Below are 52,037 nucleotides of genomic sequence, written 5' to 3' on the forward strand. Positions count from 1 at the left end.
AGGTGTACCTGTGTGTACAGACTTTATACATGGACGTGAACCAAAGGAATGCCACTAATAGTGGTCAGTTGAAACACTCCTAAACACACACACACACACACACACACACACACACACACACACATAGTCTAAAAAACATAAAAGACAGAATGAGTAATTGTGTGTTTTCTGGCTGACTTCTGTAACAACTCACACACACATGGTTTCTGATGTGTTCGAACATGTCTCTCTCACTGAAGGAAATTCATTCAGCAGTGCTCAAAGCATTTGGCCCGGCTACCAACGCCAAAAAAGGGAGCAGGCAGGGAGAAAGAGTCATGGATGAGGAGGAGGAAGACGGGGGTGTTGAGAGGGAGGGGAAACTTCTTGGTGGGAACAAAAGAGGATGTCGTGAAACAAGTTCTCTTCAGAGAGAAATCAACAGCAAAGGAGTGCAAGACATTTTGGGGAATAGAGGGAGCCGAACACAAAGAGAGTAGAAGAACTTCATTTTCTAGAGGTACAAACATCTTCATTTCTATTTAGTGGAGCTTTTTATTCCTGAACTTTCCACTCATAATGCCCTTTTTTTTATTATTCCAATTATCCTTAAGACGATATTATTTATACAGTTACTCAATACGAGTTGAATTAATTAATTAATTAATTATCCATTTCAAGTAACCAGTTAAACAGGCTAATATTTCTAAAAACAAAATATTAAATATATTCCGTTATGTAAAGCCATTGGAGTCCATTGGAGAGCCACTGACTTACAGGTATGACGATAACTGAAAATCTGAAATGGAAAGACCCTGTAATCAAACCCTGTGGTGCTTCTGTAATGTTTAGTAGCATTTACTGTGTCCCACTTTGAAAATGTCAGTCTTTGAGGATGTATCATTTTTGGTTGGACAGGTAGCATAACGGGGATTCCATATCGTTCCTATCCTAGTTCTCATAGTTTAGGATGCACATACCACCTAAAGTTTTATGGACATGTTCTTTAATACATTGGAACTCCAATTTGTGTTGGTTGCAACACATCATCCAGCCAGTGATAATTTTCCTATGACAGCACGCCCCACAGTATTTTAATCTCTACTTATTGGGTGAGTAATGCTACAAGTGATGTTATTTACAAATTACACCATCGCCTTGCTACTGGGGAACTAGATCTGTTAGATGTCTCTTAGTGACACTTCTGCGCACATGTAACCAAGTTCCAAACTCTCAAAGTCCACACCGTGAGTTGTTCTAGAAGTACTGACATGTAGTGCTCCCAGAAAAGAGTATAATTACATAATTTCTAAAGATAATGGTAGAACAGTCCAACATTGAGTTACCACAAGAGATGATCAGGTATACTTTTCAGGTTCTACCAGTTTATCTAAAATGACACCTAAACAAGATTGAACAGGATGAGAGTAAAATGTAAAAGACCTACAGTTCTTCCAAATAAACTTCAGAATATTCTGGAAACATTTGATAATCCTGGTCTGAACCAGGCTCCTTCTTTGAACCAAATAAAGTGAAACTGGTGAGCAAACAATGAAATGATGTGTATGTGTAATATGAGAAATACAAGATTAACAATATGAGAATTAGTGAGACTATTTCCTTTTAAAAATGTGCTCTGGCACATGGGGGGATTGCTGGGAAATAAATATCAGAGCTTCAGAAAGTTGAAAGTTGGAGATGAAGGGACCCAAAACTAATGAATATTCAAACTCACACCCCCCAAAAAAACTAGCAGTCTCATACCCATGTGGTGTAGCCAGGTTCCCATGGAAACAGACCTCTGGGATGAAGTGTCTGGAGTAAGAATAGACCCGGGTGTTTTCTCTGTGTGTGTGTGTGTGTGTGTATGTGTGTGTGTGTGTGTATGTGTGTGGGGGTTATGTAAGCCCATGTATGGGAGCAGAGACACGTTTCCCCAAATATACAGACAACAGCAGACGATAAATTATTATCCAGGGGTAGGGGTAGGTATGGCTAAAACATTATGCTACTTTTGTTGAGGTTTGCCAACAGTAGATAAAGCACTTGAAATGTACAAAAAAAGAAAAGATTTAATCATTAGAAGAAACAAGGACAAGTGGAAACAAGAGTAAGAAAAAAAAAGCTAACAGCCAACATCCAATCACTCCCTTGTTTCTATGTGATTTTCATTTTTATGGAATGTTTACTTGCATTATTTATACATCAATGTTGAATTCTTAACTCTGATTGGTCATAAGGTGTTAATTTTCTAGAATTTATGATAGATATTCTGTCAGGAGATGTTTGTTTAGCATTATTTGAATGAGTCTCCAGGGTTAGCACGCTGTACCCAGTTTTCAGGGCAGAGCACTTTGCGGTTTCTCGGCAACATGACATGACACAACACGACACCATGCCTGGTACATTCTCAGAAATGAAGGTACTAAACTGTACTTTTCATTGTTGCTGGGGTGGTAACAACAGGGGTACATCTTTTGTACCTTTTGTATGTCTCTTTTATTAAGAGGTACCTTTAATTCATTTTAAAGGTACACTATATTCATGTTTCCAGATGAAAGATACTAAAAGGTACAGAAGATGTACCCTTGCTCCCAGTGTTAGTAGGATTGGCTGCAGAACTGCCACAATTCTGACAAGCATAAAACGGTTACTGAAGCTGAATGAATGGATGAATTTCTGAGACTGTACGCATTCTCGTTGTGTTCTGATGCACTGTGATTCCCTGCATAATATGCAAAGACACTAACTACCTAGGGGGGGTGTTGTTAATTAGCCAGACTTCAGTACAGCAAGAGTTGAGTTAAAATGATCTAACTGGTAGTTATCCATTAGGATTCAACATAAACAATGGAAACTTTTGTTTGCAGCAATTGCAAATTTCATACAGTTTATTAATAATTTCATGGCCTGTGAATTGAGACTTGTGTTAACCTGAAATATAATGTATATACATATATTGTACAAATATGGTGAAATATGACATCATTAACCTTAGTATATAATTTTGCTTTGCTGAGGTTTGCTAACAAAATGGAACAGGCATGACGCTCCAGGTTTTACAACTTCTACAATGTTGACTGATTCCTGAGATCTGATCACAAGTCCTGCATGAGCATGAGTGCAATATATTTTGAGACTTCCCTTCTCTTAAGCTAATTAGCAGGAGTAGTAGACCTGTGTGTTGGACCAGTACTAGGAAATCAACAGAAGGCACGTTTCTAAGAAGACAAAATTTGAGGAAAGTGACTGTTGCTAACTTCTGCATTCATATTTTTTTCACAGAATCAAGATGCACAACTTTACCCTCCTCCTGCTGGCCTTGTTGGTGGACTTCCTGTTAGCCGTTTCTTTGAACCCGGTATCATCTAAACCTCCCGTCACAAAAACCCGCATCCGCTACATCAGTGTACTTGACGACTACGATGAAGAAGAAACCCCCATTTCAAAAGTCCCTGAACAGGCTGGGGCCACTACCACTCAGTTTATCCCTCGGAGGTGTGAATATGACCCTTGTGTGGTTCCCAAGGTTCCCTGTTCCGTGGTTGCTGCACAAACTAAGTGCTACTGTCCTGGAATTACTGGTCCGGATGAGCTGCCTACAGCTCCAGAGATCAAAGAGTTGAAACAGGGAGCATCTGGACTGGTAGAGATCCATTGGTGTGCACCACAATCCACCGTCTCCTACTACAAAATAATCATAGAAGGCAGCCACGAGCCACACATTTTCAGCAATTCTTCCCGTACTGGGTTGGTGCAGGGAGTAAAGGTTGGGTCACGAGTTTGTGTGGTGGCAGGGAATAATGTCGGATTCAGCGCTGAATCAGAAATATCTTGTGCTCTCTTTGAGCCTCATAAGTCCAATCAGGCCCCCCAGATGTCATGGGTCATCGCTGGGGGCATCAGCCTTTTGGTGCTAGCCTTGGTGTTGGCTGTGGTGTTGCTGTGGAGATGGAGGAGGGGTAGGAAGAATGCGAGTATGGATGGTGAGGGACTACGAAATCCATCCTACACCACAAATGAAACACTGTGACTGAAATTTAAGGTACTTATTTAGATGATTTGCGTGAGTAGACACTGGGGAAGGTTCTTAGAAGCATTAACAAACATATGCTTTTAAACAACACTTGCAAACCATGCATGAGGTATGCTTAAAAGGACAGTGGGGAAAGCTTGAGGACAATACAGACAAAATCACTACCAAGAACCGAACAAGACAGACTTCATACACCATGGACAAAACACTGGGATGGGACAGGGACAAGTTTGAAGCCCTACCAAAGGAAAGTCAGACTGCAAATAAGGACATTAACCATGTGAGACTCTACAGTCCTCATAAAAGGATATTGTTGTTTTACCAAACTATGTCCTTGACTTTGAAGACATTAGTATCTATAGTTATCAGAAGCTAGTTAATATAAGTAGGGAGAATATTGAAAAGACAGACATCTTAGTTTGGGTTCTCAAGAGGATAGCTTAGACCAGGGGTCTTCAGTCTTATCCACAAAGGGGCCACACCCAATTCCACTTCAAAATCCATTGCAAAATCAGTTCATCTTGGTTTCCAATCACCTAACAAGTCTGCCTCCTATTTGGTTGGAATGAAAGGCTGCAGCCACAACGGCCCTTTACGGATAAGATTGAACACCTCTGACTTAGACCTTGCATCTTCACTTCAAGATATCTTTCACACAGGCACAACAGGGGTGGACAGATCAGTAGCTTAGATGTCTGGGACAAGCAGATATTTTGTCCAGGCTATTTAATTTTTATTCACCAGCAGGTTTGCCAATATCATCTGCAATTATCTCAAGAGAGAAAAGAAAGACATGAGCCACACTCAAATAATACTTTTTTATGAGTGATGCGAGAACAGAACACCATAGCTCATAGCTGAAATGTCAGTCAGCGACTTGCAAACTCCTTGTCAAGGTCCCAATCGCAATGTGCTACGTTAAAAACATTCATTTCCATTAGTGTCTATTAATGCACTTAACTAGCAAACTATATACATCATTACATTGCATTAGCTACCACTTTTTATTCTTTTCAGTTTGGTTTCTAGATCACCAAACTGTGGGACTGGGCAACACACTGAAGTTTTAACTTGCACAGTGGGCTAGCAAACGAATTTATGATTTGTCCACCCCTTCACAGCTTTCCATAATCATCATATCATGCTACTAGTTACAACCATAAGTATAAGTTAATGGAAACACAGCAGTGGATGGTCTCTGGAGGTTATGGACAAATTACAAAGTCTGTGGAAGTACTCTTTCATCACCGTTCTAAGAGACTCCATTCACTGGGAATTGATGCACTGTAATCTGACAGTGAAAGAAGCTCAAGGGCAATATACCTGTGGAGACTGGGTCAGGACATGAAGGACAAATCAACATGGACTGTTAAGCAAAAAAAGCAGCAGAAAAGAGTGGAGAACTGAAATAACCTAATGTACCCCAGTGTTAGCAACTGAACACTTAGCAACCCTGCTGAGACCTAGTCAACATGTTACATAAGTTTAAAAGGCATTTTAAATTATAGTCTTTTTTTTTTAAAGAGATTAATTCTACTAATGGTGCTGGAACATCAAGGAAGACTGGAGCTTCTGTAAGGCTTTATAGATAAAGATTTAGTAAAACAGACATTTGTAGTTGCATATAAAATGCTCATTTATACTCTCACTTTTTTTAAAATAATAAAATAATTTCTTCTGAAAAGTCTATGCATTTATTTAACTTTGCATCAGTCATATGGGTAGATGTTGAAACTGAAGACTTATTTGACTTGGTGGTTGTATTTGTTAGAGGCAAATAAAAGAGACTAAACATAAAGTAATGCAAACGTCCAAGGAGGATAGAGTGGAAATACTTACTCATGGGGAGGGAAACCATATCATTGCGAAACCTCCTTCTTTGCTTTTGGGCTTTTCGAAGCTCTCATAAAGAGAAGTGGCATACATTTGGTGGATGATGGATTTATGGATACTGTGCAAATCCTGCTGGATTTAGAAAACTGCTGGATGAAAGACATGACTGTAGGTACAGTCAAATTTCACACCCAAAGCTACAGCCAAAACCCTGGATGGAAAGCAAGATGAAGGAAACCTTTCCCATAAAACTTGTAACATTAGCGATCCATCTTTACTAAAGAAGCTTATAGGACATCACTTAACTACATTTACGTGCCTGATAATCTGAATGATTGTTTAATCTGAATAAAAACCTAAATCTGAACAGACCAGATTATGAATTTGATGAGAAGAGGGGCAGCGAGTTTCCAGTTCAATCCAGAGCTTGGGTTACTGTCTTAAGTGGAGGTTCTGTGCATGTTCTACTCGTGTCTGTGTGGGTTTCCTCTGGGTTCTCTAGTTCTCTGGGTTCTCTAGTACTAGTTCTCTAGTAGCCCCAATGGGGGCCGCCAGGGGGCACCCGGGGGGCCTCAACAATTCGGTGTGCCCATCCCTCCCACTAGTATGTTTTCTCTTTCTCACTCTCAGACAACCACACACACACACACACACACACACACACACACAATCAATTCCTAATGTAATGTAATGTAATGTAAAGATGTAAGATGTAATTATTAATAAAAAAAAAAGGGGGGATATATTCAGAAGTCTGTATTTTTAATGTGTTTTAAAGACATCTTGCAAAAGGGGGGCCTCAGTCAAATGTTAATGCCATTTGGGGGGCCTTGCACTGGAAAAGTTTGGGAACCCCTGCCTTAGAAGGTGTAAAATAAATAAATAAATACATGTTTTTGTTTTTTTTTTAATTTGTTTCTGTTTCTGAATCAAAATGAAATATAGATAATTTTTAATGCCTGGTATAAATGGTTTTCAATAAAATCCTAGAAAATCAAATAGTTTCATTGTAGTGTTCAGAGAGTCATTGTAAAACATTGTAAAACTCACACAACATGAAATGACTTAATAAACTTGAAGAAGCCATTTGATTAGTAGTGTAATGAATGAGATTTTACAGTAATGCTGAAAACTGACATTTGTGACTGCCAATTGAGTTGCAGGGAAATTAAAGTCAAATTAGTAGCTATTGTAATTGTACAGCTAGCTGTGCCATACGGTGCTGTAAATGTTATATTTTAATTACAATCATGTTACTCTAAAATGCATACTGTAATTTTGCTGCAACCAGTGGAAAGTAATTTAATTTAAAATTACAAGACATTTTTAAACAGTGTGTGTAATTAGTCACATTTCTTTTAAACCAGCTATCACAACAGCTATAACAAGAAACTTTACCAGATGTAATAAATGTTGTGTGTATGTATAAACACTCATCAGCCACTTGACAGTTGGAATAACATCACCTGCTCTTTTTCCAATCTTCAACTGTCCAGTTTCGCTGAACCAGTGCCCAGATTCCTGTTCTTGGGTGACGGCAGTGCAACTCGATGTTATCTTCGGCTGTTGCAGCCCATCTGCCTCAAGCTTCTGCGTGTTGTGCATTCTGAGATGCTTTTCTGCTCACCATGGTTGACAAGTGCCTATTTGAGATGTTTGGATAATTGCATGAATGAGTAGGGACTACAGGGGCTATATAGCTGATGAGTGTATAATACATCTTATTTAGCTACCCCCCCCATCATCCCATTTTAAAGCTAAAATTCATCAGCAACATCATATACTGCACTGTAATATAGCAGCTTTTCTCCAGTGAACCTGCAACCCCTACTGGCTGATTAAATACAGTGCTGTATTCTCTACCTCCATAAATGTACAGTTGTTCAGCTATAGTAACTGCTTAAACACCCATCTCTCTAAATACACACACACACACACCTTTGATATGAACATCATGTGCTTTGATTCAAGCACAGTTGGTTTAATTAAATGGTTTAACAGCAATCATATGCATTTTTGATGCCCTGGATTTGACCTTGGATCCACATTATGAGAGAATGAAAGTGGCTGCCAAGACAAACTGTATCCTACACAGGGTCGACGGGCAGCCTGGGGCCTATCCCAGAGAACTTGGGGCACGAGGCTGAAAAGGAAACTCATTATATTTAATGTTACAATCTCTTATAGTTCTCTAATGTTGCACTTAGTTAATGTAGTAGTCTTTCCCTGACACATTTCTAGCTTCCACCATTTTTACTCAGGTTTTGCAGTACTGAAAATGTAATCATCATTGTTTCATGCTACATTCTTGTTTTATTATCTTTTGGTACCCATTTAAGCCATTTTTTTTAAGTAAGGAGAACAGCCATAATAAGTTTTTTTGGTGTCACTTTGCGCCACTGTCTTTTTATCCAGTGGTTAACACATTGGTCTACTGATTGGAAGGTTGCGAGTTCAAAACCCAGCACTGCCAAACTGCTCAGTTGTATAAATTAGATAAATGTAAGTCGTCCTGGATAAGGGCGTCTGCCAAATGCTATAAATGTAAATGTAAAATGATTGCAAAAATAATATATGGATAACTTCTCACCAATATTCACAAGTGGCACAAATATTTTATTCCAACCAATTGCATCTTTAATGTAATGTTTTTCATCCCAACACTGTTTGGTCCAAGTGTGCAAAATTGAACCAAACAATAGCCATTTTGGACCAAATACTGAAAAGTACAATGAAAAAAAAATCCCATCTGATACAGAGCAAGTCAGACTTTAGTAGTATATGCATAACTCAGTTCAATTCTGTTCTGGATCAGTGAAGCTCCAAAAAAAGCTGTAGTAAAGGAAATTTCAAAATCAATTCATTAATAGGCAACCATACCGTGCATGCAGGTTAATAACAACAAGTTGTATCTTGTATTTGTGTGATTCCAAGGTTATGGACATAACATTTGAACTTGTATTGACTTGCAGAGTGCCTAGGTGCCTGAAAAAAAAAAAAAAAAAAAAAAAAAAAAAAAAAAACCACAGTAGTATCCAAGGTAAAAAGTTCCATCTAGCACCCAAAAGGCTTTATGTAGAGCTTTACAACAAGGGTTTCACTTTCAGAAATGAAACAAAAACCCCAGGATTGTCACGTTATAACAACACTCCATCCGTGAATGTTAAATAATCATCTCCATATCAGTTATTATATTTTAAATCTGTTTAATTTTTAGGCTTAGATTACATAGCACCACCATATCCACCAAACAAGTCATTGTGAATGAGCTGTTACTATAGAAACAATAACATTAGAAATGAGTGCATTAATATTTACCTGCAATTTGTTCTACAGCTGGAACTATTGTCATAGCTCCTGTTGTCAAAAAAATGAATCCAGTTTGTTTTGACCAATCAGAAAGGAGAATTCAATGGCATGTTTTCAAGAAATGCTGCAACCTTTATAGGAAACATCCTCCCTTTTTAAAAAAAAAAAAAAAAAAAAAAAAAAAAAAAAATTTGTTTTGCTAGATTCTCTGATGATGTAATGTTATAAATGAGACATTTTTGCATTATGGACATAAACCTGTACTTCAAGCTGTAGAGATGTCACAGTGTGATGAAACAACTGAAAAATTAATGATGGATAAACTAAGGTTAATTTAAAGAATAGAGCTGTGTTGGGTTCCTTTGTGTGCCGAAGGTAATGCCTGATTTGCTGCATGCATAATGGATAGATTAGCATTTCCATACAAATTCCTTAAGTGTACAACTTTGTTTCCGTTCAACCTGTGAAAAATAACATAGAATTAATCATTCTCGGGCAAAAACATACAGTATGTCTATTGATACTGCATTAAATTAATGAGAGTAAATTTATTTAATAAGTATTTACAAAGAAATCAAAACTACAAAGAGTACGCTTCACCCATTTTAGAATAAATCACTTGTGTTACTGATGTACAGCATTTTCTCAAAAAAAAAGAAGAAAAAAGCTATGTTCTCATCTCCATGGTGAGTCAATCAAGACTTTGAACTTTAACGTTCAACATGTTGTATGTCAAGCTTTTCAGACTTTACCCTGTGACATTAACAAACACCTCATGCTTCCCAGCCAATGGGAAACTTCACCCAAGTACATTCAGGCCGCTGGGTTTAGACTGATCAGCAGCCATACAGGAGTTAAACACTGGCATTCAGGAAATGTGAAGCTGTTGAAAGCAAGACGCACTGCTTCAGAGAGGGGAAGTGGCCTTAAAAAGCAGGGAAGGCGGCTCAGTTACAACGTGGTGAAGTTGGATACCGAAGCATTCTGGTGGTATCTGGTATATGGTGTAATAGCCACCGCTGCAAGTTTCTAAAGTGTTTAAACATGTGTAGGATTTTCATTTTCCAGACGTGCTCAGTAGTTTAGAAGGGAAAAAAAATTACTCTTATCTAGTGAGTGACCCAAAACGTCTGACTTGGACGTTCAAGTTGGACGTTGGACGTGTCAAGTACTACAGACTTTAACCTGATCGAGTCACACCTAGCTTTGCTCATTGCAAAGTCTTTTGCAAAAAAGAACATGTTGAAAAATTACAGTAATTCCTTCAGACCAAGAGTTCAGAGGGAGGATGTGAGCTGGGATGGTTACAGAAGGCATGAAATACAAGCAAGCCAAGAGGGAATCACTGACATTACTGTACATATTGGAACAAAATGTCATTTCTTCAGGACCATGGTGAAACACAATGCAGTAGTATGCTATACAGGACTCCACAAAGTACAAATTATAGAGACATAAATGACAAAAAGAGAAAGATAGAGAGAAAGAGAGAGAGAAAGAATGACAGAGAAACAGATAGACATACCAACAGAGAGAGACGCTGATGGGGAGAGAGACCAATAAAGAGAGACTGAGAGAGATATGGAGAAGCTGACTATAAGGTCTCTCCATCACTCTGGCTCTCTATATATTGGTCTCTCACACAGAGAGACCGACACACAGTAGCAAGGTAGGTAAATAGATAGATAGAGAAAGAGAGACAGATTGTGAAATACAGACTGACTGACAGAGAGAGATAAAAAGACTAACAGAGATAGACCATCAGACAGAGACTGACAGAAACAAAAAGAGAGAAAGACTGACAGAGCGAGAGCAGGAGAGAGAGAGCATGCACATGCACTGAGAGAGAGAGAGAGAAAGAGACAGACAGATAGACATAGATAGATAGAACAGTGAAAGACACCTTGTGAAATAGAGACTGACTGACAGAGAGAGAGATAGAAAGATTGACAGAGAGAATGAGAGAGAGTGAGTGAGTGTGCGAGAGAGAGAGAGAGGCATAGATAGACAGATGGATAGATAGATATACTCACCAAAAGAGATTGACAGAGAGACTAATTAGAGAGATAGAAAGTGACTCCCTAAGAGGGAGTGAGAGAGAGAGTGTGACAAAACAAGAGACAGAAAGAAAGAGATTTTGATGTGATTCATTATTTGAGACTTTCTCAGAACTCAAAGATGAGCCGGTGGATTAAAGGTGTAGTATACAAACATCACCTAGTGCAATGTGGAAGTATAGAAGGCAGATCAGCAAATTTATGACTGTAGGAATGAAAGGGCAACACTTCATAATAAAAGTTCTCAGAGGACACGCACACATACACACTTTGCATTTGACTTCATTATGAAGCAAGGTCACCTTCATAGCTCTAGCATAGTGAGTAGCGTGTAGTGTAAATCCAAAGAAGCCATGCATACAGTACATACATATTCAGCTTTACACAAACTTAGAACAAGTAGTATGTGCTTTTTCCATACTCAATGGTTTTCTTAAACTGGAAGGAATCTTTTAAGGCTTTGTAGTTTGTAGCTTCTTAGTAACATGACATGCTGCATTTTTTTTGTCTTCAAGAAAGGGAAAAGAGGATGATTAAATCTACTATAAAGCAAGTAAGAACAGGAATTAACTTGTTCACAGATGTTCTGCTACATTAACTGTAACTGTAAACAGATAAAAAGTAGAGATGGACCAATTAGCATTATGTAAGGATGATACCAGGGGTACTGCAACACTTCTAAGGCAAAAACAGTGCACATGGGTTAAATTATTTTATAGCTGGAAAGAACACATGCTAATCTTCCATGACCAAGCTGCATGCCTTAAATATTTTTCAAATATTATTTTCAGAAAAAATAGCAAGCTCATTTTCAGACAAAATAGCAGCAGGTATATTTTTTCACAGACCAAAAAAAGCATCAAGATAAAACAGGAGTATTTTTTAATTGAACAACTGGGCAAACAAAGTACCACAAGCACATGGCTGTGCAATTGATTCATGGCAGTCAATTCACTGAGCTATTAACCTTAACAAAGACAGGAGTAATGGCAGAACTCCATATAATCGCTTGTAAAGCTCAGTGAGATGGTATTGTTTCTCAGGTGGTCTATGTGGGTATAAATTGAAAAATAGCTCAGGTATGGCAACATCTGAAAATTATACACAAGTGGAAGCATACACCAGTCAATCATAACATTAAAATCACTCTAGGTAAGCGACGCACACGCACCTGGCTGTCCACGTGATCTAAAACAAAACATGTGATTCATCAGACCAGGCCACCTTCTTCCATTGCTCCATGGTCCAGTTCTGATGCTCACATGCCCACTGTAGGCACTTTCAGTGGTAGACAGGGGGTCAGCATGGACACTCTGACTGGTCTGCAGCTACGCAGTGCCATACACAGCAAGCTGTAAGGCACTGTGTGTTCGGACACCTTTCTGTCATAGCCATTAACTCTTCTGTGGGATTGAACCGGACGAGCTAGCCTTTGCTCAGCCAACATGCATCAATGAGCCTTGGGTGCTCATGACCAGTCACCAGTTCACCAGTTGTCCTTCCTTGGACCACTTTTGGTAGGTACTAGCCACTGCATACAGGGAACACCCCGGACGACCTGCCGTTTTGGAGATACTTTGACCTAGTTGTCTAGCCATCACAATGTGGCCCGTGTCAGTGTCAATTTATTGTTGGATAGCCTCTTGAGATGCAGCATCTCATTTTCAATGGGGACCAAAAGACACAAATCCAAAAAAATACAAGTACATAGACAAAACAAAACTAACACAAAACAAATACAAATATACAATTAGCTCACTCAGCTTCTTCAACCCCAACCCAAAATAACAAATGTAACAAAAAGTTAGGACGATTACAATGACCTTACTATGAAAAGTAAGACATACAAGTTCATACATTTAGCCAATATACAATAAAGCAATGCATGTAAGTAGAGAACAAGTTGCTCAGAACCTTACACTTGTCCATTTTTCCTGCTTCCAACAAATTGATTTCGAGAACTGACTGTTCACGTGCAGCCTAATATACCCCACCCCTTGACAGACATCACTGTAACGAGATAATCAAGGTCAGTCACGTCACCTGTCAATGGTTTTAATATTATGGCTGATCGGTGTATAGTGCAGTTCCAGGTCATAATCCCACATCCTCAACAAGAGAGGTGGTTTTGGTTTTGGTTGGTTGTGATAATCCAGTGCCATACTTTCCTTCACTTTGGTCATGATCTCTTTAGTTTTCAGAACACTACTGTGAAATGTGCTCTGCAGTTTGCTTGCTCATTCGCAGTTTTGTGATTTAGTTTCCACTACTCTCTGATAGAGTTGCTCCAAAGTGTTTTGTTCCTTACATATATCGCAGCACTGTTGAATTCTGAAGATTGATTTATTTTATTTTTTAAATATCAACAGCCGCAGCTCTGGCAGTAGTTCTGGCTGCAAGGTTTATATTAATGCACTCGTTCTAATATGTTATCATTTTTATAGTAACAACTCATTCTCAGGGTGGATGCTCCTATATACTCATTGACATGGTTTTCTGTAAGGCCATGTTTACGTAACATTTATGGAAGGAGTCTCCAGTGCCAGCAATTTGTAACAGTTTGTAAATGTTCCACCACAAGAAAGTCTTCAGGTTTCCGATTCCTCAGGATTGTGACGTCTTAAAATGTATTAACTTAAAAACAGAGATTAAAAAACAAAAAACAAAACAAAACCAGAAGCTGGTGATGGAGCAACTGTCAATACACTAAAAATGGAATATGTAGTCAATTAGTTTTAAGAAAAAAAATATTTACACATGGTTTACATAAATATTATGTTTCTCATCAAAACATGATTTCATTGCTTATGCTAAATTTACTTTAAACACCTTTGGAATGAATTAGATTATGAAATCTTGTGGGGATGTTGCTACTGACAGGTATTGTAACTTTAGTAGTTAAATTAACATGATTAACAAGTGTGTGGTAAAATAGCACAGTGGTAATGTGGAGGTTTCAATAATGCTGGCAACCTTGGTTCAATCCTCGGGTAAGGGTGTGGAGCCAAATTTTATTCTATTTTATCGCGGCAGTGGTGGCTTGACAGTTAAAGCACTGGTTTACGATTGGAAGGTCGGGGGTTCAAGGCCCAGCGCTGCCCTTGAGCAAGGCCCTTAACCTTCTCTGCTCCAAAGGTGCTGTATCATGGCTGACCCTTCTGACCCCACCTTCCTGGTATGTGAAGAAAAGAATTTCGCTGTGCTGTAATGTATATGTGACTCTATATCATCATTCTACATTGAAAAACACATGAAAACCAATTATGGCCGCATAACACCAACTGAAAGCGTATCAAAATTAATTCCACACACTTCCATCATTATTCAGAACAAACAGGGAACACATTAATCAAGTTTTATTCCGTTTTAAGATACAGTGCCATCTTCAGTGAGGGGAATTTGCTTGTAAATACACTCAACCCGACGCCATTTACGTAAATGCGTCATAAGGCGAGCACGTGCGCGTGCTCTTCCCGCTCCCCCTCCTTCTGACGTGCCCGGCGACGCAAAACGATTCTGACGAAAAGGGGCGTAAACCCGGAAACGTGGATGTCGCTGCACGTCAACATTCCATCGTGGCTTTTATTTTGAAATGGACACGTAGCAGAGACTCCGATTTCAGTGTTTGATCCTAAAGGCAGATCAGCGCTAATCAGTGACACATCTTCAGTTAAAGCAGGTCGATGGCATCGCAAAACTGCTGACATCGGGGTTTTGTTTGTTTGGCACCTCATTGAAAGCGACATTTGGATCATATAAAAGGTTAATTAAAGCGTGAAGTAAGATGTCGGCTCCAGGTTACCCCAATCTGAACTCTAATTACAGCGCAACGCAGAACGGCGGAGGTCCTGGTACTACACCCGCTTATCTCAACGGTACGGGATTAGCTAGCGAACACTGCCATGCTACGCTAACAGGCATTTTCTGTTTAGGCGGTTTTGCGCTTTTCTTTTGTATCATCTAATTAACTCATGACAAGGAAATACACTAACGTATTACTTACGAGTAGAAAACCAAGACAGGATTGACGGCTCACCGCTTTCGTTTCTTGTTAGCCGTTTTAGCATTGGAGCTAAGCTGTTGACGCGGAGCTTTTGGCTACTTCGGTTATCTAACTAGCCCGAATGTGAATTCCTGACACTATTCAATCATGTATGTATTCCGTACTGTATGTTGTATTGATCTAATTTAATAACGTTCTAACGGATTTCTAATAATGCTAGTCGTGTCAGTTTTCTTTGCTAACGCACTAGCTTGCTAGCTAATCCCGAATTCGGCCGGAATACACCACGCTATTTACTGTTCATACTAAAGTAGAACTAATCTCCACTACTTTCGGTTTGCCATGTGTTTAAATGTCATGTGTCACTTTCTAACGACGAGTTTAGTACATTTTTTCGAAATTCTATAGCACTAAATATTCTAGATCTATACTCAAGCTAGCTCATGTTCTCACGATGTCTTTGGCTACGCCAGATTCGTAGGATTTACTTTCACCTGGATTAGTTAGCGGTTAGCGCGAGCTCGTCCCTTCTTACAGTTATTATTATTATTTTCTGAAACCTTTTAAACCAGTCGCACTTTTATTTTCCAACCATGTATATTCAGTCTAATGCCACATAGTGACCTTTGGGCCTGTTGAATTTATTAAAAGGCTCTGAAGCTGATTGAGGAACAGGTGTGTTATCAGGTCAGATTGCCACTTGAGACCTTCCACGTTTCAGGTTCTACATGAAATCAAAATTGTTGTTTTATTCCGTATACACTAATAAGCCAAAATGTGCTTTGTGGAAATTTAGTTTAGTCAACCTCCCCTTTATCATGTCCTGGGGGAAAGGTGAACAGAAAATGTATTATTCATCCTGTACTCATCCAGTTTGCGTCCAATCAAATGCTCTTTAGAATACATTTGTCCTGCCCCCTGTGTACAAACTGCTGGTACATACTAATACAGTACCATGTAGTTCGTAGGTAGTTTGCATTGGTTATGGTTTGGACTGTATGGACAAAAGTTTGTGGACCCATGTGGGCCTTCCCAAAATTGTTGCCACAAAGTTTGAAACGCACAGTTTTTTTTAGCTTGTTTTGTTTTTTTGAGGCATTTAGTTGTTGCACTTGAGTTTCAACTTACAGACTGAAGACCGGACATTCTCCTTTAGGATTTTCTGGTATAGAGCAAAATTCATGTTTCCCTCAATTATTGCAGCTTGCATTTAATAATTCCCCTGTACTGGAACTAGGAGGTCCAAACCTGCTCCATCATGACAGTACTGCTGTGTGCTCCTTGAAGACATGGTTTGCCAAGGTTGGACTGGAAGAACTTGAGTGTTCTGCACAGAGCCCTGACCTCAACCCCTCTGAAACCCTTTGGGATGAATTTGAACACCGACCTGGACATATCATCTTTGACCACTGAGAAGAAGAATCACTTGGCGCGTAGCACCACAAGGCACACAAACTGTTAAGAAGCACAGAAAAAAAATGGGTTTGAAAATGGATTTTGCTGTGACTTTTGGCACTTCTCCACTGCACGGTATGGCTTGACTTAACTAAACTTGACTCTGCTCGCTTTTTGGAGGTTTTCCACTGTGGATTGAACCTGGTACGTTTTTAGTACCACCTCGGTCGAGGTTCTGAGCGAGCCGAGCCGATACTAAATGTGAGCCACACACTGAGGGAGTAGGGACTTCTCCTCAACGAGTTGTTCTGTATTGTGCCTGAATAAATGTCATTTTAATACATACTTTGCGTATGGTAATATTCTATTCATTGAAAATTATGCATCGTTTACCTCATTACAGATAAAATTACAACAAAGGTTTCTGTCTTAGATTTTTACTTCTCGCTTGTTACCAATTTCCAAACAGGCATTTATCGAAGTCACTCCTGTAGTGGCTGAATATAACTTAGTCATATCGAGCACTACGTAAGGCCTAGAACGCCACAATTTTACATCCTTAATAGGGTCCATGTTCAGTGAACGGGAAAGGCATTTGGAATACGGCCTGTCCGTGTATGTATACGGGGCTTTGATAATACAACATTATTCCTGTGTAAAAGCGAGTGGAAGATGGCACCCACGTTGAGGTGGTACTAAACTGCAGTGGAAAAGCAAACTCAGAAAAGTAAAACGAGCCGAGCTGTACCATGCAGTGGAAAAGTGGCTTTTTATCAAAAAGTTCTCTATTGTGAGATACCAGTGATAACAAGAACTCAATATCCATTCTCTTCTCTCTTCCTGAATATGTTTCTTCATGATTACACTGGCTTTCAAAACAGTCTTCTGTGCAAAAGTGTCACTTATCTCGCCCTTTTGTGCAACAGCCGCAGCTTCAGGCATGTGATCTAAAGCTCAGATCTAATTAGGCGGCGTGACTGGGGGGAAAAATTGACATACATAATTGACATTTTGGTCGGGGGAAAAAAATCTCGCATTGTTGTGCCACGAATGATCGTGCCCGGTGTGAATAGCTCAAGGGTGTCATCACGTTGTATATTCGCATCGCTTAATTTCGCTCCGTGTGAAAGGCCTTTAAGTCTGGAATGGGATGTTCAAAAAGCACATATTGGTGTGATCGACCAAGAGGCCACATAATTTTTGCCCTTTAGTTCTAAAAGATGTTGAAAGGAAGGTTGGATTTCCCCCTTCAAAATCTTCATTTTGTCTGAAAGATGTACAATTGTTGCAGGTTGCACTGATTGCAGTGATTTACGTGCTGTGATGCAGTGTTTAATAAACAGCTACAATGTACTTATGAAACGATGAGGGAGTGAGCATCTGGTCATATCAAGCCAGGTTTTTGTATGTGAGCGAGAGGGTTAGAGAGCGTGAGTAGGGAAACTAACCAACTATCTATAACTCCCTCTTGCTATATTTGTGACACTTTGTGTCCTGTGTTCATATGTTGCAGTCAAAATTTACAGACTTTCAACTGTTTGCCACAAACAAATCAAACAAAAGTAATAGAAATAGTTCAACACAACGAATGCTTCTCCAAATTTGGTAAGTGGTTTCCCCAAATTCAACTGAAAATGCAACTTATAATGATTTCTCCAGTCTCAAAATTATTCAACCCCCTGAATAGAATCCCGCACATCATCACAAATATGCAAAACAGGTGTTGTCTCAAGCACACCTGATGCAACTAATGAAGGGCTTCATTAATTGCACCAGGTGGGCTTGAGTTGGAACACATGAAATACCTGAACTGACTAGGGGCAGAAAATATATGAAACACCTGGATGGGGCAGAAAAAGCAAGCTATCAATGGCTTCAACCAGATTTCTAAGAAGGCAGCTTGTGAAAAATTCTCGAGTGACTGCACAAGACCTGCAGCAAGACGTTGTGGTGACAGGCACTGAGGTTTCAGCGAGCACAGTAAGGCGTTCAGGACTAAATGCAGAACTCGTACAAGTCGTACACCATTACTGACCCAAAAGCACAAGAAAAATCATCTCACAATCATATAAATAAGCCACAGAAGTTTTGGGATACTGTTCTGTGGCGTGATGAAACAAAACTGGAACTTTTCAGCACGATGGATCAGCAGTATGTCTGGAGGAAGAAGAATGTTCTTTCTTCTCTCTGTCCACAGTTTAGCATGGCGGTGGATCAGTAATGCTCTGTGGCTGCAAAATGTGAAAGCACCATATTTTGTGCACTAGTGCAGTCTCTTTATTGCAAATCATATTTTGTGTTTTTATTTTCTAAATAAATCCGTTAAAGTCTAGAAGGTTCTGGAAAGGGTTCACCAACCAAATAATATTTGCTTATTGGTGGTCCTATGGTGGTCCCTTCCCGATTGTGAGCTAGGTGTAAAGGTGCGGATGAATTAAACAAATCAGCAGATGGGTTATAGTCAGTAATTCTCGATCTAAAACATGACCTCTATGACTGGCTGATAAACTGGCAACTCAGTAGATTTGATTATAAAAATCAGTGGTAGCTCAGTGGTTCTGTGCTGTATACCCTGCTTACCCAAGTGTCAGACTCGTGCTTGTGCTTTTGAGAGAGTCTCTTTACCATTAGCTGTTCTGGGATGTTGTACAATGCCTGACCCTGCATCATGACCCCTTTCAAATTTGTTCTAACATACATTCTAACGTAAATAACATGTTTGTAAGGGTGCTTAATTTTTAATTTCCTGTTTGTCTTTTATTATTCTTCATTCCACAGGACCAGGTCAGACTCACCCAGCCATGTATCCTGCCTCGAATTACTATACTGGCGTTCCTCAGCATGGTTACCCCACCATGCCGCCTCAGAATGCCCCTCCTGGAAAGGCTCCACCAACGAGCACCAACTACTACCCCAACAGCCACCCTCAGGCTGGGGTACCCCCAGGCACAGGATCTGCTTTTTACTCTGCTCCGCCAGCCCAGAACCCTGTCACTTCCAACCCCACTGCCTCAGTAGCCCCCCAGTACCCGCCGCATTCAAGCCAGCAGCATTACGCCATATCTACGAATTACTATAGACAGAATTACACCACCGCAGCCCAGGGGCAGCAGAATCCTCCGCCAGCATCAAGCGGCATTAACCTTGGGCCTCCACTTTACCCCATTGTGTCCTATCCATCAGCCCCTGGGAGCAGCCAGTACGGAACTCTGCGGTCATCCCAGGCTGTCGCAGGAGCGCTGCCTATCCAGAGTGCTTTGCAACCACAGCAGCAGCATTCTCAGGGCAACGGGGCCACGCCCACACCACCAGTTCAGCCGGGCTATGGTGCCCCACCCCTTCAACATTCAGCTGCCATTAATGGTCAGTCGAAAGCAGGTAGGTGAGATTCAAGAACAGAAGACTTCAAAGATTGTTTAATTGTTAGCAGGGGTGGCAATGTGTAAGGAATAGTGTGTGTGAAGTAAGAGTTATGTTACCACCCTAAATTTTCTCAGCACAGCACATCCTTAAATGTTTTATTACTTTTATACCACAGCAATTTGCCAATGCTAACAATCATTTATGTAAAGAATAACTCATCATACTTTTTAAAAATCAGTTTATACAGTGCCTTACAAAAGTATTCAACCCCTTTAAAAGGGATTAGATTCCCCTGGATTACAAATGACACTTACACAGATTGTTTCAGCTAGAATTTTTTTTTATTGCAAACCAATGTGTTCTTAAAGTACAGTAAAGTCAAAATTCATTTGTCAGCATCTTTAAAAAAAACATAAAAACTGAAAAATGCTGCTTGCATAAGTACTCAACCCATTCAGAGTAGTACTTGGTAAAAGCACATGCTGCTGCAGTAACTGCTTTAAGTCTGTTGAGGTAGGTTTCTACCAGCTTTGCACACTGTTTGGGAGTGATTTTCACCCATTCTTCCTGGCAGATTTGCTTCAGGTTTTTAAGGTTGGTCGGATGTTGTTAGGTTCTCAGATTCTCAGTGGGATTCAGATCTGGACTTTGACTTGGCCACTGTTGAACATTCACCTTTGTTTTTAACCGTCCCTTCATTGCTTTGGCCTTGTATTTGGGACCATTGTCCTGTTAAAGGTAAAGGTTTTCCCTTTTAAATTTTTATTTTTTTATTTTTTTTATAAACAGACTGGCACAGCTTAACTTGTAATATCCCCCTGTATTTTGCTCCATCCATTCTCCCTTCAATTTTGGCGAGAAGCCCAGGATCTAAGAATGAAAAGCATCCCCAGAGCATGATGCTGATGCCACCATATTTCACTGTAGGGATGGTGTTAATTGAGATATGCCCTGCGTTATGTTTGTGACGCACATAGCGTTTTGAACTTGTCCCGAGAAACTGTCTTGGTGTCATGACACCAAAAAAAAACTCTTTACTGGATCACACTTGTGCTTTCATATAGCTCTTCACCAACAGTGCTAAAATTGACCACTGTGTTTCTTCCTAGGTCAGCAGCCCCACTATCAATCTGCTCCACCTCCTGTGGGCCCTCATTATGGCACAGAGGGTGTCGACGGACATCGCCTACCTTCGGGCACCCCATCCACATCCACCCAGTCTTCCCCAGGACGCCAGTCAGGTAAGGAAAGACCTTCATCGTCGTCTTCCCTTCTGCCTCTTCGTTGTCATCAAGGGCTTCAGTGCTGCACAGTTCAGGCTACGACTAAATGATTTGGGAAGGATAATCAATTGGGAATATCACATTTTTGCTGGTTGTGATGGGCACTAACACATCCTCCACACTTGTGAGCGAGAGAAATCTGGGGTTTTTTGTTTGTATTTTGTTTAAAATCAGGAAATGTTAATCTCACCATAACTATCTGTTCCAGTGATTTCTGAATTTCTGAATGGATATTAACATCTTTGGAAGCTGAGTGTTTTATAATATATTTATAATACAGGCACATACTTATTGTTATTTTGTGAATAGAAACATGAGCATGCACTATTAACTGTCTCTGAGTATAATTAAAGAGTGATTCAATCCAGTGAACATACGGCCCTTCAGTGCAGCCACAGAGCTTTAACTACAGTCATTAGCTTTTCTCTTGAATATGAATACATTTTGAAAATCGTTTTCTCTCTCAAACACTTCATTACATGAATCTAATTACTCACCTGCCTTTCTTGAGCATTCTCTCTGGTCAACTTTTGTCTAGTTATTGCTTATAAACAGTGCAGCACTGAAGTTTGCTTCACTTGTAGATGCTTCTGTTTCTTATTTCCATTTTGAAGTTCTTGCGTCTTGTGTGTTCGCTGTTGCCCGGTGCAGCCATCTGTATGTGCTTGTCCAGAAGCCATCACTCATCATCTCTTTGTCCGTCTCCGAGTCACATTTATTAAGAAAAACCTGTGAGCGAAGGTCCTCAGTGGTTCAGAGTCGTGCATTCGCTAGCTCCCTTCGCCTCAGGCCTGTTCTTCAGACACCCGCCTGAGATACATCCTCATGTCTCACTTCTCGTCCCCGCCTTCCTCGTCCCTGCCTTCCTCATCCTCCTCTGGTTTAGACCAAGCCATAGTTCTATTGTGGAGGGTCCCATATTTGTTCTACTGTACTATTATTTTTGGTTTATTTTTATTTATTTAGAGCCATGGTTCTCAAGACCCTCTCCTGGACTGACCTTGAATTTTGTCATAAAGGGATAGGCTGATTCATACACAGTGTACATATAAAATATTACAGTATTCACAATATACCAGTCCCTCCAGGATTTCATGAATTTATTTTGTTTGCGATTGCAAAACTTAATACAAAATCAAGCAAACTCCCCAACATTCGGAGGAGCTTGCGATTTTTTTCCAAGTTGCGTCATGTGACGTCATCACAGCGCGCATTCAGCCAAAACCCCCTTCGATTCACACGAGTGAACATGAGTACATCTAAAACTTCTCATTTGCCAACAAACATCACCGTGAAAGGCCGTGCAACGGCAGTTTCACTCACAAATTCAAGTAGTTTTCCCGGGGGGAAATAAGCACACAAAACTCCAAGTTTAATCGCAACTCTTTTAAAAGACGCAGTAAGATCACGCATTTGTGGCCCCAACAATCACAAAAAAAAAACTCAGCGAAATCCTGTACAGACTGAGATATACACTCAAAACGAGCATCATTTATCCATCTTTTCGGCAAGTCTATAAATGTTTTTGTAGGGCAAACTGAACTAAAACTACCTCCGCATTCAACACTAGTACAACATATTAATCAAAAATACACCAAGAGTCTTCTGTTTTTCCAGTAAAACATTTGAATTCACATAATTCTCAGAGAAGACAACATTAAAAAACCTCCAGGAGTGGGATTGAGAACCACTGGGGTGTGTGTGGGTGTGTGTGTGTGTGTTATGACATCACATCTCAATCTTCAATCAGTGTTCCACCCCCATCTCTATTTTCTCTAAATCTTTCTTTCTTCCTCTTTGTATTGCTCTTTTTTTTTTTTGCTGTGTTCTTCTTAGTTTGTCACACACTTACAGTCTTTTGTCTCTGATCTTTTCCCCCCTCTCTCTCTTTCTCATTCTCCTCTCTTTATCTGTGTTCCTTCCCCTGTTTTCGTCTCTGTTCTCTCTCTGTTTTACTCTTTCTCTTCTTCAGTTTATTTCACAGCTGCTCTTTCTCTTTGATCATGTGCTTTTTTTTTTATTTTTTCCTCACCTTCTCTTCTGTGCATCTTTTACCTCTGTTGGTCTCACTCTTTCTATTTTTCTTTTGTTCTTACTCTCTCACTCATGTGTCCCTCACCAGTGTTCTTCTCTCAGTGCCCCACTCTTTCTTTCTCCCTTACTCTATTTTTGTCAGTTTTTTTCCTTTTTCTTTTTTCCTCACATTCTTCCTCTGCACGTCTTCTACCTCTCTCCCTCCTACCTCACATTGTCTTTCTGTGTCTTGCTTTCTTTTTCTCTATATCTTAGTTTTCTCCTGCTTCTTCTCTTTTTGTCCTCCTGCATCTCATCTGGTTGTCTCTACCTGTTTTGCTGTGCTCGCTCTATGCTCTCGCTTACATTCTCTCTTTCTCGTTCTCTCTTCTCTCTTTCATTCCCCTCCTCTTCTCTCCCCTCCTTTCTCTCCCTGTGTCTCTGATGATTGGCTGTGCTGTATTTCAGGGCTGCTGATTGGTGGATATGGGGGCAATAGAGCTGCTAGTTCCTCCACAGGGTTGCCAGGTGACCACTCCTCATCCAGTTCGGACCACGAGGACGAGGATGAGGAGGATGAGGAAGCAGGTCGGCTTTTGCTTTTCTTCCTCCTCCCGCCCATGTCATCCCTCCGTCTTTCCATTTAGTTTTTTGTCCCAGTCCCTCCGTCCGATCATGATCCCCAAACTGGAGTTCTCTCGCCGCATACTCCTCGCTTTGATTGCACACACAAACGGATACACTACTCTCTAATACACATCACATTCAGACAGCATGTGTATACACTACTGCTAATACACACATGCACTCATAATTAAAAGGAAAGTAAAAAAAAAAAATTGAATGTGCTCTGAGACATGTTTGGTGTTTGAAGCCTGTCTCTTTAGTTTTGCACTGGAGTTACAAAGAAATCTCACCATATGTGGAAGTCTCACACAAAAGCTTTTCGGTAAATATCTGCCTCAAACTGACTCGCAGATGTGTTCTGTTCACAATACAAGCTTTTGGCCATATTAGTGTACTATACTACATAAACTGTACATTATGTATCACACTATATACTACACTTACTGGCAATTTATTAGGTACTGGGTAGGACCCACCTTTGCTCTCAAAACAGCCTCAGTTCTTCATGGCATGGATTCAACAAGGTTCCTTTGAGATTCGGCTCCATGTTGCCATGATTGCATCACATCATTTACATAGACCTCATTTAGCTAATGCTTTTATCCAGAGCCACTTTTGAGACCACACAATTGTACTATAAGATGGGTAAATTGTGGCTATGAAGCAATGCACATAATCAGAAATAATACTCAGATTAGCATTCAAATGATGATTGATTGGTATTAAGGGGATCAATTTGTAGCAAGAAAACATTCCCCACACCGTTACACCACCACCACCAGCAGCCTGAACAGCCATGCCGTTGACTGCAAATTCTCACATCGCCATTTGCATGTTACTGAAGTCAGACCACGCCACGTCTTTCCAAACTTCTTCTGTCCACCTTTGTTGAGCTTGTAGCCTCAGATTCCTGTTCTTGGCTAACCTGAGTGGGACCTGATGTGGTCTTTTACTGTTGTAGCCCATCCGCCTCAAGCTTCGACGTGTTGAGTTTTGTGATGTATTTCTGCTCACTATGGTTGTAAAGAGTAGTTATTTGAGTTACCATAGTCTGTCAGCTCAAACCAGTTTGGCCAGGGCGTTTCCACCTGCAGATCTTCCAATAACTGGATCATCCATCTGTCCATTTTCCATACTGCTTATCCTATACGGTGTCGTGGGGGAGCCTGGAGCCTATCCCAGGGATTTCGGGGCACAAGGCAGGGGACACCCTGGACGGGGTTCCAACCTGTTGCAGGGCATAATCACGCACACCTTCACATACTACGGCAATTTGGAAAATGCTAATCAGCCTACAACATGTGTCCTTTTTGTAGGGAGGACAACAAGGACACATTGGGGAGGAAACCGCAATGTGTCCTTGTTGGGGGGAGGAAACCGGAGTACTCAGAGGAAACCCCAGAAGGGGAGAACATGCAAACTCTGTGCACACAGACTCCGTGAACCCCCCCTTTCCTGGGGGGATTCTTGTACCATCTTGTGTAAACTCTAGAGACTGTTGAGCGTGACAATCCCAGGAGATAAGCAATTTCTGGAATACACTAACCAGTCCATCTGGCACCAACAACCATGCCACTGTCAAAATCACTGAAATCAAACATCATAATGGGGAAAATGGTGATGAGAACATTAACTGAAGCTCTTGACTTATGTATCTGCATAATATTATGCATTGCGCTGCTGCTGCTGCATGATTAACTGATTGGATAATTGCATGACTGTGCAGGTGTTTCTAATGAAGTGGACAGTAAATTTATATACTACATTATACATACACAGAATATGCTACATTATATATTGTACACTGTATATTATATTATATACACAATAAGCTGTATTACAGTGTATATACTGATAGTAAATTTCACTGAATCACACGGTGTAAAACACACTACTTGTTGTAAAAAGACACTTTGAGATGTAGCTCATGACTAATTTTAATCTATAAAGATAAACTTTGTAGCTGAACACTAATACTTTGGGGTGGCCATTAAGTTTTTTTTCCCCCTCTTGTTCCTTTTTAACGCTTGAGTTCTACTTGCTGTCTAAAGCAAGTATATAAAGATTTGGGCATGAGTTTAAGGAAAATATTTTGGGTGAGCGAGACTTCCAGACTTCAAGCCTTAACACACACACACACACACACACACACACACACTGTTCAAGTCCTTGAGGACTTTAAGTTTAGAAATGTATTCATTGTAATTGTAGGTTTGGGATTATCAGGAACTGTGTGTACATATGTTTAGACCTTGTGAGGGCCAAAAAGGACCAAATGTCCTCACAATGATAGAATAGTGTCAAATGTCTGAACAATCACCCGGTTCTTACAAAATACTGTGCTTTTACAGTTTTTATTTTAAAATGCAAAAGAGCCAAAATATTTCCTTCTGTTTACTAGGGTTATGGTAAAATTAGATTAAGGTGTAGACCATAGCAGAAATTAGTTGCCATGGTCCTCACAAAGGTAGAAAAATGCATGTGTGTGTTCGTCACTGAGCAAGTTTTGAAAAGGATTTGCATCATGACATGAAAATGTATTTTCTCCTGGAGGCTTTTTGTCCCAGTTGTTCTCTTATACACACACACACACACACACACACACACACACACGTCATAACTGCACGGCATATTCTTAATTAAATGGTGTGTGTGTGTGTGTGTGTTTGTGTGTGTGTTTTTGTAAGTAAGAGAGTGTCAAGAGGTTGGCCCTTGTTAATGAGCATCCCTGAGTTGTGTGTGTTGCTCTTGGGAATGGAGGTGAGGTGAGGAGACGCGTGCCCAAACCTGTGTCTCATTGTCACTCTGTTAGGTTTGTTACCTAATATAGTGTGTGTGTGAGAGAAATGAGAGACGGACAGAGATAAATAGAGACAGGTTGACCCGTTGCTGGGTTTTGGGTGGTGTGTTTTGAATAATAATATTTCTACTGCAGAGTTGATTGGCTTGTGAGTTTAGTTGGATTAAAACATTTTAAAGGTGTGCATTTATCGTATTTCTGAAGAATGCTTCGAATGACTTATTTTCAATTCACAGAATTCTAACTGCCACACTGCTTTGGTGACTTGCTCTGTAATATGTGCCATCATCAGGATTTAAGTGTGTTTAGTGAGCTGAATCAAAATTGTGATGTGCTTAGTGATTCTGGTGCTGATTTGGTGTTTGGTGTGGGCATTTTCATTATTCAAGTCAAAAATTTGCAATTGGCTGCGGCTTTGACGTGATGTCGTAGGGAGACGTTGCTAGCACAGTTGCAATGCTATTTAATAGGAGATCACATTCATTGGCTTCAGTGTCATACTTATGAGAAATTCAGAGTGAAAGAGTCGAGACATGCGTCGCTCTCTTTGTGTAAAGATGAAGTGATTGCTAAATCCCACTGCACCACTATCAGCAGGTAGTCGATTGGCATTGTATCGAACCGTTAACTGAAGTCAAATTTTACCAATATAATTTATAAATGAAGTTTAAAATGAAAGGTCAACTCAGAATTTCATTATGAAATAAATCTTGGATGTCACTGAAGATGTTCATTCTAAAGATTAATATGCAAAGGCTTTCAGTGTGGAATTTTCTGTATGTTAGGTTGTAGAGACTTGGAGCTTTGTTGTGTGCTTTTTTTAATCTTTAAGTAAAGCCAATAAATCTGTTGAGTACGCAGTTTCAGCCTATGTAAGCTGCAGTTTACACCTGAAATCCTCCACTCCCTCGCTAATTAGCCTCACATACTAATCCAAGAAAGCCTTAGAAACTCATGTATATTGAGCCTGAATTTAATAGAGCACTGGTCCATTATCGCTGTGTCTTCTTGTTCGCAAGTGTGAGGTTTTGATTGGTTGCGTGTAATATGGGCGGATACGATGGCTGGAATTCCTTCCCCGTTGGTGTTTACAGTTTGTTGCAATGAGATACTTATATTGTCTATATAATTTGTAATAGGGATGCATCGGTAACAATATTGGTGTTGGGTAAAATACCCTGATACTAACATTCAATACCAGGTGAACTATTTGATATGAGCCTAGTATACGTTGTCATGCTAGTGAACAGACAACACAATGACAACAATCTGTACGAATTTCATGGTTAATGGTAATGTCAATCAAAGGAAAATCTCAGAAGTTACTACAGCATTTTCTTACAATAAAACTCTGCTCAGAGTCCATTGCTAGCCGCTACCAACATGCCAGAAACTGCCAGGCTTACAGTAGATTGTCTGAAAAGCTAAGCTTAAAGGAAATACACTGTGCATAACATACAGGAACATTGCATATTGAGGACATAGAGAGGCAATAGGAAGTGTAATGTGGTGAGACAATTCGCAAAGAAAACCTAAGATTTTTATCTACTACTACAGAAGGTAAAAGTAGACTTTGTGTGTGTGTGTGAAAGATGGGGGGGGATTGTTATGAGAGAAAATGAGTCAGATTTCATGTCTTGATTACTTGACAACATAGTCTTTCACTTTACCCATTGTGTGTGTATTTTCTCCTTTAGGTGCAGACAGCTCCTCCACCACCACAGGGAGTGCATCTCCTGTCCCTAACTGCTATGAGTCCCTGGAAGGAGGAAATTACCCAGGTAATTCTACACCACTGTAAACAGTTGAATGTCCAGCTGACAATCATAGGGGATGTCATCTTGCGGCAATTTGTGGAAGTCAGCGGGAGGCGTCCTGAGGAATTCTGTGGGAGGTGTATTGGGGAAGTCGGTAGGCGCTGTCTTGGATGGATCAGCAGGTGCCATCATAGGGAAGTCAGGGGGCATTTTCTTGGGAAATTCAGTGGGAGGCATCTTGGGGAAGTCAGTGAGAGGCAATTTGAGGAAGTCTGCGGGAAGCGTCTTGGGGAAGTGGATGGGCACCATCTTAGGGAAGTCAGTGTGAGGTGCCTTCAGGGAACTCTGCGGGCTCTGTATTTGGGACGTCAGCTTGAGACAACTTGAGGAATTCAGCAGAAGGCATTGTGGGAAGTTGATGGGAGGAGTCTTGAGGATCTTGACAGGAGGTTTCTTGGGGAAGTTGGCAGGTGCTGTCTTGGATGGGTCAGCAGGTGCCATCTTGGGGAATTTGGAGGGAGGTGTCTTGAGGAACTCTGTGGGAGGCATCCTGGGGAGGTCAGCGGGAGACGCCATCTTGGATAAGCCGGTGGATGGTGTTGTCTTGGGGGAGTCTGTAGCAGTTGCCTTGGGGAAGTTGGCGGGAAAAAAATATACACCTGGTACTCCGGGAAATGTCTTGCTGCCCTTTCATTCTTATTTTTTAAATCTCCCTCTACCTGTTTTCCTAGGCACGCCTGCTGTTCCTCCTTCTGCTCCTCCTAGTGAACCCACCAAACAAGCCCCGCCCTTTGGCTACAACTATCCAACCATGCAGCCTGGTTACCCACAAAGCCCTGCCCCCCGACCAGAGCCCATCCCTTCGCAAGGAGCATATAATCAACCCGGATATCAGCCATATTCACAGGTAATTGCAGGCAACTGTAGTGTTGACAAGTTTGGCATGACTACAGCTGCTACATTTATGTGTATATACAATGTGAGCTTTACAGTAGTGTGTGTGTGTGTGTGTGTGTGTGTGCACACGCATGTCTGTAGCCATTCCCCAGTTTGAACCAGCTCTCTACAGCACTGGGTGGACTAAGTGGAGTTCCTGAGCTGGAGGTGGAGGCTTTGCGCCCCGTTAACCTGCTGCAGGAGAGAAACATGCTCCCCCCAGCACACCTCGTTCCACTCGAACCCAAGCTTAGCAGCGACCTGCGCAAGGTCAACTGCAGTCCAGAGTAAGCCTACATATACACACATTATTTGGTGATTCTAAAATTAAATAAAGAGCATTATAATGGGTTAATTAGACAAATGGGCCTACCAATATTTTATACACAAAACCATCATGTGAGTGTATGTGTGAATGAATAATTCTCTGTAACAAGTAATACATACTACTTCATATTGGAAAATTGTCTTGGATCAAATTATTAAAGCAGCTTAAATACTACACTAGTAAAGTGCATAATCTAGCATCAGTTGGTAAAGGAAAAAGATGACATTCTTTCCAGCATAAATGGACTAAGAATTGGCATTTACAACATGGAGGGTTTTTTAATTTTTATTTTTTTATTATTAATTTATTTATTTTATTTATTCATTTTTGGAAATATAATAATGCATCCTAAAAATAATCCTGCATATTTTAATGTGAACTTTGCTTTTGCTTTAACTTTAAAATAAATAAATACATTTTAAAAAATAAATAAATAAGGGTTCCTAACCACTGAGTTAAACTTGTCAATAAACTCATGCTGATAATTTTCTCTCTCTCTCTCTCTCTCTCTTTTTTTTCCTGTCTTTCACTGTCAGTACATTTTGCTGCACTCTGACCAACATTCCTCAGACTCAGGCCATGCTGAATAAAGCTCGCCTGCCACTTGGACTCCTGCTGCACCCTTTCAGAGATCTGACGGTACAATAAACCAGCTTCCATTTGTTTTTTAGAAAAAATGTGGTCTTTCAGTAGTTTCTTGATTGTTTACCACATTTGAATGGGGTAGGGGGCATGGAATTGAGCAGGGCAAGGCGCACGGGATTGAGTGAGACAAAGGGCATGTGTTTGAGTGAAGCAGGTGGGTGTGTCTGAGTGGGGTAGCCAGGCATGGCTTTGAGTGGGGCATGTGGGTGTGGCTTTGAGTGGGGCATTTGGGTATGTGGCTTTGAGTGGGGCAGGTGTGGGTGTCTGAGTAGGACAGGCAGGCATGGGTTTGGGTGGGGAAAATGGGTGTGGCTTTGAGTGGCAAAACTAACTGCCTCATAAATAAATGTGTAACCTACATCATGTTTTGATTATTCTTTTCCTTCTTACATGTGATCACCAATCACTAGATTCATAATTCAGAATATTTTGGAACTCTACTTATATGAAGTAAATATATGTAAAATGTAGATATTGTTTTGGGTTAATATTAGCCTTTTAAACGAGCAGTTTAAAATTCCACCTCTTTATTTTACTATCCATTTTCATCTGTGTTCATTCTCAAATTGAGCGATACCATTGCCTGCCAGATATATTGTGCTGAAAATGTGTTGGATAGCTCAGTCTAGCCATAAGGCACAGTGTGAGTGTTCAGCATTCAGTTTCAGAGTGAGTACTTCAGTATAATACAGTGTTAATAATATGGTGTAAATATGGTACAAATGACAAAATCACAATATACATTTCTTGTTTGTCTCACAATTCGTTTCTTGTCCCTCAACACCTCTCTCTTTTTCTCAAAACAGCAGTTGCCAGTCATCACCTCCAACACTATAGTCCGCTGTCGTTCGTGTCGGACGTACATCAACCCGTTTGTGTCGTTTCTGGATCAGCGCCGGTGGAAGTGCAACCTCTGCTACCGTGTGAACGATGGTAAGAATAAACAGTAGTAAGGTGGAATTCAAGAATGAGTGGCCTGGGTTCCTGTACACACTTTATCAGCTTAATTGAAGTTTGTTGTATTAAACCTTGAATGCCTGAGGGTTTTAGTCATTATTAAAGACATCAAGAGCATAACCGACAGTGAGTTTATGCATGTAGATGTGATGTGCTTATTTCTTTGTCTCTGTCTCTCAGTTCCTGATGAGTTCATGTATAACCCGGTCACACGTTCCTACGGCGAACCACACAAGAGGCCAGAAGTGCAGAACGCCACCGTCGAGTTCATCGCCTCTTCAGACTACATGGTGTGTGTGTGTATCTGGGTCAGAGATGCAGGATGTACATTTGCATTTCTCTTTGTATGAGTATCAGAGGTTACAGATGTTGCATACTAGGGGTCTTGACACAGTGCCACTAACTCTCCGTTTAGTGCTCCAAATATGTCTTTATCTGTATTCATATATAAACCTAAACTAGTTTTGCCCTCACAATAAACACTGGTGGGGGGACCCCAGAGGTAGAAATGTCAACACTGTCAGCATGGTGTGTACGTTCTGGCTCTGGCGGTTCCTCAACCTCAGCTATATCACTCAAGTTCGTGACTTTGACCAGGCACCCCACCCCACATGGAACTTAAAACCTCCCACTTGCATGGATGTCAAACAATCAAATTATTATTTGTCACATACATAACCATATGACATGCAGTGAAATGTGTTTTATGACCACACTGATATATGAAAGAATATATATATATATATATATATATATATATATATATATATATATATATATATATATATATAAATAAAAGAATATAATCGAGAATAAAACTAGAATATATGAATAGAAAAGTTTTAAAATTTAGAATATAATACAAAAATTACAGTTCTAATATTCTAAATGGAATAGAAAAACTTCCTTACCGAGATTCCCTGCGGAACTTTCTGACAAATAAAATAAACCAAGAATTGCACCTCCTATTTCAGGGCTCTATAGTAATATTTTTAGGACCATTGTGCTCTTAATTGCAAAAATGTAGATGCACGGTTGAAATGTAGGGTGTGTTTTTATTTATTTATTCATTTTTCATAAAAGAGAGTAACGTTAATGTGCAACAAAATAACACACAAGTTGCATGAGAACTTGAGCTTGAATATTATGACAGAATTTAGGAACATAGTGTGAGCCTTGATAAATTAATTTACCTTCTGATAAACTAAATTTCATATTTTCAGTTAATTTTACAGACTGTATGCAAAAAACAACCGTTAACCTGTTCCACCTTGTAAACAAATACAATAAACATCAATGTTCAGTCTTTGAAGTCTGTTCCTCTTAAATATATTTAAAGCTACACTATTAGACATTTTCCAAATTCTCCAAAGCCAATTCTCGAACCGCTCTGCGTATATTGTGTATATATCTGAATAATCTCATAGGCTGTGATTGGGTGAGTTTATTTACCCGTCAGATGCAAAGCGCTTTAGTTTAATGGTGTTCATTGCTGATGTTCCAATCGGGATTTTTACAGCCGATACCGATTTCTTGTCGTCTTGATCGACCGATACCGATCCAGATACCAATCTTTTTTTGTTTGTTTTAATCAGGAGGTCTGTCATAAACCAGTTAAATGTAAACTCTCTGCGCATGGTCACTTTTTTAATTGAATTAAAATAATAGTAATGACACACATACTGTTTGTTAATTAATAAATAAACAAGCACAAAATATATATTTTTTTAATATCAACAATAAAGAGTCCAAATTAAAAATAGACTAACACAAAAATGATCCATATTAGGAAAAAGGCTAATAGCCTTCTAAGGAGATGGCGAACTAAGCTTAATGTCAAATTGATATTAAATGCAACCCATAGTAATTACACATTATTTAATTTATCATTTTATGAATTTATTGTAATATATTTTTTTATATTAAACGATTTACTTATAACTAAGCACATTTTCTGTCTTTACATTTCATTAGGTTTTTTTAATTTATTTTTTCAGTTGTTCCTTTTAGATTGGTTCCCCCAGTACAGTGTTTGTATCCGCCATGTCTGCTGATGATATTGTGTGTTTTGGGGGATTAAATCAAAACATGAAAACTGGAGGTGGCAACTGTGAGTTTAAATGAAGTGAATGCGCTGTCTATTAGGGTTGGTGAAGGGAGCACGTCAGCGTACTGTATTTTTACAGACTGAACAGTCGCTACTCTTGTTTATGATTGGTGAGGAATTATTTAATAAAGAAGTTTGAATTACACCCGCCTAGTAGCATTAGCATTATTATTAATTTACTCCTCCCGACACCGCTGTGGCTACACGAGAATGTCATAGTCGCAGGTTCAGGTCATTTTGCCTGATCAATAAAAGATGGGGGTTTGTGAGACCGGCAAGTTGAGAGAAGCAGATGACGTGCAGTGTTACTCTTGTCATCATAATGGTTTCTTTGCAGTATTTGCACACTTTGGTTGACTGAGGTAATGAAACGCAGTGCGAAAGTAACTGTGCATTTGGAGTTGTAGTTTTTATTCCGATTGTATTGTACAAATTTGAACAGGTCACTCACACTTATATTTTTTTCACAGTCGCACAAAGTACTTCTGGTCGCACTGTAGAGCCCTGTATTTTTATCTGTATATGTTGCATTTACATGATTGGTCTCTCTCTCTCTCTCTCTCTCTCTCTAGCTGCGACCTCCTCAACCGGCCGTGTACCTGTTTGTATTGGATGTATCCCATAATGCCGTGGAGACAGGCTACCTGAGTGTGCTGTGTCAGTCTCTACTGGACAATCTGGAAAAGTGAGCCAGTTTATTACCATCATGGACTCTGTTCTGAATAGAAATATACCTAAGAAAATACCTAAATAGCCCTGAAAGTTTCTTGTGCTTCTCTGAACTCATAAATGTTGCAGTGTGAATGAAGAGAAGATGCTGTATTTGGTTGTGAAAGTATATTCTCTTTCTCCGTTTCTCTCTCTCAGGCTGCCTGGTGATTCTCGCACACGCATTGGATTCTTGACGTTTGACAGCACAGTTCACTTTTACAACTTGCAGGAGGGGCTCTCACAGCCGCAGATGTTGGTTGTGTCTGATATCGATGGTAAAATGTAGTCCCCTTTATTCCCAGTGATGACTGGCACTTGTATTAGATGAAAGGCTGGTATCTAATATCTTATCAGAGCTATTAGGATTGAACAGTGCATTATATAATAATGTCTCATTGATGGAATAATAAGAACAATGAACCGATGAGTTTCAAAAATGGCATTATGAACTATAACATCCAGTTAAATGTATATATGTGTGTGTGTGTATGTGTGTGTGTGTGTGTGTGTGTATATATATATATATATATATATATATATATATATATATATATATATATATATATATATATATATATATATATATATATAATATATGTGTGTGTGTGTGTGTATATATATATATATATATATATATATATATATATGTATATGTATGTCCTGCATTGCATTTATAAATCATACATTTTTGGAGGTATCGGATTTTAATTTAGTATTAAAGTATTACATCTCCTTTGATTAGAGCGGTTTGTATGTTGCACTTTGTTTTAAAAACGAATAAATGAAGAATAATCTTTTCAAAACAATTTCTATAGATGTGTTCACTCCAACTCCTGACAATCTGCTGGTGAATCTGAAAGAGAGCCAGGAGGTACAAGTTTCTTTTCTCTGTGTGTGCGTGTGTGAGACACCTCCACCTGTTTGTTTCATGTGGCTTGTAACGGTTTCTATTTGCATGTTACTGTGTGTTCTTGCTGTATTTATAAAGTGTGTATTGTTTGTTATGCATCACTGTATATAGCGCGCGCTCTCGTTCTAGCTCTTAACTTGTATGTATTTTCTGTGTGTAGCTGGTGAAGGATTTGTTGAACGCGCTGCCCAAGATGTTCTCTCACACACGGGAGACGCACAGTGCCCTGGGGCCGGCGCTACAAGCGGCGTATAAACTCATGACACCCACCGGGGGCCGCGTGTCTGTGTTCCAGACGCAGTTACCCACCATCGGAGTGGGACTGCTGCAGTCACGAGAGGACCCCAATCAGAGGTCCAGCACCAAGGTACATGCATAAAGAACTTGAGGAACCCGGGTATGCCATAAGTGCCAAACTGCCACTTCTACATGTGATACACTGTACTTATAACACAGAACTTCTAAAAAGTAAACTTCTGATCAGTCAGAAGGTGTTGATTTAATTATCTATAACAACAGTTCTAAAAGTTGTTTTGGGTCGAACTGGTCAGAATTAGAGCTTAATTTTAGAACTAGCTTTGACTGAAGCCGTCTACATAATTTTGAAGACTTTCATTTAAACTGAGCTTGTAATCGCAATATTAATTTTACATTCAGTTCAGTGTCTTTATGTTGCATTTTCTACGAATGTTTGATATGTATGAAATGCGTATGAAAATAATGACCTTTGTGTGATGTATGTAGGGCGTGCAGCACCTAGGTCCTGCCACAGATTTCTATAAGAAGCTGGCTCTGGACTGTTCGGGTCAGCAGATCGGGGTCGACCTGTTCCTTTTGAGTTCTCAGTATGCAGATCTGGCTTCGTTAGGTAAACACAGAGTGGAGCGGTGTTCCCATACACACATGCATATGTGATGGGAATATACTGCTCAACTAGATAAACAATAAATCTCTGCATGCTCTCGCTCTTTATTAAAAAAAAAAATTAATTCTTTTTTTTTTAAGCCTGCATGTCGAAGTTTTCAGCCGGCAGCATTTTCTACTACCCAGCGTTCCACCACGTTCACACCCCATCTTTGAGGGTGAAGCTGCAGAAGGACCTGCAGCGCTACCTCACCCGGAAGATTGGCTTCGAGGCTGTAATGAGGATCAGGTGCACCAAAGGTACCAAATTTCACCACCGCTCTCTTGTTCACAATCATGTATGTAGTGAGAGAGAGAGAGAGAGATCAGGTCTGACTGGTCACATCTGTCACTCATGTAAGGAGCAGTTCAACCTGTTAGGTTTACCTCACTAGAAAAAAAAAATGGCTGATGTTATGTGCAATACCTGGGAAGTGTGGAAGTTCTTCAACACCCAAAATTTTATTACTCTTATTTAAAGAAAGAAAAAAGAAAAGAAAATGTCAGTAGACAACAGGACAAGCCTTAGCAACATTTCTATACTTTCAAGAAATCCAGGCCCAGTTCTACATACCCTGTTCCGTATCCTGCCAAACCACTGTTGCATTCCCTGCATTTAGGTATTACAATTAATACTGTGGAATGTTCACGGGACAAATTGTTCCTTCTTTCATTATCTCTGTCTTGACGTTAATAAGACCAAAATTACAGCTTGACTCCACGTAAAAAATACTTCTGAAGTCTTTCCTTTACTTAATTACAGCTTTGCCCGTGACTGTTACTGGAGACTCCTTCCATAAATGATAAACGTGACCATATCCACAATTCACACAATCCACAATTTCACTACTATAGAACTATAAGTATATATACTATAAGAGCTGCTTTTATAGAAAACTAATCAACACCTGAGAATTCAGCAGCGTTACTGTTATATCGGTAACACTTGTCTAATGTGCGAGTTCACTACGCCAAAGAATAATTCAAATGAATTATGAATAGTTAAAAAGACCAAGGTTGAACGTTTGATTATTTTTCCATATTACGTAACTGTTTCAAACTGACCTTTAGAGACCGTAGACTCGCTAAAATTCCAATCAGAATATCTACAGCCAATAAGAATGAATAAAAAAAAAAGAAAAAAACGCGCCTCTCAAATAGCACTGCGTTTGTCTTATAATGTTTTTCTTACTTCTCTGATTGACCGACAGGAATGTCCATCCACACGTTCCACGGCAACTTCTTTGTGCGCTCCACTGATCTGCTGTCTCTGGCTAACGTGAACCCGGACTCGGGCTTCGCCGTCCAAGTATCTATAGATGAGAACTTAGCGGATACATCACTAGCGTGCTTCCAGGCTGCTCTTCTCTACACGTCTAGTAAAGGTATAGTTTGTGTGTGTGTTTGAGATACTAAGAGAGGTGGACAGACAGAGAAAAAGGGCGGGGGGGTGAAGAGTGCAAGATGAACAGAGAGAGATGCAGGAACACAGGGACGGAGAAAAGAAGTATTTCTGAAATTGACCAAGCAAACTATATTCAGAATTTGCTTCCACTGTGAAAGATACTGCTCTATTCTGAAATTTTCTACATGGGTATTACATAGAAGTCACGTGATATCACATGGCTGTTATACTGTGCCAGACTTTACTGGGATGGATTTTTAATCATTAAAAGATTCACTGATTAGCTTCAACTACAATTTTTTTGGTGTATGTTGGATATATATGAATAGCTAGCTAACTAATAGTTACATAAAGTAAGTCAGTAAAGTAAGAAATAACACCGATGGGTGCTTAGCACTGGAGTAGATCGTTTAGTTAATAAAGTTTATCAGGAAAAGTATTAAATCAGGTTGATTATTGAATAAGACCACGGCTGCAGTAGCTGAATTACAGTAACTTTTATGGACATGTTGCTCATTTTTCCACATCGTGTTCTGATCGTTCGGTGTGTGTGCGTGTATGATTGACAGGCAAACGGCGAATCAGAGTTCACACCCTGTGTCTGCCTGTGGTGAACCAGCTCAGCGATGTGTTTGCAGGAGCTGATGTTCAAGCCATCACCTGCCTGCTCGCCAATATGGGTACACACACAGCATGTTTAGCCCTGCCATGTTTTCTCTGATAACTTAAGGAGGAAAAAGTCACAGGTGTCTCACTGATGCCCTCTGTCTGTCTGTGCAGCTATAGACCGCTCTCTCTCCTGTAGCGTTTCGGATGCCCGGGACGCCCTGGTGAACGCGGTTGTGGACTCATTAGAGTCATATCGCTCCAATATCTCCAACATGCAGCAAACTGGTGTCATTGCCCCTGCCTGCCTGCGCCTCTTCCCTCTGTTCACACTCGCTCTGCTCAAACAGGTGCAACACTCGTAGACACACACACTATACTGACAACTTCACTATTTAAGCATTGTATATGTCTCTTGCCCTGCTTCTGACAAGCGATAATGTTGAAACGCATCCATTTGTAATAATCACAGAGAGGCTGTGGGGGTGCAACAGCTCTCTTCAGATACCTTTTTTTTTTTTAAACTTAAATACTATGTTCCAGTCAATATTAATGTAGACTACAGGTTTTAATACATTTGTCAAAGCTACATGTTAGCTATACATGAGTACATGTATTAACATTAGTTTATACCACAGTGATGTTGATTTCTCAAATCTGATTGGTTTAGAAGGTGTTGATTCATTTTCTATAATGTCTGAAAGCTTCAAGGCAAATCAAAGGTTTGTGTGATACAACATATATATGAACACGTATCATTTTTGTTCCAATTAGAAAGCGCTGCGGACAGGGACGAGCACACGGCTGGACGAGCGGGTATTCGCAATGTGCGAGTTTAAGAGTCAGCCGTTAAAGCAGATCATGCGCATGATCCACCCTGACCTGTACCGCATCGATAACCTCACTGAACAGGTAACACACACTAGATGCACACACTGACTATACCAAGTGACACGTTTCTTGGTCAAATCTGGGGGATCATAAACGTGTGTGTGTGCGCTCTAGGGGGCGCTGCAGCTGAACGAGCGGGTGATTCCTCAGCCTCCACTGCTGCAGCTCTCAGCTGAGAAGCTCACCAGAGAGGGAGCTTTCCTCCTGGACTGTGGCAGCGTGAGTGCAACTGTCAAAACAACTCTACAGACCTCCACACTATTCTGCATTTACTACACAACTCTATACGCCCACTAAACTATTCTACATACCTACACAACTCTATACTCCTCTACACGGTTCTGTATAACTCTCCACAACTCTATACAGCTCCACACGATTCTGTGCAACTCTGCACAACTCCATACAGCTCCACACAACTCCATACTCCTCTACACAATTCTGGATAACTGTACACAACTCTGTACAACTCCACACGATTCTGTGTAACTCTACACCACTCCATACTCCTACACGGTTTTGTATAACTCTCCACAACTCTATACAGCTCCACACGATTCTGTGCAACTCTGCACAACTCCATACAGCTCCACACAACTCCATACTCCTCTACACAATTCTGGATAACTGTACACAGCTCTGTACAACTCCACACGATTCTGTGTAACTCTACACCACTCCATACTCCTACACGATTCTGTATAACTCTACACAACTCTATACTCCTCCATACTATTATACATTATTACATCAACCTTCAAACATATTAACTATCAACCTTCACGCTATTCTACAAAATTCCATATCCCTTCACATTATTCCAAGAAACTTGGCACAACCACCACACTATTCTACACAACTCTGACCTCTGCGCTGTTCTACAAAATTCCATATACCTTCACATTACTCTACAAATTTTGATACAACTCCATATACAACAACACTTTTCTACTTCACTACACAACTCCACACTATTCTCCCCAACTCCATACACCTTTGCAGTGTTCTGCGTCACTACACAAACACATTCAAACCCACATTATTATTATATATCTATATAACACTACATAACTCCATACATCCTACTGCACTACTGTGTATGATTTTACACTTCACATTAGACTACGTAACTCAACACAAATGTATATACTCCCACTAGACTACACAACACAAGCTATTCCACTCTTAACCCTGGTCCACATGGCTAAACACACCTCCAATAACGTAACACAACCCTATAGACCTCCACACTCCTCTATAGAACTCCTTTCACCTCCATAATATACAGTTCGACAAGTTGAAGATAGTGGATTTTTATGTAAAATTCTGAATTGCTTACTAAACGTTCACAGCGAAATGAAATGATCACAATAAAATGCCTCCAGGTCTGTCTTTCAGAACAATATAAGGAACATTTTCTATTTAGTGCATGATATTGACTCCTTGACCTTTGTTCTGTTAGGCGATGTACCTGTGGTTGGGGAGGAGTTGTAATGAGGTGTTCATACGAGATGTCCTGGGCTGCCCTGACTACACATCCATACCAGCCAGCATGGTGAGTGTGTATGTATGATGATATTTGGGGAGAATGATTTGTATGCGTGTGAGACAGATTATGTACTTGGCTATCCAACATACAAATAAATCCCCAAAGCATTAAATTTTGTCGTGTAGTTTATAAATCTGCAACAATCAGTGATTAGACACATCATATACTGGTCTAATAAAGACAGATTAATAATCTTGAACAATAACTGACAGGATGAGATGTGTTTACATGTTTGTGTTTGTTTGGGAACAGACCGTAATCCCCGAATTAGAGACGGCGGCTTCTGAGAGAACCAGAGCCTTTGTGTCCTGGCTTCAGGAATCCAGAGGATTTTGCGCTGCCTTTTATGTGCTCAAGTATGACTCCTTCTAAATTTTTTTTGTTTTTGTTTGTTCTGTGTTACTCTGTTCTTAATACCAGTAGCATTAAAGTGCTTTTTTAATTCACTCTCCATGAGACTATGTCATTGTATAATTGTATAAAACAAAAAAAAAAGTGTAATAGAAGATAATCATGGATAGAGGTCCGTCACATCCCTTTCCAAATTCTACCAATTTTCTATCAATGTATACGTCACCTTTATGGTATGTGTAACAACTATGAGAGAGACACAAACAGCCTACATTGCATTATGCTCAGTTATCTCACTTGCACTACTGAATATTCAGTTCAACTCAGTTTTATTTGTATAGAACTTTCAACAATAGACATTGTCACAAAGCAGCCTTGCAGAAATCCAGGTGTAGATTAAGATTTGCTGCCTTCCAACACACATCGTTCAGTTATATTATCAGACTGTTGTTATGGTTATGTCTCGAAAGGTATTCTGTGTAATACTATACATTGTACTGTAGCCTGTAAATTCCTGTAAACTACATTCCTTTCTGTGTAGTAGATAACAGCAAAAATATAGGTCCAGCCTGAATGTTATTCCACAGTTACATTTCCAACATCTACATTAGAGTTTATTTGAAACTTATACATTCAAATAGGCTGATTAGGAATGACTGAGAAGGGTGGGAAATGCCAATCCCCACTCACTCTTCTGGTACGCAGCAGCTCCCAGTCTGAGAGGATGAACGCCAGCATGTGCGTCCTCTGTGACACATGAAACCAGCCTTTTGCATATTTCTGAATTACAAACTGCTGCTCATGCTGTGTCACAAGGCAATATAACACACTCCGAGAAATTGCTATCTGCCCTCTTCTGCATACATGAGCCCACAGATAACTGGCTAGTTTCTCTCTGATTTACAGCAGCAAAAGGAAAGCCATCCTTCCCATCCACACAGCACAGCCAATTTTGCTCTCGTAGACTCCCGGCAACAGATGTCTGTGACACTGTTGGGATTCAATCAACAACAATGGAAAAGCTTTTCTCTTGCATGAGTCAGGAACCCACAACTGGCAATTTATATTTGTGGTGTAACACTGTTCATATATGATGGACTGAGCACTCTGAAAACTGGCCTCTACTGACTCCGCCCCTTACATTCAAAAAAATTAAGCTGCAACCACTGACAGGGAAAAAATATGATGATCTGTGCACTTTAATTTATCTGTGGTTCTAGTACATCACTGTTTTTACACAATGTAAACACTTCTGGCGAGGGATATGATTATCAGCATGTCTAACTCTCTCCCTCTTTCTCTTTTTCTCTCTGTTCAGAGATGACCCTTCGGCAAAGAGCAGTTTCTTCCAGCACCTGGTCGAGGACCGTTCTGAATCCGCCTTCTCCTACTACGAGTTCCTGCTCCACATCCAGCAACAGCTGTCCAAATAGAACCGAGCCGGGTCTTGTCAACACCGTGGACCTAGTCCGGCAGGACGCCGCCCCACCGTCCCGCCACGTCACAAACCTCTCCCATCTCCCACTGGCCAGTCACAGCCTGTGGTGCCTCAAATGGGGGTGGGGCTAAAGACCATTGTGGGGAAAACAAACAAAGCAGCAAAACGAACACGTGACCTAGCGCAAACTGTGCTAATGAGAAAAAAGACGCTCTACCCTTTACACACACACACACACACACACACACACACACACACACACACGCTCTAAACTGATTCTTCTTTCCTCCCTTAAAATGTTTAGCCTTCTTTATATCATGTGCTGAGTCTGTCTTTTTTTCTTTTTTTTTTTTTTAAATACCTTACCCTCATACCTTCATGTGTGTTCAGAGAACCTTGTGATTTAAGTTCTGTAGCTGTTAATACCACCGCTGTTTTCCTTTTCTCATCGCTTAACACTGCCTTTCCTCACAATGTAACACACTGATAACACTGATAAGCTGATGTTATCATTCCCTTCACCGATATATAGTTTCATCTTTCTCTCACTTTATTTTTCCTTTCTTTTTTTGTCCCCTAATTAATTGTTTTAATCACAAGTGTGGGTGTAGTTTTTAACGCCGAGCACTAGTCAATCTTTTTCCCGTCTCTAGCAGCAAGAGGTGGAGCGATAGCATAACCCAGACACACACACACACACACACACAGACAGACACAGACACAGAGAGTAAGACACACTTCTGAGATGCCTGGATCTGTGCTGTTTCTGAAGCTGAGATCATCTTTCTCTCTCTTGTTTTGGGGAATCATGCGGTAAAGCCTCGCTCTCCACTTTATAACTCTGGAGAAAAGAATATTTTATGTGCGATAATTTATGATGAGCTTATTGAATAAAATGAAAGCCTATTCCTCCTCGTTTGTGGTGTCACGTTTCATATGAAGTCAAGTGAAGTCCCGTGTGAAATTTCATGCCAGATACACACCACACCACAAAACTTATGGAAGTGCCTTCCTCAAAATGGCTTCCGATTCAGCCTAAGAAAGGTCATTATGCTTTCTTTCAAGTGAGACAGTCTTTAGCAAAGGTGCGTTGCTGCTTACTTAGGCTGGTTAGTTATGAACAGAATGCAGGAAAGTGGTATTTTCAAGCTTCTGTGCTTGGTGCAGCAGACAGAGAGAAACAAGCTGAATTTTTACCAAAAAAAACCTAGTCAGTGGATGAAATGGCTTAATGCTAGGACTTAGACCAAAGCCCCGCCCTCTTTTTCAATTGGCTCATAGGACCAAGGCCCGCGAATTGCCAGGTGTGCAAAATGAAAGTAAAGCCTACCACAAGCAGTACTTTATTTCACATCCCGCGTCCTTTCCCTTTCAGTGCACACAATTTTAATTTGTGTTTGGTATGAGCTTAGCTTTAGTTTAGAGAGCATATTTTGTGAGTTGTTTTTTTTTCCTCTTCGTAGCAAGAGCCTAAAAATGTCTGAAGCATAAATGTTAGCACTTTTATTAACGCTCGATTCAGTTAATTCAAACGAGTCACTAAAGTGAACACATAATCAGTAACTGCTATTAGGTTTTGATACTGAACTCTGTAGAAATCTTATTTACCTGTGTTAGCATCATTCAGTCTATCATTGTGTGTGAACCACCTAACCTACTGACAGTCTTCTGAACTTTTATTCATGAATTTCCTACCTCTTTCACTCAGCGGCTCAAAATTTGATTCAGTGAATCATTTTGTTCACAAACAAGATTCAGTGAGTATCGTTTGGGCTCAAAGCTTGTGTAATGATGTAATGATACTTCCTTTTTTTTTATGTAGAATATCTTAACAATATAAGAGAGCATCCGTGCTGCCTATAATCTCAAAATAAAAATTCAAACTGAGTTGTCTTTTTTGAATATTTCTGGTCTTGCCTGTTGTGTTCTGGGATTGAGGAATCATTATTCTTCTAAACACAAATATAACTACTTTCCATGACTAAATCTGTTTTATAGGTCAGTATGTTTATAATTCATACACAATGAATCTCTGAACAAATCAGAATTAATCTTTTAAGAGCTAAGAGACTCAAGATTCAGTGTTGTCAACATTAAATGTGCATTAGGTAAGATTAGTCTGTTTTTTTTTTTTCTTCTTCTCAAGATTAGGTCTCTAACATTGAGGTGGGTTCGACATTCCCTCATTCCCACCTGTGTTCACAAAGCTCCGCCCTCAGGGTCTAGAATATAGTGTCTATAAAATGACTGACAGGAGGCATGTCCAAACACAAACAAGCATTCCGGACCTGAAGTTGGAACCCAATCGGGTTTTTTTCAGCGACATAATACACTTTTGCTAAACCCACTTGTGCAAATATCTCTTTAGTTAAGTAAGGAACGAAAGAAATCGACTACTGCACCTTTAATATTAAATAATGGTGTAAAAATATTGCATACTGAACATACTGAATCCTTCAAGCACATATCGGCATTTGTTAAGTAAATTGCATCTGTTCCATGTTAATCTTCCTTACTACTTCAGAATTTGAGCCAGTTTTTAGTTAACAAGGTGAACACAGGCGACAGTAATAGCTACAACACAGTCGCTGTGTATATTTCTGTACTTCGTTAACATGATAAGAGTGTTTTTTTGGTTGTTTTTTTTACAACATTGAATTGTTATTTCAGGTTTAGCTGGATAGGTGGAAGTAATCTAATCCAATTTCATTTAATTTCATCAATATCGTCGTACATTTTTGTACATTTGAAATGATGTCGAAGCAATATGTGAAGCAACGTGCGACCATTAGGCAACAGCTGAGATGCTGCCTCCTAGTGGTGAAACATTGTTATGACTTGTTTCAGAGACATGCTATTTGTATTTGTAATATTAGAAGGACTGTTTTATCTTTTCTCCCACTCACTCTTTTCTTTTTCTTTCCTTTCTCATGAGAAAGAGAGGAGAATGGGAATTCTATAAATGGTCTAAAACTGTTGCTTTTCATTATAATTAATGAATTTAATCAAATAAATTCAATGATTGGGTCTCATTCTCAGTGCTGTTAGATTTAAGATTGGTTAGGAATTTAAATCAATTCCCGAAGCTGTCACCTTATGACTTTACATGAATCATGTTTCACCGTTTCATATTAAATAAAGAATTTAATGAAATATGTCTTTGAAATGTCCATTTATTTGGGCAAACGTGCCAAAGAAAAAAAAAGAAGCTCTGACCATAGAATATATATATATATATATATATATATATATATATATATATATATACACAGTATCTTACAAAAGTGAGTACACCCCTCACATTTTTGTAAATATTTGATTATATCTTTTCATGTGACAACACTGAAGCAATGACACTTTGCTACAATGTAAAGTAGTGAGTGTACAGCTTGTATAACAGTGTAAATTTGCTGTCCCCTCAAAATAACTCAACACACAGCCATTAATGTCTAAACCACTGGCAACAAAAGTGAGTATACCCCTAACTGAAAATGTCCAAATTGGACCCAAAATGTCAATATTTTGTGTGGCACCATTATTTTCCAGCACTGTCTTAACCCTCTTGGGCATGGATTTCACTAGAGCTTCACAGGTTGCCACTGGAGTCCTCTTCCACTCCTCCATGATGACATCATAGAGCTCAATAGGGCTTAGTCCATCACCTTCACACTCAGCTTCTTTAGCAAGGCGGTGGTCGTCTTGGAGGTGTGATTGGGGTCGATATCATGCTGGAATACTGCCCTGCCGTCCAGTCTCCGAATGGAAGGGATCATGCTCTGCTTCAGAATGTCACAGTACATGTTGGCATTCATGGTTCCCTCAATGAACTGTAGCAACCCAGTACCAGCAGCACTCATGCAGCTCCAGACCATGACACTCCCACCACCATGCTTGACTGTAGGCAAGACACACTTGTCTTTGTACTCCTCACTTGGTTGCCACCACACACGCTTGACACCATCTGAACCAAATAAGTTTATCTTGGTTTCATCAGACCACAGGACATGGTTCCAGTAATACATGCCCTTAGTCTGCTTTTCTTCAGCAAACTGTTTACTGGCTTTCTTGTGCATCATCTCGAGAAGAGGCTTCCTTCTGGGACGACAGCCATGCAGACCAATTTGATGCAGTGTGTGGCGTATGGTCTGAGCACTGACAGGCTGACCCCCCACCCCTTCAACCTCTGCAGCAATGCTGGCAGCACTCATACGTCTATTTCTCAAAGACAACCTCTGGATATGACACTGAGCACGTGCACTCAGCTTCTTTGGTCGACCATGGCAAGGCCTGTTCTGAGTGGAACCTGTCCTGTTAAACCGCTGTATGGTCTTGGCCACCATGCTGCAGCTCAGTGTCAGGGTCTTAGCAATCTTCTTATAGCCTAGGCCATCTTTATGTAGAGCAACAATTCTTTTTTTCAGATCCTCAGAGAGTTCGATGTGGTGCCATGTTGAACTTCCAGTGACCAGTATGAGGGAGTGTGAGAGCGATGACACCAAATTTAACACCTGCTCCCCATTCACACCTGAGACCTTGTAACACTAACAAGTCACATGACACTGGGGAGGGAAAATGGCTAACTGGGCCCAATTTGGACATTTTCACTTAGGGGTGTACTCACTTTTGTTGCCAGCGGTTCAGACATTAATGGCTGTGTGTTGAGTTATTTTGAGGGGACAGCAAATTTACACTGTTACACAAGCTGTACACTCACTACTTTACATTATAGCAAAGTGTCATTTCTTCAGTGTTGTCACATGAAAAGATATAATCAAATATTTACAAAAATGTGAGGGGTGTACTCACTTTTGTGAGATACTGTATATCAGGATTTCACTTTAACATGTAAGCCCATATTTATTATTTATTTTTTTAATATCCCTGGAATGTTTTCATAAACTCTGTTGTTGCACTTGAGATGTATCAAGTTCTGACACTGAAGAACTCTGGTTTAGAAAGTCCTGTTTCTTCACCTTTCTTTTTCTTTTAGAAGTCTGCAAATCTGGACCAAAATATAATAAAAAAATAAATAAATTTAAAAAAACACTAGCACACTTTGTGTAAGAGGCTCTTAAGAATAGAGAAAGAGTAGCTACAGGAAACTCAGTGGGCTGTCTGCGGTCCTAGATGAGAGGAAGCTGAGTAGATGGTCATTACTCTCTCAGTGTCGGCTAATCATGCAATAATCACCCAGACTGAAGGCTAAAAATACTCAAACCATTATCATGGCTTCCTAAAAATATGTCTGGCAGAAGGATAATGGTGTTTTTACCAAGCAGAGATTGGACCAACATGGGTTTATTATGCAATATTTAAAGCAATTAAACTACACAGGAACTAAAAGTTGGTGGTTCATAATTGAGGCGATAATGTTCAGCTAATGGTAGACTAAAAAGTGGTAATTTTAACCAAATTCTTCAAAGTTTTCTCCAAAGTAGAATACATTTCACAAGACTGCCCTCTTGTGCGATAAATGCTAAATGCTAAATATACTTTAACAGAAACTATAATATGAATGACTCTTTTAGAATAACTCTGTAGATGTGGACATGAATGAAATGAAGACGACTTGAATACTCATATGAACCTTATATATTTTGTTTCAAAGGTTTTGGGACAATCCTCTGTACCAACTCTAGCCAGCATTGGAGGAGTAGAAACAATTTGGCTGAAATCATCAAACACCCAGTGTAGCCAAATAATTCTCTTGTGAGCCAAAACAAAACAAAATAACAAAAAAAAAAAAAAGGAAACTTAACAAGACACAGAAAACTCTGAATAAACTTTAGCAGTGATTATTTCTGGTGAAGAAGATGAAACTGGATGCAGAATTAGCTATGTTGCTACTGAACAGGAATGTAAACACAATCTGTATAAAGCTCTGAACTGAAAGGTGTGAAAAAAGGACAGTGATGGCACTCGTGACCATTCTCATCAATCAGCCTGAGCTGAACGTTGCGTGTTTATAGAGATATAACTTGGCTTTCAAGAAGTTGAAAGTGTGCACTTGGAAGTGATGTCATGACAGTCCTTGCTAATGCTAACTCTAGTTAGCATGCTAACCCTAGTTAAACTCAACGAGCCAGGATCTAGGGCTGTTTTACGTTCTTTAATTCAAAATTGCATTGCATGGACAGCAATTTACACTTGCGAGCTCATTAGACAAGACCATCTTCGCCATTAACTGGTCATTTTTTTTGTCAGAACATCTTTGGAGGAGGCTAGATAAACAAGCAATTTGCTTAGGCTACATCCTAAACTGTGCATAAAGCTTGTTTTGTACTTAATGCATAATGCTAGGCTCTGCGTAATAGTCAAGCGTGATTCGCCAAGAATGATGAGAACACTGATTGTGATAATGTTTTCCACTCTGCTAGTATGCACACAAACTGTTTTGCACACAGTGGGTTTTTGGTTTGTTGGGAAACACCCTCTTATCCTCATGGGTGCTGTTAAGCATTTTTAGCTAACAGTCAACTGTGTCAAATTTTGGCTTTGTAACAACAGCTGGACGTCATCTCATCTCTCTCTCTCTGTCTCTGTCTCTCTCTCTCTGAGACACACACACACACAAACACACACACACACACACACACACACACACACACACACACACACACACACACACACAAACTGTTCCACTGGCTTTAATTTTATATTCTACAAGAATGATGTCATACACTTCCTCTTTCCGAGTTATGATGCCATTTTCTGCTCATGAAATGCCAGCACATTTCTATTTCACACCCACACCCTCGTTTCTGGTTCATTTGCATGATGTTATGCCTCCCGCTGTGTGTGTATTGATTATTTTGGCTGTTTTGAAAGTACCCTTTGTAGATAAGCACTTCCTTCCATGCTGTGTTCTCTTTTTTCATCCAGTGTGTGAATGTTCTTCTGAGTCGTCTGAACGTGCCATTACAAAGCCGGACAGGATGAAGAGCACACAATAGCAAGAGCAAGGCTTAATCATGACAATGCTCCACTCCCTGAGAAGACAACACTGTAGGGTCCCTTTAAAGATAGGGGTCAGATGTAATGGCTTTTTACCACTCTGCTTTGTGGATTAACTCCAAGCAAAATATCCTACTGCTATATTATTATCATCCTGTTGCCCTGCCTCGTATAAGTATTCACCCTTCTTGATGCTACCACCACCACGCTTCACAGTGTTGGGTTTCTGCCAAATGTAGCACTTTATTCCAAGGCCAAAAAGTTCAAATTTGTTCTAATCAAACCAGAGAACATTCTTCCATATGTTTACTGAGATTTAATATTGACTTTCATCTCGCTGATCTTCCACAATTCTTTGTGGATTGTCCAGGCTGTAATTGTCCTCCCATCCAAGGTCAAGATCTTTCTAGAATTAGCCTTGGCCTCTTGGTTGTTTCTCTGACCCAGTCAATGACTTGATGTGGATGACCTTCTTGCTGGATTTAATGCCACAGCATTTGGAATATTTTTATTTAAAAACCCTTGACTGATACTTTTCCAGAATTTTATCCCAGGCTTGTTTTGATAGCTCCTTCATCTTTGTCATGATGCTGTTTGATTAGGTATTCTCTCTAACAAACTCTGGGGCCTTCCAGGGATACGTGCATTTATATTGTGATCACATGATACTTTAATTGCACATGATACTTTAATTGCCTTCATCTAAATAATGGACATAAATGCATGCGATTGGATAGAGTGCATCAAATGATCTGCTACAGAACCTGAGCTATTCGTGTTTAGAAAACTGGAGCTGCTGAACTACGGCCAGATTTTTTTCCTAAACTTATTGGCACTGCTACAGTATTTGGTCTGCTAAAATACTTTTGCATAAGGACTGCAGTCTGTCAGATAACAACCCCTCCAAAAAACAAAACTAGCATATAATAAACCTAGCATGATCCAGAACCTAATTTACATCATCCTAAACCAAAAAGTAGCAGTTTGGTAAAGCACGCCGGAAGGTCAAAAGTAGTTGTGGCGTGCACACGAACCACAATCTTATCTGATTTTGATGCTTTCCATGAATTCCTTGTTGCTAGAAATATGTACCAAATAAAAACACACCAAGCAACATTCTTGACGTTTGTGTGAAAACAGAAACGCTGACGAAGCACATCTCTGGCATTGCTTTTCTAATGCTGCCATTCTCTAGCAATAGCACTTTACAAGTTGTTTACATTTCCATGGACACTCAAGTGTCAATCATTACACAATCTGACACGCCCACACATTTCTGTTCAGGCAGAAAGGAGGAGTAGTTAGGGATATACTGTATATTTCTTGATTAGATGTTTCTTTAATGACAGATGTGTAATGTCACAAAGTGTTTGGTTACAATGTTGGAAATCATGTTGATGGGCCTTTAAACCTATTTTGAGCATTGCTATAAAACTGAATACTAGCATAACACTAACCTACCATGATCCTAAACATAAATGCATGAACAACACAAATGCTCATCTTAACCCTAAGCTTCAGATGAGTGTGTCCAGTGGAACTTCCTCACAAATTATAATTTTTTTGTCATTTTAATATCCACTGCAGAACAAGAAAGCTTTCACAAACATGACAAAACAGTAGCACAGGGGCCTTTGTAGATTATCTTCAGAATATCACTCACCCTGTTGGGTCTTAAGGTGCATATATTTCCTGTATGCACACAATGGGCATTGTTCAAAAGGAAGTGAGCTGAGATAGTTCACACACACACACACACACACACATGGTTACACACATACACACAAACACACACACACACACACACACACACACGACTCAATAAATAATTTAAAGAGCATACTGTCAACTTTTGCACAGTATTCGCCATTAGCAATGATTGATTACAACTATTTACTATTTGATTAGTCATTATTATTCATTCAAAGAGCATTTCATTGTAACACTAAAGATCCATTGGATTAACAATGACAGTTGATTAGCCAGCACTATTTGCACAATGGATTCTACATCATTTATTTATTCATCCTTTGTAACTGCCTGCCCAGGGTCTTGGTGGTTTAAAGTACTCTACTCATTTGTTTATAATTAGTTTGTTTTTAATTATGAACTTGAGCAGCTGAGGTTAAGGAACTATCAGGCCACAGCCACTTCACTTCAGGTTCAAATCCAAATACAGCTACGGATACAGATAGTGTCCTAATACTTAAATATATTCAACCAAATGAAATGTTTTATTAACTTTCCAAACTTACCTAGGCCTTTTTTTGTTGTTAAATATAGCTGTAGGCTGTGATTGTACTGATTAGAAATGACTACATGATTAGTGATTACATTTTTAGGCAAGGCGTTGTTTACAATGCCACTCAGTTCTAATGCACTCTTCGTGCATCCTATGTGTATGTTGTAGTAACTGACAGTCGTGAATGTCGTGTGTGTACACAACCTCATCAATGTTGCTGAGTGAGTGAAGGGTATGTGATGAACCCTTTATCCGGTGTTCAAGGTTCACTATTCATTAGCCATACATAGTCTGTTAATACACACAGATCTTACACATGGCTGAATGCACACCACATCCCAGTCTCCACACAACCATATTTTAATATTTACAGTTCTTGGACATGTTAGTTTGTGTACTAGCACATAATAAACCTAGCATGACCCTAAACCAAAACTAGCATATAGTAAACCTAACATTATCCTTAACCCATATAAAAAAAAAACTTAGCATGATAAACTGAAACTAGCATATGTTTATAAACTAAAACTAGCAAATAATAAACTGAGCATGAACCACAACAAAAAAAAAAAAAACATAGCCTATAATAAACTTAGCATGGCCCTATAACAAAACTAACCTATAATAACCTAGCATGATTCTAAACCCA

At 39.8% G+C, this 52,037-nt stretch overlaps 2 protein-coding genes across 5 annotated transcripts; both read left to right on the plus strand.

Annotated features, from left to right (window-relative positions):
- Window positions 1–311: 311 nt before the first annotated feature.
- On the plus strand, window positions 312–4,419 carry si:ch1073-303k11.2 (leucine-rich repeat neuronal protein 4). Its single transcript, XM_053650230.1, has 2 exons — window positions 312–499; window positions 3,265–4,419. The coding sequence occupies exon 2, from the start codon at window positions 3,272–3,274 to the stop codon at window positions 4,010–4,012; it is 741 nt and encodes a 246-aa protein (XP_053506205.1). The 5' UTR covers window positions 312–499; window positions 3,265–3,271; the 3' UTR covers window positions 4,013–4,419.
- Window positions 4,420–14,760: 10,341 nt separating this feature from the next.
- sec24b (SEC24 homolog B, COPII coat complex component) lies at window positions 14,761–44,079 on the plus strand. 4 transcript variants are annotated; one of them, XM_053650093.1, is made up of 24 exons: window positions 14,761–15,089; window positions 19,391–19,990; window positions 21,085–21,216; window positions 23,740–23,859; window positions 28,396–28,479; window positions 29,187–29,362; window positions 29,494–29,678; window positions 30,256–30,358; window positions 31,171–31,297; window positions 31,502–31,611; window positions 34,001–34,113; window positions 34,296–34,414; window positions 34,955–35,010; window positions 35,210–35,416; window positions 35,794–35,917; window positions 36,055–36,213; window positions 37,164–37,337; window positions 37,927–38,037; window positions 38,138–38,313; window positions 38,738–38,875; window positions 38,969–39,073; window positions 40,317–40,409; window positions 40,656–40,759; window positions 42,073–44,079. In XM_053650093.1, the coding sequence occupies exons 1-24, from the start codon at window positions 14,999–15,001 to the stop codon at window positions 42,185–42,187; spliced, it is 3,522 nt and encodes a 1,173-aa protein (XP_053506068.1). In that variant the 5' UTR covers window positions 14,761–14,998; the 3' UTR covers window positions 42,188–44,079. The 4 variants fall into 4 exon arrangements, with proteins under 4 accessions (XP_053506068.1, XP_053506077.1, XP_053506091.1 ...); XM_053650102.1 differs by having other exon boundaries at window positions 19,391–19,975; XM_053650107.1 differs by lacking the exon at window positions 14,761–15,089 and adding an exon at window positions 15,096–15,366.
- The last annotated feature ends 7,958 nt before the right edge of the window (window positions 44,080–52,037 follow it).

The sequence above is a fragment of the Ictalurus furcatus genome, chromosome 2 (assembly GCF_023375685.1).
Source record: "Ictalurus furcatus strain D&B chromosome 2, Billie_1.0, whole genome shotgun sequence".
NCBI lineage: Eukaryota > Metazoa > Chordata > Actinopteri > Siluriformes > Ictaluridae > Ictalurus > Ictalurus furcatus.

What these genes read in the sequence shown, in the direction of transcription:
- sec24b (XM_053650093.1), top strand. Translation starts at nt 14,999, where the DNA reads ATGTCGGCTCCAGGTTACCCCAATCTGAACTCTAATTACAGCGCAACG. An exon ending in TTCCCCAGGACGCCAGTCAG is followed by an intron (nt 21,217 to 23,739) that starts GTAAGGAAAGAC and finishes GCTGTATTTCAG; the next exon opens with GGCTGCTGATTGGTGGATAT. An exon ending in CTACTGGACAATCTGGAAAA is followed by an intron (nt 34,114 to 34,295) that starts GTGAGCCAGTTT and finishes TCTCTCTCTCAG; the next exon opens with GCTGCCTGGTGATTCTCGCA.
- si:ch1073-303k11.2 (XM_053650230.1), top strand. Translation starts at nt 3,272, where the DNA reads ATGCACAACTTTACCCTCCTCCTGCTGGCCTTGTTGGTGGACTTCCTG.